At 47.0% G+C, this 72,089-nt stretch overlaps 1 protein-coding gene across 1 annotated transcript; it reads left to right on the plus strand.

Annotated features, from left to right (window-relative positions):
• Positions 1 to 24,039: 24,039 nt before the first annotated feature.
• RHOB (ras homolog family member B) lies at positions 24,040 to 26,424 on the plus strand. Its single transcript, XM_005895656.3, has one exon. The coding sequence runs from the start codon at positions 24,437 to 24,439 to the stop codon at positions 25,025 to 25,027; it is 591 nt and encodes a 196-aa protein (XP_005895718.1). The 5' UTR covers positions 24,040 to 24,436; the 3' UTR covers positions 25,028 to 26,424.
• Positions 26,425 to 72,089: the final 45,665 nt, after the last annotated feature.

Raw genomic sequence — 72,089 nt, forward strand, 5'->3', positions numbered from 1 at the left:
TATTTTATCAGCTATTGGGCATCCTATAGGCCAGGCATATTTACACATGAAATTAACCATCACAGACACGCACGATCATGCTCCCCTGCTCTCTCCTTCACTTACTCTGTTTCTAAAAGATTTTCTTGCTGAGTGTGAGTCACCTGCTCAGTGCTCTTTTTGGTTCTGTCTCACCCTGTCGAGTATTTTTGAATGAGCCTCTTCACTTCTGTGTGCCTCCATCTCCTCGTCGGTACGACAGGGAGGCTGAGCCCTGCTTCACAGGGAAGTGGTAAGGGTTCCGCTAGCTTCTGAGGACTGATCATGTGTGGTGGGGAAGTTGTTAAGATTTCATGTTCACCCTCTGCTGGTGCCACTGACATCTGGGCATGGTGTGTCACCAGAGGAGTGGGAGAGCCTGGCTGGGCCAGGACACTGAACAGCATGAAGGACCCCTACAGCAGGCCCTGGCTGCAGCCACCAGCACCTCCTGCCATTGGGCCAGTAGAACCCGCGGTGGTGGAGGTATCAGTGGTAGGAAAAGATGCTGCGTTGAGTTTGTGGCCAGACCCAGGGGGAGAATCACAGTGCAGATCCTTGTGGTTCTGGAGGAAGACCATGCCCTCTGGGGCAGAGAACTAAATGCTTTTGACAAACAACTTCTGGTATGTCCTGGGCCCTGGAACAGACAGAACTTCTGAGCAAAGGACATCAAGTGACCTCTCAGCTGACACTGAGAATCATGAAACCACCAGATCACAAGGTTGAGCAGGCCAGCAGCAATCCACAGTGAGATGGGAGAGGGCATCTCTGAGTGCGAGCAGGACCGGAGGGCACAGCAAACGGGTAGCCCAGAAACCCCCCAGCACCCACCACAGTTGCACCAGAGGCTGTAGGGAGGACCCTAAATGACCAGCTACAGGAAGAGGAAAAAGCTCTCCTTCTAGATAGATCCCCTTGGTTATGTGGGTGTAGCTGGAAAAGGATGGCAGCCACACTATTGACTCTAAACCACATAGGTTAGAGCACTCTGGGTGCTGGTTTTCGTAAATTCATTTGCTCATTTATATATTAGTTTCATCCATTCATTCTCTCTTTCATAAAGCATCTGTGGTTTGGCCCTGATCCCTCCAGCCTCCTCCTGATGCTTTTACTCAAGTCTTCTCTCTGGTACATCTCCAGCACTTACCCTTATGTGGGACCTTTCCATTGGCATTTAAAAATGCTTAAGTCTCTCTTACCTTATAAGAAAACAAAACAAGTGTTCTTGGAAAACAGGAACAAAACTTCACTCCACTTCCCTCTAGGTCTATTGCCCATCTCTCTTCTTCTCTCTAAGCTGAACTTCTTAAAAGAACAGATATCTGCTGTCTGAGTTTTTCACCTCCCTAGCACTCCTCAACGCCCTCTTCCAGGCAGGCCTCCATCTCTGCCTCTCTCTCTAAATGGCCTCTGTCCCTGGTAGGATTCCCTTCTCTCCATCCCTGCTGCCACCAGTTTCACCTTTTACACAGATCTCTGTGATAGTCTCCAAACTTACCTTCAAGTAACATTTTTTGTCCTCTCAGCTTGCAGGATCTTACTTTCCTGGCCGCGGATTGAACCCATGTCCTCTGCATTGGAAGTGTGGAGTCTTAACCACTGGACCACCAGCAAAGTCCCTGAGTAACATTTTTTATTCCTTGGATCTATCCCACACACAACAGGATGATCTTTTAAGAACAAAATTCTCAGTATTTCATATGGTTTGTTTTTTTTGTTTGTTTGTTTGCTAGGGTTACCGTAGCAAAATGCCACAACCTGGGGAACCTAAATAGTGTAAATTAATTTTTGCACAGTCCTGTAGGCTGGAAGTCCAAGATCAAGGTGTTGGCAGGCTTGGTTTCTGGTGGGAATTTTCCCTTGGACTTGAAGATGGCTGCCTTCTTTCTGTGAGTCCTCACTTGACCTTTCCTTGAACAGGCCCTCACTCTCTCCTGGTGTCTCTTCTTCCTCTTATATGAGAAAGCCAATCCTGGGACTTCCCTGGTGGTCCAGTGGTTAAGACTTCACCTTCCAATGCAGAGGGTGTAGGTTCAACCCCTGGTTGGGAGCTAAGATCATGTGTGTGTGTGTGCGTGTGTATGTGTGTGTGTGTTAGCTGCTCAGTCGTGTCCACTTCTTTGCAACCCCATGGGCTGTAACCCACCAGGCTCCTCTGTCCTTGGGATTCTCCAGGCATGAATACTAGAGTGGGCTGCTATGCCCTTCTCTAGAGGATATTCCCAACTTGGGGATTGAACCTGGGTCTCCTGCAGTGCAGGCAGATTCTTTACCATCTGAGCCACCAGGGAAGCCTAAGACCCCAAGTGCCTAGTGGCCAAAAAACAAAAACATAAAATAGAAGCAATATTGTAACAAATTCAATAAAGACTTTAAAAATGGTCCACATCAGAAAAATCTTTAAAAAAAGAACATTAGTTCTGTTGGATAAGGTCCCAACTCCCGGGACCTCATATAACCTTAATGACCTACTTAAAGGCCCTATTTCCAAATATGATCACACTGGAATTTAGAGCTCCAACATATGAATTGATGGGGAACACAATTCAGTCCAGGTCAGCCAAAATCCTTTATATGGTCTTCAAGGGCCTGCACGATTTGGCTCTTGTCTGTTCTTCTGTCTCAGGTGGTCAGCTCCTCCCCATCTTCTGTTTATTTCTCAGTTCCTCAAACATGCAGGCTTCTTCCCTTTCTAGGGCCTTAGTACATGCTGTTTCTTCTGCTTGAAATATTCCCTTTTTACCCTCTCCCCCACTCCCTTAGTTTATAGAATGCCTACTTAGCTCTCAAAAATTAGTCACATGTCTTCCTCAAGGAAGTTTCCCATGGCTTTAACACCAGGCCAGGATCCCTCACTTATATTTCTTCTTTGCATGCCTTACTTCTCCTGTGACACTTACTACCATTGTAATTAAATCTTTAACTGTATAATTAATTGTTTAATGCCGCTTTCCCTTCCTTAGGAGTAAAGTTCCAAAACAGTAAGGACTATCTCTGTTTCATCTACTGCTGTAACCCCAGCACCTAGCACACGGCACTGTACACATGAAAACCTTAAAAACAGATTATTTAAAGATGGAAGGTAGATTCTTTATTGGATTTTCAGGTGAAAAGAAATGCCAGAAATCATCAATAATTAAAAAAACTCTCTCCTTCAGTGAACCTCTTTCTAGTCAGGAAAGCCAAGGTTGTTGAGAATTATATCATCTTGACCTATTTTGGAATTTATACAGAAGACTCTAGCTAAAATCTCAATGACAGATTTCCATCTCCACCCAAACTGCTCAGTCATAGGAGACTGTTTTGAAGATAGTTGAAGCAATTTGTCCAATAGCCCATGACTTTGTTGCTCCTTCTAACAAGGAGGAATGTTAGCTAGTCTTCCCCTTAAATCTGCACTGGCCCTGTGACTTGCTGTGGCCAATAGAATTTCACAGAAGTGATGCTGAGTATAGGCCCTGCCCACTAGAGTCCTTAGAGCATTTTGGAATGCTATCGCAGGACCACCATAGAAAGAAGCTGGGTTAGCCTCCTGGATAGCGAAAGAACAAATAGAGGGGGCCAACTTTTAGACATGCAACCAAAAACCTTTTAGGTCTTCCTGCCCAGCTCATCTTCCGGATGAAATTAACCACAAGAGCAAGCCCAGAGAAGCCAACAGAGGAACCCACAGAATTGGCAGAATAACAGATCATTGCTGGGTGCTTCATTACCCAGAAATGCTGAATGGAATGTCAGTCCTCCTGATTTCTGCCTGATCATCTCATTTCCCCTTCTCTAAACACTCATGCCCTCCCTCTTGACTCTCACTGTCACACTCAGTATGAATCATCAGAACAGTCTAGAATGCTATTTCCAACTGTAAATCCAGAAAAGAAAACAGACAAGATAACTGACTCACAGTGGGGTCTATATATATGTGACTTCAGCTGAGTCTGTGGGTAGGGTGTTGTTAGGGAGCATATTCTTGGAAAGGGGGCCACATTCCCTCACCTAGGACACAGGGCTCTTGAGGTGGAAGCCAGAGGCAGGGTCACTGGCACACCTCATTTTACTTTGGCTGCAATTTCTAAACTTGAAATGCAACCCAGGATTTTTGCCATGTAGAAAACTTCTTCCTATGACACAGGAGGAGATCCTAGAAACTTCCACATGTACACACTGGCCTGTCCACTTGCAGCATTGATCACCACGGCATTGTTTGTCTCAGAAAAAACTTAGGATAACCCAAATGCCCAACAATGGATATGTACATCATGGAATACTATACAGGTAAAATGAATGAACAAGAGCTCCATGCATTAAACTTTTTGTTGTTATTTAGTTGCTAAGTCATGTCTGACTCATTTTGCAACCCCATGAACTGTAGCCCACCAAGACACATCATTGAGAGAAAACAGCAAGTCGCCGAAGTTATGTAAAGTGTGATACTATAACTGAAACAGGGTCCAGCTGCTTGCTGCTCAAAAGCCAATAAAGAGCCCAGGTTGTTGGAAAAGAAAGTTTGCTTTATTTTGGATCCCAGGGACTGGGAGGTGTGTGTGGTGTGGTGGTGGATGCTTGTTCAAAGAACAGCTTTACTTTCCCCTCACAATCAGAGGGCAAGAGCTTTTCTAGACAGAGAGGGAGGAGGTTCCATGTAGAAAGAGCAGTCAGCTCTGACAGTCATCTTGAAACTGATCATCAGCTGTCTGATCTGCATCATCTTGATGGTTTTAAATACAGTTAATCTTCAGTTTCAGGGTCTGTTTGTTCCCATTTCTCTGAGGCCAGTTCTCGGAATTGTGGCAGTTTATGTCATGGCTCCAGTCTGGGCATCATGTAGTTAACTTCTTCCACGTGGTGAGTGTTGTAGTATCTATGAGACAGTTCACAGGATATGGCTCAGAATATTATCTATAGCCCTTGAGAAGGAACTAAAGGTCCTTGAAACTGTTTAGCGACTAAACTGTTATTATTTTATCTCCTTTGACTGTTTTCCTTTGTTTTTGCATGTTCTAACTTCTCTGATTACATTTTTTAATTATTTAATTAATTTATTTATTGGCTGCGCTGGGTCTTCGTTGCTGCATGCAGTCTTTAGTTGCAACAAGCGTGGGCTACTCGCTCGTTGTGGTGTGGGCTTCTCATTGCGCTGGCTTCTCTGTGGAGTATGCGTTCCAGGGCACGCAGGCTTCAGTAGTTGCTGCACGTGGACTCAGTAGTTGTGGTTCATAGGCTCCAAGCACAGGCTCAGTAGTTGCGGCACACAAAATTAGTTGCCTCGCAGCATGTGGGATTTTCCTGGACCAGGGATCGAACCTATGTCACCTGCACTGGCAGGCAGATTCTTAACCACTGAATCACCAGGGAAGCCCCCTAAACTTATTCTTTGTCTAAGGTTTTCCACAGACCAAAAACAGACCAAGGGGATGGGGGGCAAGGATCATAGAGTCCTGCTCCATTTCGATACTATTCGTGCAAAATTTTAAAACATGTAGAACACCACCAACTATTCTTTAGGACACATTCCTGTGTGTATAGTAGATGCATAGGGTGTTAAACAGTATATCTGAGGGAGGGAGGGTGGGGAACAGGATGGGGGGATACACAGGAGTTTCACCTGAACCAAAATGATTTGAAATAAATACAGGATATTCAAAGATTGTCAAAACGGGTGGTAGATATCATTCTCTTTACTTTTGTTTTTTTAGCATTGAAATCATTACGTGACAAAAAATACAAAGCCCCCACCCTCACCCCTTCTTCTTACTGGTCAGAAGACCAGTATCTTTTCTGCAATCTAAGACTTTCAATATTACTTTGTGGTAACCCTTCTGCCACTTGGGAAAAAGGAAAAACATTAAGAGGTCAATGACCTGCTTAGTTTTATTTTATGATAATAGACCATCAAGTCATGGAGTGTCAGAGGAAAGCTCTGAGAGTCTGGAGAGTTGCCTCCAGGGAGTATGAGCCCAGGAAATGACTGCGGAGGGACTGAATGGCTGGCAGGACTTCCTGTGTGGAATGTGCTCTGCCAGGCCTGCTGGCCCCTTGTTAACCGTGGCAGCTGTTGACTTTAAAGACAGACACTGCCTGGGTAGAGAAGCTCACGCGGAGGCCTGCTTCTGGAAGGGAGCAGGTGATTCACTGAAGAAGGACTAGTGGAGGAAGGGACAATGTGGGAAGCACGCTTCACTTCAAGTGAAGAAAATGGTATTCGTAGCCCAAGAGTCCTGGAGTCACTTCTCTGTGAGCTGGGCAGTTAGGAGACCATCCACCCGGAGAAGCCTGGAAATAGCATCGTGTTTACCTGCTCCTCTGAACCCCTGGGAGGTGGCTGCTGCCCCAAGCCCAGAGTGCTCATCAGACCTTGGTTTCAACATTTACTTGCAGTGTGACTGTAGGCCAGTTAGTTAAACTATCTAATCTCTGTGTCCTTATCACTGAGTGGTGGAGCTAATAACAGTGAAAGGCAAATATAACTGGGTTGACTCAGTTCTAGCTGTTCTGGGTTGCTTTCGGAAGACATATAACTTCAGCTCAAAAAAATCTTGAAAAGAATGCAAATATGTACATACATCTCCCACAGAAGTGGTCAAAGGGAGCCATAGTGCAAAATGCACAGCAAAAATTTCTTGAACATCCTCTTAACCCAGCAAATTCCCCAGAGCTCTGTCCTTGAGGCAGCCCCTCCCCCAAATGTCTCCTCTCTCAATCTCCTCTCACCCCCACTTCTCCCTGGACCTCTCCTGTGTCCTTCTGGACAAGCTGTTTTCTTCTGGGAGAAGCTCCAGAACCTTTTAAATTGTAAATCAATGTGGCCTTTCAGCTCCTTTCCATTTTACTCCCCACTCATGATCACAGAGCAGAGTCTACAGTCCAGCAGGCAAACCCAGAATAGCTCTGGAAAGGGATGAGGGGGAAGTGGTGGCTGGAGAAGACTCTCAGTATCAGACCCTTTTTGTCATTGTCACAATCGCACCTTGCTCAAGCTTGTTGTGAGAATTAGATGAGATAATGTATGTCAACAACTTAATAGTAACTTACAGGTAAGTCCCCAAATGATTACTTATTACTCCTATTACTATAATCACCATCGTTGGTCTTATTATTTCTAAGAACTTATTTATTTTGTTTGAATTCCAAGAACTTCAGCCAAAAGTTTAAAAAATCCAATTGCGGTCAAGAGGTTGTGGAGCATTCTCCATTTGGGTTGAGCCACCATTTGCCCGCTGTATTTTGTCACCCTGCTTATTTAACTTATAAACAGAGTGAAGAAGAAGTGAAGAGAAGTCTCTCAGTCGTGTCTGACTCTTTGAGACCCCATGGACTGTAGCCCACCAGGCTCCTTGGTCCATAGGATTTTCCAGGCATGAATACTGGAGTGGGTTGCCATTTCCTTCTCCAGGGGATCTTCCCGACCCAGGGATTGAACCCGGGTCTCCCGCATTGTAGTCAGACGCTTTACTGTCCAAGCTACCAGGAAAGCTATAAAAAGAGTATATCATGTGAAATGCTGAGCTGGATAAAGCACAAGCTGGAATCAAGTTTGCGAGGAGAAATATCAATAACCTCAGATATGCAGATGACACCACCATTACAGCAGAAAGCAAAGAACTAAAGGGCCTCTTGATGAAGGTGAAAGAGGAGAGTGAAAAAGCTGGCTTAAAACTCAACATTCAAAAAACTAAGATCATGACATCCAATCCCATCACTTCATAGCTAATAGATGGGGGAAAAGTGGAAACAGTGGCAGATTTCATTTCCTTGGGCTCCAAAATCACTGTGGACGGTGACTGCAGCCACAAAATTAAAAGCTGCTTGCACCTTGGAAGAAAAACTATGACAAACCTAGACAGTGTATTAAAAAGCAGAGACATCACTTTGCTGAAAAGGTCTGTATAGTCAAAAATATGTTTTTTTCCAGTAGTCATGTACGGTTATGAGAGCTGGATCATAAAGAAGGCTAAGCGCCAAAGAATTGATGCTTTTGAATTGTGGTGTTGGAGGAAGATTCTTGAGAGTCCCTTGGACTGCAAGGAGATCAAACCAACCAATCCCAAAGGAAATCAGTCCTGATTATTTATCGCAAGGACTGATGCTGATGCTGAAGCTGAAGCTCCAAAACTTTGGCTACCTGATGCAAAGAGCCAACTCATTGGAAAAGACCCTGATGCTAGGAAAGACTGAGGGCAGGAGAAGCAAGTGACAGAAGATGAGATGGTTGGATGGCATCACCGACTCAATGGACATGAGTTTGAGCAAGCTCCAGGAGATAGTGAAGGACAAGGGAGCCTGGTGTGCTGCAGTCCATGGGGTCTCAAAGGGTATGACACAACTGAGTGACTGAACAACAAAGACCAACTGTCTGCCCTCTCCTACCTGTGACCAGGGACATTGACTGTAGTTGGTTTGAGAAGCTGTGAAAGGCCTGTTGGGCCACCTCCTCCAGGTTCTGGGGAGCCCACCGAAGGGCATTTCCTTCCCCAGGTCTCCCCCTTGCCTGCTGGCCAGGGTGCCAGGTGCCTCATACTCTCTGTGCCGTATGGAGCATCTTATGCAGTTTAGCATCTACTGGACCTGGGATATCTTAGTGGCGGCAGCTCTCTAGAGGGGCCTTACCCTGCAGCCATCTGACTGGCCCATCCACAGAACTAACAGGTCTGAAGACCACCCCTGAGGCAGCCTTCTGGCTTTGGGCAGGTCCCTTATGCAGGGCGTAGGCTAAGCACAGAGTGCTGAGAGGCTGGCTTCTGGGAAGGCAGCCAGGGCCTACAGAGGTTATGGGGTTCTGGGAACCAGAATAGCCAAATACAGGAAAACTTGGACAGAGAGTACTTTCCAAGAACTGAAGGGCTGTTCTGGGACAAGGAAGAGACTCCCGAGTCACGTCAGACCCACAGGAGCCACAGGAGGGCGCTCTCCCTCAGGGCAGTCTAAATGGGGTATATTGTGCCCATCTTAGGTGCAGAGTGTCGTGGGGGGTCGCATGGGGTGGGGTGGGGGTGGGACAAGCAGAGGGCGGACGACCCTTCTCTTAGGAATGACAGATAAGAGTTTCCAGATGCTTACTGTGGGCCAGGCCCGGCTGTAAACACTTTACGCGAGACATATCATTTAACTCGCGCTCGCCCAGTGAGGGAGGCAGTGCTAATGCCCTGATGCATGGATGAGAAACTGAGACAGAGGGAGGCATTATCCAGGACCACACAGCTGGTCAGCAGAGGCCAGGGAAGCGGTAGCCTGGCTGCGGCACATGCTAAATCAACCCCCACACCATCCTTCCTCCAGCTCAAGGCAAGGGCAAGCCCGGGCAGTGCTTCTCACACTTTGTGTTCAAATGAATCACCTGGAGATCTTGTTGAATTCTGGATTCTGAATCTGTAGGGGCCTGGGCTGGGCTGCGGCCTGAGATTCTCTGTTTCCAAGAAATGCTAATGAAACCCTCCGGCCATATTTTGATTAGCAAAAGCCTTGAAGCCCATGGAATCTCTCAAGGCAATAAGATTCACGTGTGCCCTTGGGCCCTGCAGGCACCAGGGGACCTGGAGCCCTGTCCGGATGGTGGTTTGAGGGAACAGAGCAGGGCACTGGGGGCACTGGATCTCCAGAGAGTGGACTCTCCCTTCTAGACAGACATAGAGCCGGCCCTCTCTTCCCCTCCCCGCCACCCCTTCCCTCCCTTCTCCTCCTCTGGGAGCCATAGCAGGCACCTTGCTCAGGACACAGCTCTCCCAGGAGGATGGGCGTGGGAGGTGAGCTGGCCCCAACGCAGACACTGATACATGGACACACAGACTCAACGATACACAGGTACAGACAGGTATACAGACAGACACACACACAGATACAGACCACAGACACGCACACAGATGTACATGTAGATGTACACAGATACACACAGACACAGAGAGACACACACATAGACACAGACACACACCCAACTCCTGCTGGGCCTGGCAGGGAAGATCTCTTCAGGGACTAGACAGAGAGCAAATAGCAACCTCACCTGCAGAAGGCCTTTCTCCAAGGCTCCCACTGACCAGGAGAGGAGATGAGGGCCTGGGAAGTGGAAGCGCACCTCCCACAGGTCCAGCTATTTTCTCAAACGTCCTCCCTCCTCTCTGTCCTTACTCTGCCTGGATTACAACAGGGGCCTCCTAATCTGAAGCCAGGCTCTCTACTTCCCCCACTTGGCTGGCCCCTACATGCAGGCAGCATGGCCTCATGACACATACCTAACATGTCACCCCAGAGTTTGAAAATTCTGATGGGATCACATATATATTAAAAAAAAATGCAAAGACTTTCTATTGCCCACAACATAAACTACTTACTTTCTGCACAGAAACGGATTAACAGAGCAAATGGGACTGCTTGTTCTTAGAAAGGCCTGCTCACCAGGCTGGCCCCTGTCTGGCATTTGGGAATGGATATTTTGAGTGGGGGCGGGGGCGGTTCCCACCATTAGCTGGGAAGAGTGGTTGTCTATGCCTAAACCGTCTGTACAGTCAGTGTGGTTCATGCTGAAGCCCTGCTTTCCTTCTAGGATCCTGGAATTTGGGTACGTGCCAGGCAGAGGCTGCCTCTGGGGTCAGCCCCTGTATTAGTCAGGGTTCTCCAGAGAAACAGAATAGGAGACATATATGGAGAGGGAGCCAGTGACTCATTTTAAGGAATTGGCTCAGGCAAGTGTGGGAGTTGGCAAACTTGAAATCTGTAGGGCAGACTGGCAGGCTGGAAATTCAGAGTTGATAATTGTGGCCTTGAGCACAGATTCTCAGCGCAACAGGGAGGTGTTCTCACTTCTTAGGAGGATTCTCCCTTCTTAGGTAAACCTCGGTCTTTGTTCTTAAGGTCTTCAACTGATTAGGTAAAGCCCACTTATATGATGGAGAGTGATCACTTCACTCAAAGTCCACTGATTTATAGGTTAATCTCCTCTAAAAAAATACCTTCACTGACAACATATAGACTTGTGTTTGATCAAATGAGGCACTATCGCCTGGCCAAATTGATGTAAACAGTTAAATATAACAACTTTCAATAAAATCCTGGGCGCTGAGTCTCTAACAAGCTTCTTGGTTGGCAGTGTTTTACATATATTATGGCAACTCATTGCTGAAGGGAGTGGGTGTGTCCCCTGTGGCTCCCTGGAAGAGGACTCTGATCACGTACTCTCCAGAACAATTTCCCTTGCACCTGGTGTCCCCTAGACTTCATCTCTTCCTTTGCTGAACATGCTCTGCATCCTGTTGTTCTAATAAATCACAGCTGTGAGTACAACTGTCCACTGAGTCCTGTGAGTCCTCTTAATGAGTCGTCATCCTGGGGATTCCCAACCCATCCTCAGATGCTCTGATCTGAGCCTGGCCAGCCTCCTCAGTTCCAGCCTCTGTTTCTCTTCACCATATACCTCCCATTCCCACCATACTGAAATACTTGGTGTCTGAATATGCTATGCTATCTCATGCCTCCATAGTCTAGAATGCCCTTCTTTTCCTCTCTTGGCCTGGCTAACTTTTCTGGGGGGAGGGATACACCACAGAGCTTGCGGAATCCTAGTTTCTCGACCAGGGATTCATCCTGGGACTTGAACAGTGGAGGCACAGAGTCCTAACCACTGGACCACCAGGAATTCCCACTACCTGGCTGACTTCTATGCAACCATCAAGACATCTTGTTTGTATGACAGTCTCTAGGTCCATCCACATCTTTGCAAATGACACAATTTTGTTCCTTTTTCCAAGAGGAAAAGGAACTGAGTAATGTAGCTGAGTAATATTCCATTGTATATATGTTTCACGGGAGAAGGCAATGGCACCCCATTCCAATACTCTTGCCTGGAAAATCCCATGGACGGAGGAGCCTGGTAGGCTGCAGTCCATGGGGTCACTAAGAGTCGGACACGACTGAAGCGACTTAGCAGCAGCAGCATATATGTTTCACGTCTTCTTTATCCATTTTTCTGTCAATGGATATTTAGGTTGCTTCCATGTCCCGGCTACTGTAAATAGTGCTGTAATAAGCACTGGGGTATATGTTAGGAAAATGGTACAGATGAACCTATTCACAAAGCAGAAATAGAGACACAGATGTAGAGAACAAATGTATGGACACTAGGGTGGAAAAGGGGATTGAGATGGATCGGGAGATTGGAATTGACATATATACATTACTAAGTATAAAATAGATAGCTAATGAGAAACTGTATAGCACAGGGAACTCTATTTAATGCTCTATGGTGACCTAAATGGGAAGGAAATCCCCAAAAGAGGGGATATGTATATGTATATATGTGTGTACTGTAGCTGATTCACATTGCTGTACAACAGAAAATAAAACAACATTGGAAACCAACTATACTCCAGCTAAAATAAAAAAAGAAATAGACAGCCTATTTGGTTATCCATTCCTGTGGAACAAACCATCCCCAAACATAATGGCTTAAGACAGGAACACTGCATTATTTCTTATGATTGTGTGGGTTGCCTCAGGTAGTTCTTCTCTTTCCCACGGTGTTGGCTGGAAGGTTAGGAAGGAAAGTTCAGTTGATCCCACCCACATAGCTGGTAGTTGATGCTGGCTACTGCCTGGTAGTTTAGCAGTGGCCACTGGCCAGGGACCCAGCTATTTTCATTTGGGCTTCTCCATGAGTGTCCAAAAAGCATGGCAGCCCAATTCCAGAAAGAAGCATTCCCAAAAGGCAAGCCTCAATATGCAAGTATTTATAAAGCTGTAGTTTGCATCATTCTTGCTGATGTCCCACTGGCTTAAGCTAGTCACCTAGCCAAGGTCAGACTCCCCATGGGAGGGAACCACACAAGGAGATGAATACCGGGGGTGTAGTTCATTGAGGGCCAGGTAGCACAACACACCTTTTAGTTCAAGTCTATTCTGGCCCCTCCCTATGCCTATTTATAGTGCTTACCACACTGGATTGAACTAGTTTAATTGTTATGACTACTGTACTGTATTGTCACTTATGTTTACGGACTGGAGCTCTTCTGAGGGCTGGGCCTCTGGTTCCTCCCTGAAAAGAGTGTGTCTGCAGAGTAAGTGATTGAATGAGAGCAGCAGCTGTCATTACCTTCTCCATATCTGCCGGGCTCAAGCTTGGCCCCTACCTCGTTTAGACACAGGAAGTTCAACAGCTGTGAGATGCCAACTATGTCAGGTCCTTGCGTGCCTTAAAGCATGGCAGCTAGCCCTATAGCGAGGTCCTGATGTATAGGAGGCCCCTAGGACATGAGTGTGGGATGAATGGGTGAATGAATGAGCAGGTGGGCTTCCTAGGCATATCACTGTGATTTCCAAGCTACAAATGCATCCGTTTTTTTCTTAAACATACATCGTAACCAAGCTGAGCAGAAATCACACAACTCCACCTCTCACAGATGAAACAGTTTCATCAGAGAATTGTCGAAAAGAGAGATTTTTCAGTGCTCTCCTTTTTTGAGGACCCTCATGAAGAACAGTCTCTTTCACTGAGCTGTGTTCCACTAGCCTGTGAGCCTGAAGCAGAAGCCGAGGTCCTGGAATGGTGGAGTGAACTGTATCTTTCATAGTCTCCCCACGACAATGACATCGGCTCCCCAGATCACTTGGTTCTGAGCAGCGGCTCTTCATATAGGCTCTGTCTCATGCTATAAATAGCCACAGCCACATCTTCAGTGACAGCACACTGGAGTGTGGAAACTCATTGTGTATGCAACTCCTCCCTATTGCAAAATTCTGACATCATCAGAGAACACAGAAGTGAATCAACCCTGTATAAATACTTTGATTAGATCATTTGCTTTCAAGCCTAAAAATGGGGGGGAAGGGGAAGAGAAAAAGTTTGGTGTCATTGCCTTCTGGACTGACATGAGGGTGTAACGTCTCCCACCCAGCTGAATGCTAACCCTGATGGAGTTGTGGGGATAACTTTTTCTTACTTAAGACTATGTTTCTCTACTTCCCATCCTTTGAAATATTTCATCTTTTGAACCTCAGTCTAAATAACTCAAATAGAAGGTCTTGAATAATAAAATTCAAAAAAAAGGATTTTTTGTTTTATGAAATTACTTTTTCAGTTTATGAAATAATTAACAGTATTATTTTCTTCCCAAGCAAGTAAAGAACCTGCTTGCAATATGGGAGGCCCAGGTTCAGTTCCTGGGTTGGGAGGATCCCCTGGAGAATGGAATGACAACCCACTCCAGTATTCTTGCCTGGGAAATCCCAAGGACAGAGAAGCCTGGTGGTCTACAGTCCATGCGGTCGCAAAGAGTTGGACACGACTGAGTAACTAACACCTTGACTTTTTCGACAGGTGATCCCCTTTGATTTGTAAAAAAATGAAATTCATCTAGTCAGGGGACACACACTGGTTCTGCCTGGCCAAGCCCAGCCTGCTCTGTCTGTGCCTTTCTTGGCCAGCACAGCAGTTCATTGTTTTTTAAAATTTGGCTGCAGCATGTGAACTCTAGTTCTCTAACCAGGATTGAACCCAGACCCTCTGCATCGGGATTGCAGAATCTTAACCACTGGACCATGAGGGAAGTCCCAGAAGTTGATTTTTAAGTTCTGAGCTTCTTCTAGCTCAGATGGGGCATGTTCTCCAGTTTCCACTGCTGCCGTTGCCTTCCACACACAGTTCACTGCAGGACCCTGTAGGCAACTGAGTTTCCAGCCTCTGAGTCCTAGCTCTTATTTTACAAATGGGGAAACAGACTCAGAGAGGTTGGTTTTCCCAAGACTGTACAGCTAAGAACTAGAAGACCTGAAAAGTGGTTCTCCAGGCTCCAGGTACACAAGGCTGTCTCTCTTCTGCTTACTGTTACCTCCACATCACTTCCCGAAGCTTTGGCGAAATGAATAAATTGATGTGAAATTTCAATAACTGTCATAGAAACAGCAAGCTTTCCTCAGGTGGATTTTGTAATAACAACACATCTAAGGGTGAGTTGGTGACCTTCCTCTTTCTGTTTTGCCCGTCCACTCCCCAGGGCAAGACAAACTTCACCCCAGTGTCACTGGGCAACCCTCAGGCGTAGAGAGAGGAGCGTTTCCTACTTCTCCCTTCTCAGCAAATGGCTCTGATGGGAACCTTTCTGCACATGATATCCACACTGGAAATGATTCAGATGGTGCAGATGGGCACGTCTTCCGGAAAAATCCTACTGGTTACTCAAAGCCCTGCTCAACCTTGAACTCCTGTGTGAAGCTGGCTCCACCCTTCAATTACATATAAGTGAGGACTTATCCCACAGCAGGGGTGGGGTGTGTTTCTAGCTGTTAGTCCTAAGGCTTACTTACTTAACCTTTTGGGTCTTCACTTCCCCATCTCCATTCTCTCCTCTCAGTCCATATTTTCTGAATTGAATCGAGATAACTGAGGTTGATATGAGAGTTCCAGAAAACAAACTATATCTCTCAATTTTCTACCCAAATTGGACAAGGACTAGATTTTGATTCTCTTCTCTGGAAAGTAAGTGTTAGTTACTCAGTCGTTTCAGACTCTTTGTGACCCTATGGACTATAGCCCTCTAGGCTCCTCTCTCTATGGAATTCTCCAGGCAAGAATACCAGCTGCTGCCAAGTCCCTTCAGTCGAGTCTGACTCGGTGCGACCCCATAGACGGCAGCCCATTGGCTCCACCGTCCCTGGGATTTTCCAGGCAAGAACACTGGAGTGGGTTGCCATTTCCTTCTCCAATGCATGAAAGTGAAAAGTGAAAGTGAAGTCGCTCAGTTGTGTCCGACTCTTCGAGACCCCATGGACTGCAGCCTACCAGGTTCCTCCGTCCATGGGATTTTCCAGGCAAGAGTATTGGAGTGGGGTGCCATTGCCTTCTCCAAGAGGGTAGCCATTCCCTTCTCCATGTGATCTTCCTGACCCAAGGACTGAACCCAGAGTCTCCTGCATTGCAAGCAAATTCTTCACCATCTGAGCCACCAGAAAAGCCTAAGTCATACAAAAAGGTCCAAATAGCCTCTACTCTTCAAGAAAACATTGCCTAGTGCTGGGAAAAGAGTCGGACAGGCAAGGGAGGGGGCTGCTGCATTGAAAAGTCCTAGAGGGGCCTGGCTTGGAAAGTGGTGATGGAATGGGACAGGGAGACCCTAGATAGCCCCCTAACCACAGTGTTTATCTGAGGGTCTGAGCCTGTCTGAAATTCAGCAGTGAGTTTAGGAAATAAAAGGAAATCGTACCTCTAACCCACAAGAGAAGATTAAGGAGCTCCAGGGGCCTCATACCAAGGTGACTCCCTGAAAGGGTGGGTGGTGAATGAGAGACTACAAAGGAAGTCACATGAACTTGTAGATCTTTTAGAGCAGTACTGTCCAAGAGAAATAATGTAAATTGCAGGTGTAATTTAAAATATTCTAATTGTCACAGTTAAAAAAAAAAAAAGGTAAAATTTATTTGAATTGCATATCCAAATATATCTAACATTAAATCTCATACTTAAAAAATGCACTATATCTAAAATATATCATATCAACATACAATTAATATAAAAACTACTCATGAACTATTTTACATGTTTTTCAATCTAAGTCTTTAAATTCTAGCGTTTATTGTATAATTGCAGCACATCTCAATTTGGGTGCTAAATTTTCATCAAAAATATTCAATCTGTATGTACATTTCAAAAAATTTCTAGTAAGAAAAAGTAGTTTCACATACTCAATTTGTTTCAAACATAAATAAACATTTCCCAACAACTAACTGAATTGAATATCAGTTTTTACTAGTCTTTTATTAAAAATTTTTTGGGTGGTCCATATCAGTGTTGGGCTTCCCTGGTGGCCCAGATGTAAAGAATCAGCCTGCAGTGTAGGAGAAATGGGTTCAATCCCTGGGTTGAGAAAATCCCTGGAGAAGGGAATGGCAACCCACTCCAGTATTCTTGCTGGAGAATTCCATGGACAGAGGAGACTGGCAGGCTACAGTCCATGGAGATCACAGTCAGACACGGCTGAGCAACTCACACACACACACACACACACACACACACACTCACATCAGTGTTAATTTGATTCTTCAGCTTTATTGAGATATAATTGACATCTAACACTATGTAAGTTTAAGGTGCACAATGACAGTGTTGATTTTTTTTTAAATTTAATCTTCACTGGCTCTTAGCTACAGTGTACAGGATCTAGTTCCCTGATTAGGGATTGAACTCAGGCCCCCTGCATTGGTAACATGGAGTTTTAGCCACTGGGCCACAGGGAAGTCCCAGTGGTGTTGATTTGATATATTTACATATTGCAAAATGATTATCACCATAGCAATAACTAACACCTCCATCACATCACATCATTACCATTTTTTTTAACCATTTCTTTTAGTGGTGAAAACATTTAGGAAGTACTCTCTTGGCAATTGTCAAGTATATAATACAGTATTTATAACTAAAATCATCATGCTATATATTAGATTACTAGAACTTATTCATCTTCTGCGTGCATGCTAAGTCACTTCAGTCGTGTCTGACTCTTTGTGACCCTATGGACTATAGCCCACCAGGCTCCTCTGTCCATGGGATTCTCTAGGCAAGAATACTGGAGTGGGTTGCCATTCCCACCTCCAGGGAATTGTCCAGGGATTCATCTTCAAACTGGAAATTTATACTCTTTGATTAACATTTCCCCTTTTCCCCTACTCTGAATATCAGCTTGTAAATTTAAATTATTAAAATCAGATAATATTAAAAACAGTACCTCAGTGGTACCAGCAGCATTTTACATGAGGCTATCAGCTATTAGGTTGGACAATGCACTTTTAGACTGATCAGGAGCTGCCCCATTGCGCACTGCCTGCTCCCCTTGGTGTGACCTTGGGCTGGACACACAGGGAGTCTGATCAGAGGTCAATGTCCGCATTTTGAAGTTTAACCTTCTAGCTATGGTTGTTCTCCTGTGAGCGCAGCCTCTCTGTCTTAGGCCTGGGTCTAACTGGGTCACAATCTTAGGATAGGAGAGGGTTGTTTGAATTGCTGTTGCTTATTATTTAACTTATATGCAGAGTACATCATGAGAAATGGTGGGCTGGAGGAAGCATAAGCTGGAATCAAGATTGCCGGGAGAAATATCAATAACCTCAGATATGCAGATGACACTACCCTTATGGCAAAAAGTGAAGAAGAACTAAAGAGCCTCTTGATGAAAGTGAAAGAGGAGAGTGAAAAAGTTGGCTTAAAACTCAACATTCAGAAAACTAAGATCATGGCATCTGGTCCCATCACTTCATGGCAAATAGATGGGGAAACAGTGGAAACAGTGTCAGACTTTATTTTTCTGGGCTCCACAATCACTGCAGATGGCGATTGCAGCCATGAAATTAAAAGACGCTTACTCCTTGGAAGGAAAGTTATGACCAACCTAGATAACATATTAAAAAGCAGAGATATTACTTTGCCAACAAAGGACCATCTAGTCAAGGCTATGGTTTTTCCAGTAGTCATGTATGGATGTGAGAGTTGGACTATAAAGAAAGCTGAGCGCCGAAGAACTGATACTTTTGAACTGTGGTGTTGGAGAAGACTCTGAGAGTCCCTTGAACTGCAAGGAGATCCAACCAGTCCATCTTAAAGGAGATCAGTCCTGGGAGTTCATTGGAAGGACTGATGTTGAAGCTGAAACTCCAATACTTTGGCCACCTGATACGGAAAGCTGACTCATTTGAAAACACCCTGATGCTGGGAAAGATTGAGGGCAGGAGTCTCCTCAGGACGAGATGGCTGGATGGCATCACCGACACAATGGACATGGGTTTGGGTGGACTCTGGGAGTTGGTGATGGACAGGGAAGCCTGGCATGCTGCTGTTCATGGGGTCGCAAAGAGTTGGACATGACTGAGCGACTGAACTGAACCGAACTGATAGCTGGAGAACCCAGAAAGCAGTTTGATGCCTCAGCTATGTAATGCGTGGCTGAATGGGTCCCAAACAGACCATATGGGACCACTTCGATTTTTCCATATAAAAAAGCACAGTTAGGTCTACAACAGCCTTTCCCTTTAGAAACTCACTGCATTGAGAAGAAAGGTTGACAATTTTCCTAGACACTCTAAGCTACTATTTGAATTAGAAATAGTTTAAAAATCAAAAGAATGCTAGGAATGTCTATGGTATTGCTGGCTTCCAGTAAATGCTTATCCGTAAATGAATTATTATTACTTCTAATTATATCAGATTTTCCAATGATGGTTTTTTTAGCTGGAGGAGAAAGCAGATGATTTTTGCAGTTCAAACTGCTTTACAACTTTCTGTACATCATGATTAGTTTAAAAGAAATTCCATTGGTATATAAATTAGTAAGTTTCCACAGCTGTTATCTCCTCTAATCTCTTTTAGTCATTACTATTTAACTAGGAAGGAATTAATTTTTTAAGTGTATGTGAAAAAAGTTCTCTGTGTGTATAAATATATATGTGAAGAATTTCTAAAGAAGCTGCTTGTGAAACAAGTAGAGGTTTTACATCCCATGAAATATCTTAAAAATAGTCATAAAATGCCTCCCTTCTGGCTAAAGTTTTATATAATCACATATATAATATACATAGAAAATATTTGTAAGATATTTGTATATAGTTTATGTATGTATATGTAAATACATGTAATATATATATAAATTGCCAAAATTCATTGGATCATGGAGAAAGCAAGGGAATTCCAGAAAAACATCTACTTCTGCTTCATTAACTAGACTAAAGCCTTGACTGTGTGGATCACAGCAAACTCTGAAAAATTCTTAGAGACAGGAGTACCAGACCACCTTACCTGTTTCCTGAAAAACTTATATGCAGGTAAAGAAGCAAATGGCAAGCCACTCCAGTACTCTTGCCTGGAAAATCCCACGGACAGAGGAGCCTGGTGGGCTGCAGTCCATTGGGTCACTAAGAGTTGGACACAACTGAGCGACTTCAGTTTCACTTTTCACTTTCATGCACTGGAGAAGGCAATGGCAACCCACTCCGGTGTTCTTGCCTGGAGAATCCCAGGGACGGAGGAGCCTGGTGGGCTGCCGTCTATGGGATCGCACAGAGTCGGACACAACTGATGTGACTTAGCAGCAAAGAAGCAAAAGTTAGAACTGGACATGGACAAACATACTGGCCCCAAATTGGGAAAGGAGTACAAGGCTGGATATTGTCACCCTGCTTTTATATGCAGAGTACATCATGAGAAATGTCTGGCTGGATGAATCACCAAGCTGGAATTAAGATTGCCGGGAGAAATATCAACAACCTCAGATATACACATGATACCACTCTAATGGCAGAAAGTGAAGAGGAACTAAAAAGCCTCTTGATGAGGAGAGGAGAGTGGGAAAGCTGGTTTGAAACTCTACACTCAAAAAACTAAGATCATGGCATCTGGTCCCTTCATTTCATGGCAAATAGAAGGGGAAAAAGTGGAAGCAGTAACAGATTTTATTTTGGGGGGCTCCAAAATCACTGTGAACAGTGACTGCAGCCAGGAAATTAAAAGACACTTGCTCCTTGGAAGGAAAGCTATGACAAACCTAGACAAGGTGTTAAAAAGCAGAGACATCACTTTGCCAAAAAAGATCCCTATAGTCAAAACTATGGTTTTTCCAGTAGTCATATACTGTTGTGAGAGTTGGACCATAATGAAGGTTCAACTTCAAATAATTGATGCTTTCCAACTGTGGTGCTGGAGAAGACTCTTGAGAGTTCCTTGGACACCAGGGAGATCAAACCAGTCAATCCTAAGGAAAATCAGTCCTGAATATTCACTGAAAGGCATGTTGCTTAAGCTGAAGCTCCAATACTTTGGCTACTTGATTCGAAGAGCCCACTCACTGGGAAAGATTGCAGGCAGGAGGAGAAGGGGGCGGCAGAGGATGAGATGGTTGGATAGTGTCACTGACTCAGTGTATATGAATTTGAGCAAAGTCTAGGAGGTAGTGGAGAACAGAGGAGTTGAAGGTGGCAAAAAGTCAGACATGATTTAGCGACTAAACCACCACAGTTATATATATATATATTTTGCGTTAGAAAAAAAAAAAAAAAGAGCCCTGTAAAAATTGCCACAAGGTGGCACTAAAATCCAATGAACATTCCAGTCTCTTAGTCTGTTCTTGTCTGTATGGAGTGAGGGCGGCGGGAGAGGGGGGCTGATTTACAGGCAAAGTGTAAGAGACAGTGGACCAAAAAAAGACGAAATAAATTAAGCTGAAGACAGGAGGTAGATTAACATCTCCCTTTTGTCTGAAGGATAATTTCCCTCTCTCACTAGTGTGGATATCTATCATACGATGAATGTATAGGTTAATAAAGTTAACTATCAAAATGATTTGTTCTTGATGATTCAGTTTTATCCTTGCCTTTTGCCAGTGTATTGTGAAGGGAGGGGAGAGGCAAGTAGGAGACCCTTTGGGACATCATCTAGTTTGGGAAAGTTTATCCTGTGACTGGTACGATCTTTGAAGTAGCCACAAAGCTTGTCAAAGTACCCTGGATATACAAATGAATACCATGAAAAGAAGTTGCTACAGAACATAGATTTTTTTCTACTTGTTTATTTTGGCATAATTTACCAACTGAATATTTTTAGAAATTATTTCGATATTGAGATTCAAGCCTGGAACACCTCATATAATATGTCTGAGACTTAGGAAATGAGTGAATTGAATCCTTCTTCCTGATTCTTTGTTTTCCTGTTGTTTTCTTTAAATACATGGTACAAAGCTTTAATTGTTTGATGTTTTCTTAATATTTGAAGCTTAACGATATAGCCAAGATTCCCAAGCTATATTAAGATGAAGGAAAGTAGTATTAACAATACAGCTATAAAAAGTTTTGACTATAGGAGGAAAAATTTAGGTAAGATTTTTTTAATAGGCTAACTAAAATTTAAAAGAAAGGAAAAAGTTTCAAGAATGGAGCCCTAAACAAATGATCCAAAAGAAAAAAAAATAAAACCTTACTTTCTCTTGTGAGATTCCACTGTGGAAAAATTGTTTACTTATTGACAGTTAAGTTTCTTAGATCTGAAAAATAAACAAACAAAAAACACTAGGCATTGTAGTGGAGGTAATCCAATGTGAGGGAAGCAGATTTGGTCATTTGAACGAGGATAGCTCTTAAAGGATACTAGAACTAATGTCTTATTTGACCTGATGATATCTGTATCCATCTGAGATCTACATCTTGACACATGGATCACATTTTTCGCATATATGAGTAAATGGCTCAGTCACAGCTGGTGCCCAGGTTTGACTGGACGGTTAGCACAGACTGGAGTTTGAGATAAGAGACTTCCAGAAAGTTCCAACTAAGTTCCTAAGCATTTAAGTGAATTCTCCACAGTCATTTACTGATTCTTACATAGATTCTGGCATTGTGCCAGGGCTTCAAGATGCTGAGATAATAAAGAATCCGAGCCTTCCAATGGCTTCCAGTCAGAGGGGGAGTCAGAAGTAGGAGGCAATAACCTCATCATGATCAAACACTGAGGGCAGGAGGAGAAGGGGATAACAGATGAGATGGTTGGATGGCATCACCAATTAGATGGACATGAATTTGAGCGAGCTCTAGGAGTTGGTGACACACAGGGAAGCCTGGCCTGCTGCAGCCCATGGTGTCGTAAAGAGTTGGACACGACTGAGCGACTGAATTGACCTGAACCTCATCTTGATATAGTGAGTCTCTCCTTTCTGAAACACCAAGAAGCATCCCACTCCCTCCAGAATGGAAATGGCCCAACCTGTGTAGTTGTTTCCTCCACAACTGTTCTCCATCCTGAGTTTCAACTCTCTCTCTCTCAACCAAGGGCAGCCACACTAAGCTATTCTCTTTTGCTAGAATTCGTCCTACTTTTCCCCCACATCTCTGTTTTTGCTCAAGCTGTTCCTCCTTCCTGGGAGGTCCTCCCTCCCTCCCTCCTTCCATCCCCCTCCCCACCTTTTCTGTCCTTTAAGATGCTTTGACTTAGGCCCCTCTAGATCAGACACAAGTGTCATCTCCTGCCAAATACAAGGAGTAGATGAAATAAGTCCTGGTGGGTCGCCGGAGACTAGGGTTCTAGCACACTCCCCACCCTCAAACACACACTAATTTGTCCTGTTCTAGCCTGCAAGTTTCTCCGCCCACCCATCCGGACTTCAGCCTCTTCTTGCCTAATGGGGTGTGGGGTGGTTGGTTTTTATTGCACTACTTACTTCAGATAAACCAGGATCCAAATTAATCCTGCAAACCAGGACTGAGGCTGCCCTTTTCTGTCTGGTTACTTCCTGAGTGTACCTGAAGTTCTGCATTAGCCTCGATCTTCCTTTTTCACTGACCCTCTTTCCCTGAACCTTCACCTGGAGACCTAGGCTGGGTGCCCGAGAAAGGGGTAAAGTGACAAGCTTGTTAAAGCCGGAAACCGGAACCAGGCCCACCCACGAGGCACCCTGTAGCAGATCCAAACACGGCCCAGGGAGAGAACCCTCGTGGAAGGATGGGGGTGGCAGGCTGGACAAGGGGAGGGGCTGCTTCTAAAAGAAAAAAAAAAAACCAACAAACCACAACCTTGCTTGGAAATAAGCCTGTGTGCGTGTGTGTCTGCGTGTATGTGTATTTAAAAACAAAACCACGTTAAAGGAGTCGCTCCCTACCCCACAGGTCCGACCACCCGCTGGGAGTTTGCGAAGCAAGCAGGGCAATAGGAGTGGGAGAGAGTCATCCACGCGCCCACAAAGTGCCTCCTGTCTCGGAACCGCTTGCCCAGGCCCCGCGGGCTGCTCCGGGCAGCCGGCTCCAGCCCTTCAGTCCCGCGCGCACAAACTGCGGCGAAAGAGCGAACCTTGACGCAGCTAGAGACCCACAGCTCCCGCCGCGGCCGCAGACTCCCCAGTCGCCGCCTCTCCCAGCCCCGCGGCCAGGGCAGTCAATCAAGCCCGCCCGGCCCCGCCCGTGGGCTGCAGCGAACGGCCAATCAGAGCCAAGCTCCGCAGCGATGAGCTCAGTCGGCTTGCTTCCCATTGGACGGCTATATTAAGAAAGTCGCCGAACTCTTTAAATAGCGGGCGCTAGGGCCGCAGCCTGTATCTGCCGCCGCAGTCGGGCTGAGTTCGTGTTCTCTCTTGTGTCTTCGCCTAGGCCTAGGAAGACCCAGAAGGGAGCTAGGCCGCGTCCGCTTGCTCTGGCCACCTTTTGCTCACAAAGGCGCCGACCCGGGACCCGGGGCGAGGAGAGCGGCCGCCGCTCGGGAGCAGCGCGGAGACGCACCGTGCGCCCTATGCCCCCGAGTCCCCCACCGCCCCCGCCGCGGCAGCCCGAGCACAACGAGAGAACGCGCGCCATCCCGGGACCTGGGTGCAGCTAGCGACCCTTGTCCCCAGCGCTCAGCCCGAGGTGAGCAGTGAGCGGCGAGCGGGACGGCAGCGAGGCGTTCGCGGGGCCCCTCCTGCTGCCCGGGCCCGGCCCGCTCATGGCGGCCATCCGCAAGAAGCTGGTGGTGGTGGGCGACGGCGCGTGCGGCAAGACGTGCCTGCTGATCGTGTTCAGTAAGGACGAGTTCCCCGAGGTGTACGTGCCCACCGTCTTCGAGAACTATGTGGCCGACATCGAGGTGGACGGCAAGCAGGTGGAGCTGGCGCTGTGGGACACGGCGGGCCAGGAGGACTACGACCGCCTGCGGCCGCTCTCCTACCCGGACACCGACGTGATCCTCATGTGCTTTTCGGTGGACAGCCCGGATTCGCTGGAGAACATCCCCGAGAAGTGGGTGCCCGAGGTGAAGCACTTCTGCCCCAACGTGCCCATCATCCTTGTGGCCAACAAGAAAGACCTGCGCAGCGATGAGCACGTCCGCACAGAGCTGGCCCGTATGAAGCAGGAACCGGTGCGCACGGATGACGGCCGCGCTATGGCCGTGCGCATCCAAGCCTACGACTACCTCGAGTGCTCGGCCAAGACCAAGGAGGGCGTCCGAGAGGTCTTCGAGACGGCCACGCGCGCCGCGCTGCAGAAGCGCTACGGCTCCCAGAACGGCTGCATCAACTGCTGCAAGGTGCTATGAGGGCCGCGCCCGACCCGCCTGCCCCTGCCACTGCGGCTCCCCATCCCGGGCCCGTCCCCCACGAGCCCTGAGACGGGGAGACCCTTGCCCCCCCAAGGACCCCCACCGGACTGCCTGGCGTCTGCTTTCAGCCCCGGCAGCCGTGGCCTGGAGACTCGGGCTTTGGCGCCCAAGAATCGGCCGCGTGGTAGGCACCCGGCGCCCCCTTTCCAAGTGTCTGTGCGTCCACCTGTGTGGCACAGGCTTGGCCACCCCGCTGAGTGCCAAGGGTCCCCTGAACACCATTTTCTGAAGAGCCAAGCCTCTTCAGGGTGTGTGGCTGTGTGTATGTTCGACTCCCCGCTGCCGAGTTTTCACCCCACGCCAGCCCCTGCTCCCCGGACATGAGCTTGGCGCCGGGGTGCGGCCGCGCCCCATCGGATGTGCGTCTGTAACCAGTGAGCGCCTGCTATCCCCTGTCTGTAACATAGACCTCGGGACCTTCGGGAGGGGAGGGCTGGGGAGGATGGGGTGTTATATAAATATAGATATAATTTTATTTTCGGAGGTAGGATGGTGTTATTTAATGGTGGTGGTGGGTGGAGTGACAGGGCGCTAGAACAGCTCCAGCCGGGTCAGAGTGAGGCGTCAACCCAGCAAGAACAAGACTTGGCCATGTTTCCTACCCCTGGGGAAGACATTTGCAGCTGACTAGGGGCCTGAGAGGACACAGCTTCCAGACTCCTGTCTCCTGCCAGCCAGCCCCCGCCCCGCCACGGCGAACCCCTCACTGGCCATTGAGAAAGAGGGGTGAAGTGTGCTGCAGGTTGTTTTTGCCATAAGCGAACTTTGTGCCTGTCCTGCAAGTGAAAATTGTTCAGTCCAAGAAACTGATGTTATTTGATTTATTTAAAGGCTAAAACTTGTTTTTTTTCTTCTTTTTGGAACGAATTCTTTGCACAATTGTTTCATTGTTTGACATTTAATGCACTTGTCATTTGCATAAGACGGTAGCATTCTGACCACACTTGTACGCTGTAACCTCATCTACTTCTGATGTTTTTTTTAAAAAATGATGATGACTTTTAAAAAACAAGGAGAAGAAAAAGAAACCACTAATTTTTTTCTTTTGAAAAAAGTGGCAACACTGTTCTATTTTGCGATTTTATTTGTGCACGTATGCGCACTCTTTTGATAAAGGGCAGTAACCAGTATTAGGGCCTATCTAAAACCTTTTGTTGTTGTTTTTTTTTTTTCCCTCAAGGCAGTCTCTAAAGCTGTGTGAAATTTTCTCTGCATCTCTGTACAGAGAATAAACCTCCCCCTTGTGTCTCTTCTCCCCCTCCCTTCCCCATCCGGTGGTACTTCTACTAAATTGTCTTGTTTTTTTTATTTTTTAAATAAACTGACAAATGACAGTGGTGAGCTTATGATGTTTACATAAAAGTTCTATAAGCTGTGTATACAGTTTTTTATGTAAAATATTAAAAGACTATGATGATGACATTTATAAAATGGCTCCTGTGGTTTAATGATGTGTAAAAATCTTGTGAATTTGAGGGCAAGGGGAGAACTCTGCTAGGTGAGGCCCCACTAACTCTATTTCCTTCCAAGTGTTTGTAGGAAATGGGGATGAAATCTCTTTGAGGATGTGAGGGGGTTGGGTGGCCATGGATGACCAGGTTGCTCCTGCCCCAGGGCCAGAGGTTACCCAGGCTCCCAGTGCCACAACCTTTGACCTAATGTGAACTGTCTGAATGGCTTATACACTTGTGTCTAAGTCTATTATGGAGCCTGTGTATCCTACTCTTTGAAACTCGAAAAGTTGTCATTTGTGCATTCAAATAACTTTTTAAATACCTTTTTTTTGGTTTGTTTTTGTTAATCACTGTCTCAAAGACTGATTCCTGGGTTCCCTTCAGATCTTCAGGGGTTACAAAATGCCCCCCTGAGATTGTAGGATGTTATCTCTGACCTGAACTGGGTAGAAGTAGGGGAGAGCCCAAATCAGAAGCCAGTCCTTCTGCTGTGGAACTTTCATTTGCGTGTCTGTATGGAACCCAGAATGCTTTGTTCTAAGTACCAAGAGTAGCCGCCTTACCAACAGAACACTGGTGGTCTTGAGTGGCTGCTATTTAAAGTTGGAGCAGCCAGGTTCTGAGGTGGAAATATGATGAGTTCTAATTTCAGACACTCAGCCTGCTGCAGTGGGTCTCAGAACCAGACAGGCAGATTAACCTTCAGAGACCACATCAAAATCCCTCTACAGGTATGATGGCTCAAAACTGCCAGCCTCAGCAGCTTGTAGGAAAGGTAGCAGGTACTGCCAACCTCCCCCTACTACCTAAGACATGTGGTTTTTGTTTTTGGAATCAACACTTTATGGGTTTCTAGGCCTTAGTTGCCTGCCACTCATCCCATCCCTCTGCCTCCCTTCCCCCCAGGCAGAGCAGAGAAAGGCCCCTTTTAAAGCCCTTTGCTTTAAAACTTGAGGCTTCTGTCTCCCAGTCTTTCCCCAGACTCCCAAGAGCTTTTGCTGAGTAAGGCAAGCCTGGTTACTGGTGACTTTTCACCCACTTAAAAACAAACAAAACACATCAATAACAGGGCCTCCTGCACAGCCAGGCTCATTGGTTAACAGAGGATAATTGTCTGGGCTGCTGGAGGCAACAGAGCAAGGAGAGGGTCCACTTAAGCTGAGGGAAGGATCCGCAACCTCATCCTTTCCCCAGGTCCTGACCCCACACACCTCCATCCCTCAGCCATCTTTGTCTTCTTCATTTTCAAGACAGAAATTTCCACTGAAAAACAAAATGTTGACTTGCAAGTTTTACAGCTTGCAGATCCTTTGGTACCAGGGAGTGCCCGACTCTGGAGAAGAGCTCAAGCTTGGGCTCAGCGCCCAGGATTCAGCTTTGCAACTGGCCAAGAGCCTGGAGACCTTTTGAAAGGGCCTTTTCTGGGTTTCCTGCCTGCTCTAATCTGCCTGGTACCTATTGCTGTCTGTTTTTTTTTTTTTTTTTTTTAATTTTAGGAAGACAGCCACCCAGATGACGCATGGCAGCCTGGGTTATGCTTGTTTTTAAATGCATGGCATTTAATAATGCTGCCGGAACACACTCTTCTTGCTGCATTAGATCCAACTGGAAAATATATAGATGAATTGCTGTAGGCTGGAAAATCAATTAGGAAAAAAAGAGGCAAAACATCTGGTGTTACTCCTAGGATATGAACATTCATTTTGCACATTTGAAATAAATGTGCTGAGTTCATTTAATTGCCTGTTGAATAGTTTCATGGATAATAGTAGGGTGTTTCAGTGATCCTGGGCACTTCATAGCAAAGGGCATTGGCTTGGGTTCTTGTTTAATCTTAATTTGAAGTCAGTCTGGCTTGTGTTTCTAGGGTCTTTTTTCACATGTGTTTCTGTATACTTAAGGCTTTTCAAACTCAAGCCTGAGTTAGAATCACGTGGAGGGCTGGTTAAAACACAGATGGCTTGGCCTACCTTCCAGAGTCTCTGATCAGCACAACTGAGGTAGAGAACACGTGATGCTGATACTGCTGGTCCAGGGACCACACTTTGAGAACCCCTGGCTTGGAATAGGGAGAGTTCTGGTCATTATACCAGGGAGGGAGGTCGTTTCAGCAGTAAAGGGAGTCACATTCCTGAGGCTGATAGTGCAGTGGCCTGTAGCCCTGACTGCCCTACCTTAGGGAGCACAGCACTAGCTTTCAGAGAAGTTCCCAGAGAAGTTCAGGGAAGTTTTCAGAGAACTTCCCTCTTACGAGGACCCACACATAACCCCAGCCTTCTCTTCTTCACACTCTGGAACAACAGGGGGTTTAATGCCCTTCAAAAGATTTCTTTCTGCCATTCCTGGGTTCAGAATGCAGCAGCACTCTACTCTGCTAAGACAGAGTTGCAAAAGCAAATAAGACACAGTCCTTGCCCTGGTGGGTGAGGCAGTTCCAGGAAGGCATCCACTGAGCATGCTCAGATGGAGACAGCAGGCCCAAGGCACACTAGGAGCCAAGGGGAAGGTGGGAAGGGCTTCACGGAGAAGGAGATGTTTGAACTGAATCTTAAAGCAGGAGTGGGTGATGTGCAGATAGAAGATACAGCTTCTTTATATTACTGTGAGCCTGGCCTCTGGAGAATACAGCTCTCTTGGGTGAGAACTACCTTCTACTTTTAGCCCCTCTGGCATGCATTTCTTCAGTAAAGAAAAATGATGTTCCCCAGCCAAATCAAACACAGCCTCTCCCCAGCCCTCCCTGTCCACACACAGACTAGGAATGGAAGTTGGTGATGATGGTTTCATTGTTTTCTCTGTGCCTCCCAGGGATGCAGGGCAAACACAAGGGCTAGCTTTGTGAGAACTGTACTCCTGGAAACACGTAGCCTGGGCTCAAGGACATGGCAACACCCCAAAGGGACCTGGTACTCCAGCCTGTTGTGGGACAGACTCTTAACCACTTTACTTGGTACATCTTCTGGCTGGAGAGAGAAAGTGGGTACTCAGGCTGCTCTTTCATTCAATTCTTGCAGCCCCTTTCCTGACCTGAGAGGTGTAAGAGTCTGGAGGACCCTGGTTCATTGCTTCTGAATATTTATTGTTGACTAAAGGACACTGTGCCTGGTACTGGGCTAGGAGCTTGGAACTCAGTAGACAAATAGGCAGGCACGGTCCCTCCCCACATAGAGATTTCAATCTCTATGTCTGTACAAGTAATAATAACAATGATGATGACAATAGCTACTATTTATTGACTAGGCATCAGGCCCTGTTCTAAGCTCTTTATTTGTTCTATTTTATGTCTGTATTGGGCTTCCCAGGTGGTACTAATGATAGAGAACCCGTCTGCCAATGCAGGAGACATAAGAGATGCAGATTTGATCCCTGGGTTGGGAAGATCCCTTGGAGGAGGGGATAGGAACTGTGGTCTTAGAAATTAGACCTTAGGCAACAAGGAAAGGGAATTCCTTCGTCTTTCTGAGGCCCTACTCTAGGTGAATTTAAGGTATTGCTGGGTGATAGTGGAGAAGGCAATGGCACCCCACTCCAGTACTCTTGCCTGGAAAATCCCATGGATGGAGGAGCCTGGTAGGCTGCAGTCCATGGGGTCACTAGGAGTCGGACACGACTGAGCAACTTCACTTTGACTTTTCACTTTCATGCTTTGGAGAAGGAAATGGCAACCCACTCCAGTGTTCTTGCCTGGAGAATCCCAGGGACGGGGGAGCCTGGTGGGCTGCCATCTATGGGGTCACACAGAGTCGGACATGACTGAAGTGACTTAGCAGCAGCAACAGCAGCAGCAATGGGATGTGGGGAGGGAGGGAAATTTCTGCTCCAACTGGGAAGAATATTATCCACGTCTGAGCAGGTGGGAAAAAGAAGCAGCACTTCTGAGGTTTTCCGCCACGGTGCTTTGAGCTGGGATTAGAGAAAGTATCACCAAGTAAAGGCATTGTGGGATAAGAGTTGTGGTTGTGATGCTCAGCCATCCTGCTTTACATGAAGATTGGTTTCCTCATTGCCAACCACAAGTCAGGATGCCTACAGGCATTATCTGGCACAGAACTGGGTGAGCTGACAAGTGGGTCAGCTGAACCAAGAGGGAGTCATTAGGGCACAAGTGGCAATGGAAATCCTTGGAGAAGAAATGAGATGATCCAGGAAGAGTTTGTGGAGTGAGAGGGGATTGCAGGTCAGGTCCTAACCTCCACAGTGAAAAAGTTGGCTTAAAACTCAACATTCAGAAAACTAAGATCATGGCATCTGGTCCCATCACTTCACGGCAAATAGATGGGGAAACAGTGGAAACAGTGACAGACTTTATTTTGGTGGGCTCCAAAATCACTGCAGATGGTGAGAGCAGCCATGAAATTAAAAGATGCTTGCTCCTTGGAAGAAAAGTTATGACCAACCTAGACAGCATATTAAAAAGCAGAGACATTACTTTCCCAACGAAGATCCATCTATTCAAAGCTGATTTTTCCAATAATCATGTATGGATGTGAGAATTGGACTATAAAGAAAGCTGAGCACCGAAGAATTGATGCTTTTGAACTGTGGTGTTGGAGAAGACTCTTGAGAGTCCTTTGGACTGCAAGGAGATCCAACCAGTCCATCCTAAAGAAAATCAGTCCTGAATATTCATTGGAAGGACTGATGCTGAAGCTGAAACTCCAATACTTTGGCCACCTTATGCGAAGAACTGACTCATTTATAAAGACCCTGATGTTGGGCAAGATTGAAGGAGGGAGGAGAAGGGAATGACAGAGATGGTTGGATGGCATGACCGACTCAATGGACATAAGTTTAAGTAAACTCCGGAAGCTGGTGATGGACAGGGAGGCCTGGCGTGCTGCAGTCCATGGGGTCACAAAGTGTTGGACATGACTGAGCGACTGAACTGAAATGAACCCCCACAGTGAGCACAAAGGCCGTGTCTGCTCCATCAGTGCTGTGTCTCTACTGGCCAGTAGGTGTTGACCCATACGAGGACCTCAATAAGTAGCAAGAGAGTGAATGCATTGATTAAGCAAAGGACAAAAATTTAGGGAGCACCCACTTCTAAGAGACCCAAGGAAGTGACAAAGGCTGAGAACACCTGCTCCGGGGCATGAGAGAAAGGTCAGTTAAAAAATGACAGGACTGTACGAAGGGTCACACAATCCACAGATACTGGATACTCAGAATTAAGCAGATAAATCACTCTGTTCTGACAGGAGTTATGTATGACATAGCAGTGACAAGTAACCAACTGTTTTTGCTGCAGAGGCTGAGTCTAGGGAAGTTAAGAAAGTGCTCCTGTGAGGCCAGGCCTTGGGTGCCAACAGCAACTAGGGAAGGCCTTCTCTGTACCCCACCTCGCAGGAATCACGACGTGCTCTTGGCCCGGTGAGATTTCTGGGGAGGTCCTCCTAGAGACCCCAAGATGAGCAGGTGGTGGAAGCACATTTCTTGGGCCGCGGGCCACCCTCCACAGGACCACCTGGGGGTCTGGGAGTCCTCAGTGGTTGGTCTCTGCTGTGGGCTGAGCTTCAAGCATCAGAGGGAGGTGGGCAGTTTTGGTTTCCGGGTTGGGAGCTTGGCATGACTGGCCATGCTTTTCATTTTAGAAACCATGATCTGAAAGCACAATTCTAAGGGGGTATGCAACCAGGCCTTGCGCTTTAATGACTGTGTGTGACCTCTGTCCTCTGGCTGTCATTTGGAGCTATTTTTCTTCTCCCTTCAATCTTGAAAAGGGAAGAAACAAATCTTCCCAGAAGCAAGTTTCTCATCCCTTTGTTAATGATTGATTTCATTTGATTCCAGGACTTGTTTAACCTTTGGGTAAGCAATTGAAACCTTCTGGAGGCACCTAAAAGGAATGCAGGAATGTGTGTGCTATTTAATGATAGAGAGATTATAAATGGGACTCTGACAGAATAAAAAGTATTATTTATATGAGTGCTAAAAACAGTCACTTGTAAAATACACACTCGTCCGTAACAGCCAAATATGGCAAAGCATGATATCTGGTCGCATAACCAGGCTGACTCTGTAAATAGGGAGATCAGTCCATCTACTCCCTTCCTCTCAGCTGAGCAATTCTGTGGCTCCAGATTTCCTCCCAGAAAGTCTAGAATTGTAGACCAAATGGAGATCCAAGCTACATGTACAAGATAACACCAGCATAAACGAGCCAGTCTGGGATCTCTGAAGGTGTGTGTAGCTGTGCCAACAGAGAATTGTTCAAAGTTTTTACTTCATGGGTAATGGCAGAAATTACAGACTGTATCATTGGTTGCCTGCCAAATCTAAACGCATGAAGATGAAATGCCATGAAGGCAAAACAATTCAAAAAGGAAAAAGACTACTAATCAGGCATAAAATGCCATGAGTTCTCCAGTAGACTGATATGATCCAACCTCCATCCATGACCTAGTGACCAACTAGTAAGAAGGCTCACCAGTTAGCCAAGGGAATTCAGAAGGCCCAGCATCATCATGGGGTATGATATGGGCCGAGGGGGGGGGGTGGGGTGCAGAGCAGGGCCCAGAAACAGCGGGGACCATGGACCAATTCTGGGCACCTGTAACCCTCTTATCCTTAGCTGGAGTGGGAAGAGATGGTAGCTCAGGGAGTTTGCCAGGAACCTCAAGAAAGGGGCAGGAGGAATGCAGTGCAGGTGTGGGCCCCCGCTCTGTCACGTCACTTCTCCTTCTGTATTGCCCATCTTTTTCACCTGCAGGGAAGTCAGGCTGCTTGGTGGGAAAGTTGCGGCTTATAGGCAAAAGCCCCCGCTCTGTCCTTCACGATCTGAGCATTATTGGACCAATTACTTTACCTTCTTCTGCCTCAGGTTCTTTCTTTGTAGAATGGAAATAATTTTGGAGATTAAACAAGATCAAACCAAGTACTCAGCACAGAGCCCAGCGCATTCTAAGTCCCAGTAAATCTTGATTAACCCTCCCTCTCGTGGATACATCTTAGCACCTTAAGCACAAGTAGGAGTGGGATAAATCTTGCTGGATAAATGAGTGTGTAATAATAACCACTCATTTGTTTGTCAAGGACGTTTTCAACGATAAGCTCCTCAGGATATCACATCATCCTCATTTTTGCAACCTCAGCATCCAGCTAGAGGTTGGGCATGTAGTAGTTGCTTAGTAACTGCTAAGTTACTGAATAATATCTCAGTTCAGAGGGTCCTTGATAATCTGGAGATTTCTCAGGGTTCAGTTCAGTTCAGTTGCTCAGTCATGTCCAACTCTTTGCGAGCCCATGGACTGCAGCACGCCAGGCCTCCCTGTCCATCATCCAACTCCTGGAGTTTACTCAAACTCATGTCCATTGAATCCGTGATGCCATCGAACCACCTCATCCTCTGTTGTCCCCTTCTCCTCCTGCCTTCAATCTTTCCCAGCATCAAGGTCTTTTCAAATGAGTTGCTTCTTCACGTCAGGTGGCCAAAGTATTGGAGTTTCAGCTTCAGCATCAGTCCTTCCAATGAACACTCAGGACTGATCTCCTTTAGGATGGACTGGTTGGACCTCCTTGCAGTCCAAGGGACTCTCAAGAGTCTTCTGCAACACCACAGTGCAAAAGCATCAATTCTTCGGCGCTCAGCTTTCTTTGTAGTCCAGTTCTCACATCCATACATGACTTCTGGAAAAACCATAACCTTGACTAGACTGGCCTTTGTTGGCAAAGTAATCTCTCTACTTTTTAATATGTTGTCTAGGTTGGTCATAACTTTCCTTCTAAAGAGTAAGTGTCTTTTAATTTCATGGCTGCAGTCACCATCTGCAGTGATCTGGTTACACAGGATGAATTTGGCACTCGGGAAGGAGTACCCACTGCTTGGGTCCCACAGGATGTGGTGGCAGAAGCTGAGCCATTTGAATGCCAAGAGGAAACTATGGGGGACCAGACGGCTTTCTTCCTAGGAGCATGGTGCTCATGAATCCTCAGCAGAGGCTGGGCAGACCCCATATCCGTCTGTTGATGAATAACACATAACGAAGAGCAGGTGGGCAGCACACAGAGCCAGGGAGACCTTGCCTGCCCTCCTCTCTGACATGGCCACAGAGTGAAGAAAAATCGGTAACTTCTCCAGATGACAGGAATACCAGGAAAAATGCTGACAACTCATAGGTGATAGGGAAATATATGCTAGAAAGCTCTAGCCATTAGTCCTGGGTGTGCAAGACCCAGGGCTCAGCTGCTATGTTTGTAACCTGAGCAAGTTAAGTCCCTGCCTATTATGCTGCTTAGCAAAACAAGCAGACTGCACACCCACCATGAAAGGGAAAACAAAGAAATGAGGAGACTTGATCACCTGACCACAGCACCTCTGAGAGCAAGAGCCCAGAGCTTTATTTCTGCAGAAGTTTACCAAACTTCCCGCAAGTGAGCTGGGCCGACTGGTTCTCCTGGCACAGAGGTAGGAGCTGAGCTTAATTAAACTGCAGGATTAGACCGGAGCAGAGGTCTTTGTTCAGAGTTGGCTCCAATTTTGTTTGTCATTTTTTACATTCTCGTTGAATAAGAGCAGAAAAATGGAATCATCAGGGACAGAGCACAGGGAGAGGGGTGTGGTATGGAAGCTCCCATTCAAAGGTGAACCTCTCCCTGTGCACCTTCTCCATATTTTGGCTTTTTCAGATAGCTGACCTTGAACTTGAGTTCCTGGTAATGCCGGACCTTGACTGGATCTGGGTCAGTGTCCTGGGGAGGGCCAGCTACCGATCAGAGACTTGGCTGTTCCCATCTCACTTTGGCAGGTTTTCTCCAAGTGACTGGGAAACAGATACTTAAGTCAACTGTGCCAAGTTCCAAGATCTGAGGACTCTAAGCCAAATCTGGGGGTTGGTGGCCTGGTGACCTCCAGGCCTGGGGAGGTTGTACTCTGGCAGTCAGTGGTGGAAGGCGAGGTCAGGGATGGCCACTTGCCTTATCATTTTTGGAAGCAAGGGCTAGTTTCAGAGATTGGGCTGGAAATGGACACTGGGATGAGCTGACTTTTGGTTCATCCTCTTCAAACCACACTAAGATTTCTGAGCCTCCGCTTCTTAACCTTGGTCAATAGGGCAAGGGCTAACATGCCATTTGAGCTCAAGGAGGTAGGACTTGCATTAGATCTGAATTTGCTTTCTGGAGGCCAGTAGAATAGGCCATCGGATGGGATTAGCCCATCAGATCCTGGTAGTTCAGGAACCAGAGAGAGAGAAACTCAATGGATTAGGGCTACCAGGTATGGATTTAGGCCCTGGTGAAAAAATCTGGGGGCTCCATCTCAAGGACAGACAGGCTAAAAATCTCCATGTGGGATTTGATGCAGCTCATGTCTGGACACCTGATCCTTGCTAATTAGTATGGTCTGCCATCATACAGGCTACTACAGCGGTCAGAACATGAGTTGAGGGTCATGAGTCCTGCGTCCATGAACATGTCTGTGCTGCTGCTGGTTGACCCCAGTTCAAAATGTAGTGGAAGGAATTCAAGCATCAGGTGGTGGAGCTCTCAGAAGGCGAGAACCGCTGATGGTGCTCCCAGGTGCTGGAGAAGAACAGGAGGAGGGGAAGACAGAGGGAGCTAGCTAAGGGTGCTCCTTGGACAGGTCCCCTGAAGACACAAGCCTGAGTTTTGTTCCCACTAAATCTTCAAAGCAAGGCTCAGACTTCATCTGCCTTTCCTGACTTCCTCTATTTTCCTCTTGTATTGAAAACACATTCTTTTGTTTAAAAAAAAAGAAAAGAAAAATAATTGAATGAAAAACAGAGTAGTTTTAGTTTAAAAAAATAAAAAATTAATGAAAGAAAAGGAAGAGTAGTTTTAATTAAAAAAGGAAAAATTACAATGAAAAAGTAGTCTCAATTAAGAGAAATTAATGAAAACAAAGAATAGTTTTAATTTTAAAAGGAAAAAAATTAATGAAAAAAAATCCCACATTGTTCCTTCCTTATCACTCTCAACCCTCTTCAATGTAGTCATTCATCTGTTATCTGACTCCATCTAAAATGAAGTCTACTGGAGCATAGGGACCATGTCTTATAATGACTTGTATCCCTGGCATCTAGACTTGGGCCTGGTCCAGGTGTTGAGTAAACATTTGTTGAATGACAGACTAAATGAGGACCTTTCATGAGACAAAGAGCTTGTGGCCCTGCTGGGGAGGCAAAAATAACACATGTGCAGAGAATACAAGGCACAATTAGTGTTGAACTATATGGCTTTTCACCAAGAAGCTAGCTTGGGGTCTGCTGGCCTACTGGCCTTGTCTGAAAGTTTGGGGAAGGAGGGATGCTTCTGTTAGAATGTGAGGACCATGAGAGCATGGCCTTTGTTCATCGCTGCATGCCTGGCATGAGGTAGGTGCTCAATAAATATTCCTGGAATGGAGGCACTTCAGTTGTTCTAGTTTGTTTCCTTAAAGTAGAGAGAAATGCTGTTGTTGATTAACTTGTCCTCAAACTATGAAGGCAAACTCCAAAAGGAAATACACAGAATCGGAAAATCCCTACTGATGGGGCAGGCTTCAAGGCAGATGACCTGGGTAGTCACACAGAACCTGGTGCTCAGAAGCACCCTGACCTAAGTTTAACGTAATGCACTTGCCATTTTGAAATTCTCAATTTTTGAACGGGGAGCCCGCATTTTCATTTTGTCCTGGATTCACAAGCTATGTAGTTTGCCCACAGAAGGAGACACTGTCAATCCACCGTGTGGGCCAGCAGAAGCAAGGAAGCATCTCTGGTTCTGGGCACCTACCTGGCAAACCTACTTGCCCTGTGGACTCCTGGGCAGCTTGTGGGGGCAGCCATCCAGGTGCTGTCTCCTCTTTCTCCCTTGGTCCATGTCTGTCGCAGCTTCTTTGCTTGGTTCCATCTGCCCTGAAGTGACCTCAAGAGTGGCAAAGCCACCACAGCCAGTGACCTCACACCTCTTGTCACTGCAGTGTATTGTCACTGCCATGGGGAGGACTTTTCCCTACCCGTCTGACACTTTATGGCACACTTCATAAACAGTGGCCTCACCAGTATGGTTCTAATAGGATCTCCCCACCCTCCCTTTTCAAGGAATTTGGGGCATCTTTCCTCCTGGGTTGAAGGACACTGAGGGTACCCTCAGAGTGCCTTTTGCTGATGTCAACCATTTTCCTGTTCTTTAGAGATGAATCCAAGGAATCCTCTAGGTAAGGATGAGTTTACAGACAACTGGAGCACCATCTTAGGGTGGGGGTGATTTTTCTCTCCCTCTGGTTCAAGGTCTTTGATCTTGGTGGGCTGGAGCCCTCCTGCAGTGCCCAGTGCCCTGCTCATTCCCCTTAGGGAGCCCAGCAGAATGTCATGCTTGTAGGGCATGTGGTAGCAGAGGCACCTAGAGAAAATACCTTATCCCGGGGACCCATGCTTGCTGGTCTGGCGGGGTGGGCTGGCCACTGGTAGAGTCATAGTTCATCCTGAGAAACACCTCCTCCCTCTACTTCTGGAACACAAGATAGGTGGGGTGGCCAGGCTTTGGAAAGGGGACTCTGAAAGTCATACCCATGTTGCCCAGCTCCTGTCTCCCACTATTTCCTGCTGCTCTGGAGCAGAGCTGGGATGGAACCAGTGGGCTCAATATCTCCTTGAAAGGCTGCTTTCAATATATCTCTAGTTTCCAGATATATTCTGGGTGTCCTGTGAGCAGTCACGGGTGTGCGTCCCTGGCATTGCTTTATCAAGAGCTCTTCTGGCTGAAGTCAGGGCTCAGTAGCAGGACAGGTGCATGCCAGACTTTTTAAGTTGGCCCTGAGTAAGTGTGAATATTTCCTACTGCTGCTTAGACAATAACAACAACAAAAAAAAGGGAATTCGGGTTCATAAATTGAAAACAAAGATCATGCAGGCAGATTTTCACAATTTAAAAAGTCAATGCCATTATTAGAATTAAGTTTTTTTTTCCTGTAAAATACTATTGTGTTTCCCAGGTGGCTCAGTGGTAGAGAATCTGCCTGCTAATGCAGGAGACAATGGAGACTCTGGGGTTCTCGGTTCGATCTCTGGATTGGGAAGATCCCCTGGAGAAGGAAATGGCAACCCACTCCAGTACTCTTGCCTGGAAAATCCCATGGACAGAGGAGCCTGGTGGGCTATGGTCCATGGAATCGCAAAGAGTCAGACAACTGAACGACTGAGCATGCACACACTCACTGTTGTTTAAAATTTCTATATACTGTCACAAGTGGGATGGAGACCACATGTCATTCAGTTCAAGCTCCTTGTTTTAAAGATGGAAAACTAAAACTAACAAAAAGACAAAGATGGAAAACTGAGGTCCCTGGAGTCTGGGGGTGCTTCCCAAGGTCACTCAGATCACTAGTAGCAAAATAAGAACTCAGCTCCCCTCCAAGCCTCAGGCCCCTTCTCTCTCTCCAATATAAAGTTCTTAAGATATTTTAGTTATTAACTAAACAGTCACAGTTAAAGAGCTCAGCAGTAGCTGGAGCAGGGTATGCTGTGTTTTCAGTACACTGGCAGTAAAACCTCAGTGGGTTTTATGAGTACAGATGGTCCCAGACTTAGCACGTTTCAATTTTTGCTTTTTCAACTTCTACAATTCAGTAGAAACCATACTTTGAATTTTGATCTTTTTCAGGGCTAGTGATATGCAGTGACACACTCTTATGTTACTGTGGAGTGGCCGCCGCAGCTCCTAGTCAACCATACAATCATGAGGGTAAACAACTAACACAGTTACAACCACTCTACCCAGACCCATTCTGTCTTTCAGTTCAGTGTTCAATCACATGAGATGGACAACACTTTGTTATAAAACAGTTTTTGCTTTAGATGATCTTGCCCAACTATAGGTTAATGTAAATGGTATGAGGGTGTTTAAGTTAGGCTAGGCTAAGCTATGATATTTGGTAGGTTAGTTTACTAAACGTATTTTCTTCTTACAGCATTTTCAACTTACGGGTTTACTGGGACATAAACATATGGTAAGTAGAGGAGGATCAGTATTATTTTTTTATTTCATCATTCATCACCAATTGTTTATTGATCAAATGCTTTGTGCCAGGTCTTATGGTCAGTACTATTAATCAAATATCAAGTAGAATCAGATATGGTTTGTGCCCTCAAAAACAACTTGTAACTAGAAATGTCTCTATGTGTGCGTGTTCATGAACATAGGGACATGTACCCCAAGCTAGAAGCCCCCTCCATAGTATCTTTTATAAGAGATCACTTTGCCTTCCACACAACCAGTTAAGAAACTAGGCTTGATAGCTTTAGCCCAGTGACTCGGAAGTTGGAGGAGTTAACATTCTCAGTGTCCCAACAGGTAGAGGTGTCTTTCTCTGTTTTATTTCCAGCCCAGAGCCAAAGGTGGATTCACTGGCCCTGAGTGTGCTGTTTCATTGGCTAATGGAGGCACTTATGCCAATGATTATCTGTGCCTGTGCTCAGTCACTCAGCTGTAGCAGACTCTTTGCAACCCCATGGACTGTAGCTCACCAGGCTCAGTTCTGTGCATGGGACTTTCCCAGCAAGAATACTGGATCAAGTTGCCATTTCCTCCTCTAGGGGATCCCTGACCCAGGGATCAAACCACATCTCTTAAGTCTCCTGAATTGGCAGGCAGATTCTTTGCCACTGAGCCACCTGGGAAGCCCATGCCAATGATTAAACATGAGCATACATGAAATCACAGACACACACACACACTCACTCACTCTCACACACACACACACACACACATTATGTAGAACCAGCTCTAGGATCACAGACTGTCAGTTCTGAATTATATGATCTTTATCAGATGAGAAAATTGAGACCCCAACCACTTGCTTAGTTGTTAATTAGTTAATTCAGATAGCCAGTGAATTCCTTAAACCATTTAAACTTTTTGTTTATTCAGGAACTAAAAAAATGGGAAGTGGTTTCTCTTAGAAGTGACTTCATCTGAAACATCATCACTCCTAAGATTAACATCTTGGAGAGGCATCAAGGTGGCTATGGTCTCTTGCGGTTCCTTCATAGAACCCCCGGAAGTCATGGCTATTGGGGAGGATTCCAAGCAACTGGAAGTCACATTAGACAGTCCCAGATACCAGCTGCCCCCTCTAACAGAGGCCTGAAACACCCCAGCTGGGGCTGGGGCAGGTGCTGGGCAAGCCTCCACCCCACCTCCCGCCAGCCCAGTGAGTCCTTACGGGGAGCTGGAAGGGTGGCGGGGAGGGATGAAGGGTGTATTCACAGCACAGGCCCCACCACAGGATGTTTTGGTCTGAGCATGGGATTATTGTTCTCCCATCAAAGTCCAGCGATGAAAGCCATTCAGGAATGCCCTGCGGAGGCAGGAGGTTTGCTGCCAGACCCTACCTCAGTAATCAACTCATCCCATCCACAGACTCAGGACCCAGGGCTCCTTGAGTGGGAGAGATGTCCAAGTCAACTGAGTCCAAGTTCCCACTGATGGGTTCCTTCCAGAGAATTCTGCTCCTGCCTAGACTCCTCCAAAGACAGGGCGTTGCTCATTTATAAGAGCACCGTTTCCAGCTTTCCTAGGGAAAGGCCACTTTCCTGGAATGTTGACCTAGGGGTCTCAGCCCTGCAGCCTGGGGCTCACCCTGCTCTCTGCTCTCTGCTGCTCTGGGGAGGTTTGAGTTCAGTGTGTAAGACGCTCTGGGCCAGTCATCCGCAGGTCAGTGCTTGACTCTCCCTCCCAGATGTGGTTGTGAGACCCTAGCCTCTTCTGAACAGGGGGATCCTGAAAGCATGAGCTCCAGATCTCCTGGAAAATCAAAAGCCAAATAGTCCAGTCGCAGACTGACCAAAGCAGAGACAAACAGGGCTGTGGTCTTCTTGGCCCCAGGCTTCTCAGTGACATGGAACATGGAAGCCATAGAGCCACTGGGGTTTTCTACCTCTTGCCCTACAAACTCTGCCAGAAGTGCATCTTCTTACCCCAGGGCTGACCTCTATTCCTCTCCGACCTCCCATCTCAACATAAATTCTAGCTGGAGGTAGAGAGTTTTCTAGGTGTTTTTGAAATAGCCAGAGGAAAGACCACCATGCTGCCTGCTGGTCATGGTTTTATGGGCTCCAGCTTGGGGAGTCAGGGCCCCGGGGCCGGGCTCACTAGGCATTGTGTTCTGGGCTGCTTGTCACAGGGGCATATGGTCGGATGAGCAGTGGGAGTGAGTGGAGATCTGGGTGCTGGGACAGGGACCCCAGCTTCACTGTCACGTAAGACTTGACCTCCAGCCATTTGGCTGGTATTGGATAAGAGGTGGAGGTCAACACTGGGCCAGGTTGCAGTGCCACTGGGGGAGTTCTCAGAACAGAGTGTGACCTGACGCCCCAGAGGTGACCCTAGAGGACTGGGCAGTGTTTTCCTGGACTGTTCCTTAGTGAACTCACCCAGGCACATGGCCCTTCCCTTTCATCCACTCAGCAACATTTATATTCAGCAGAGTAGTTCTGGCAAAAGCAATTCTTTGATTGCCTGCCTAGTAGGATGAGCAACCCCCCTAGGGGTTATTTGGACAAGAGTATAAACGCTCTCAAGAATGTGACCTGACCTAGCAAGTACAGGGGGAAATCAGAAGAGCTTCTTTAAGGTCTTGAGGGATGAAGTGGTCAGTTTGAGGGGCAGGTGGATGACTCTGTCTTGGCTCCTATTTCTTATGCACACACTTGTTGTTTAGTCACTCAGTCGTGTCCAACTCTTTGCGACCCCATGGACTGTAGCCCACCAGGCTCCTCTGTTCATGGATTCTCCAGGCAAGAATACTGGAGTGGGTTGCCATTTCCTCCTCCAGAGGATCTTCCTGACCCAGGGATCGAACCCGTGTCTCTGTTGTCTTCTGTATTGGTAGGCGTGTTCTTTAACATTAGTGCCACCTAGGAAGCCATATATAGGATCCTAAAGCCCAAAGGGGTTTCCCGGGTGGTTCAGATGGTAAAGAATCTGCCTGCAATGCAGGAGACCTGGATTTGATCCTTGGGTTGGGAAGATCCCCTGGAGAAGGAAATGGCAACCTACCCCAGTATTCTTGCCTGGAGAATCCCTTGGACAGAGCAACCTGGTGGGCTACAGTCCGTGGGATCACAAAGAGTCTGACATGACTGAGTGACTAATTAACACTTTCACACTTTCACAAGCCCAAAGACCAACATGAATTATTCTGCTGATCAGCAACTAGACTTGAATTATCCTGCCAGGCCAACAATGGCATTGGGCTAGAGTTACACTAAATAATTCAGCCTGAGAAGTAGACTGCCAAGGATTTTGGTGACTCCCAGACTACTTAACTGGGCAGATGGAAAGAAAATGGAAGGGCAGATGAGCCTGGGGTCAGAACACTCTATGTCCCCTCAGGGAAATGGCTGGGGCTTCCCTCAAGTAGGGAAGGAGATTCACTCTGTAGGGGGTGGGGCTATATGGAATTGCTCTTGGAAAGAATCATAGATCTAAGCATGAGCTCTGTTCAGCCCCAGGTCTGTGTGAAGAGGAAAAGCTCACTGAACTTGGACTCTGCCTCATTCAGGATGAAGACCCTGCCATGATTAGGGGACCCTTTTACTAGCAACTGCCTTGTCTTGATTCCAGCCACTCTTGGCCCTAGGCTGCAGTCACCGGGCCTCTTTCTTGAGGAGCAGAGATATTGGCCACTGTGAGGATGGGCCCTGCTAGAGATCTGGGGCAGCTGCTGGCCTGCCAGGCGCTGTGGGTGGTCAGGACCAGAGCAGAGCAAATTTGGTCACAGTGCAGCCTGGGGAGTTGGTTTCTAGGACCCTTGGTGGCTTTCTTACCCAACTTTCATCTGCAGCTCCTACAACTGAGGCTACAACAACAAAGCAGACCCTCCATACATCTTTCATGAATGGATCTGTCAAATAATACACAATGAGTCAACTTCTCTGGGGCTCAGTTGGTAAAGAATCTGAGTGCAATGTAGAAGATGCAGGTTCAATCCCTGGGTCAGGAAGATACCCTAGATAAGGAAATGGCAACCCATTCCAGCATTCTTGTCTAGGAAATCCCATGGACAGAGGAGTCTGGCAGGCTACAGTCCGTAGGGTCACAAAGAGTCAGACACAACTTAGCAACTAAACCACCACCACCACAACTTCTCTACCTCAGGAAGCAGAGCTCACTTACTCTGACATCAAAGATTTTCTTTGGTGACTTGTAAAATTGCAGAGTCTTATTCCTGAGATAACCATCATTAGCAAACACCGTGAAAGAGCATTAAGGATAACGCCATAGAACACTCTCGTTAAAATGTGACCTTTTCATTTTTGCTTCAAATCTGTTTTATTTGCTCAATAACAACAAAATAATTATGTAAAAAACATTTTAATTTTCAAAATTTTATAATTCTTTATTTATTTATTTATTTTTAATTGAAATATAATTGATTCACAGTGTTCTTTAGTTTCAGGTATACACCAAAATGATTCAGTTACACATATTATTTTCAGATTCTTTCCCTTATAGGTTATTACAGAATACTGAGTAGAGTTCCCTGTGCTATACAGTAGGACTTTGTTGCTTTTCTGATTTATATATAGGAGTGTATCTATTAATCTAATATCCCTAATTTATCCCTCTCCCTCTTTCCTCTTTGGGAACCATAAGTTTGTTTTCTATGTCTTTGGGTCTGTCCGTTTTGTAAATAAGTTCATTTATATCATTTTTTAAGATCTCACATATGTGATATCATACGTATTTGTCTTTCTCTGACTTTGTTCACTTAGTATGATCATCTTTAGGTCTATCCATGTCGCTGCAAATGGCATTATTTCACTCCTTTTAATGTTGAGTAATATTTCATTGTATACATGTACCACATCTTCTTTATTCATGATTTCATTTCTTGGCTATTGTAAATAGTATTGCAATGAATATTGGTTTCTTTTTTTTTTTTTTAAGAATAAATTCTTAATATCATCAAATATCCAGTGATGTTTAAATTTCCAGTTGCCTTACACACTTTTTTTTTTTTTTTTCCTTGTTAATTTTCTGTTTAGTTGATCTATCCATAGGTGTGAGTGGGGTATTAAAGTCTCCCACTATTATTGTGTTATTGTTAATTTCTCCTTTCATACTTGTTAGCATTTGTCTTACATACTGCGGTGCTCCCATGTTGGGTGCATATATATTTATAATTGTTATATCTTCTTCTTGGATTGATCCTTTGATCATTATATAGTGACCTTCTTTGTCTCTTTTCACAGCCTTTGTTTTAAAGTCTAATTTATCTGATACGAGTATTGTGACTCCTGCTTTCTTTTAGTCCCTATTTGCATGGAAAATCTTTTTCCAGCCCTTCACTTTCAGTCTGTATGTGTCCCCTGTTTTGAGGTGGGTCTCTTGTAGACAACATATGTAGGGGTCTTGTTTTTGTATCCATTCAGCCAGTCTTTGTCTTTTGGTTGGGGCATTCAACCCATTTACGTTTAAGGTAATTACTGATAAGTATGATCCCATTGCCATTTACTTTATTGTTTTGGGTTCGAGTTTATACACCATTTTTGTGTTTCCTGTCTAGAGAATATCTTTTAGTATTTGTTGGAGAGCTGGTTTGGTGGTGCAAAATTCTCTCAGCTTTTGCTTGTCTGAAAAGCTTTTGATTTCTCCTTCATACTTGAATGAGATCCTTGCTGGGTACAATAATCTGGGCTGTAGGTTATTTTCTTTCATCATTTTAAGTATGTCTTGCCATTCCCTCCTGGCTTGAAGAGTTTCTATTGAAAGATCAGCTGTTATCCTTATGGGAATTCGCTTGTGTGTTATTTGTTGTTTTTCCCTTGCTGCTTTTAATATTTGTTCTTTGTGTTTGATCTTTGTTAATTTGATTAATATGTGTCTTGGGGTGTTTCTCCTTGGGTTTATCCTGTTTGGGACTCTCTGGGTTTCTTGGACTTGGGTGATTATTTCCTTCCCCATTTTAGGAAGTTTTCAACTATTATCTCCTCAAGTATTTTCTCATGGTCTTTCTTTTTGTCTTCTTCTGGAACCCCTATGATTCAATGTTGTAGCGTTTAATATTGTCCTGGAGGTCTCTGAGATTGTCCTCATTTCTTTTAATTCGTTTTCTTTTATCCTCTCTGATTCATTTATTTCTACCATTCTATCTTCTAATTCACTAATCCTATCTTCTGCCTCTGTTATTCTACTATTTGTTGCCTCCAGAGTGTTTTTAATTTCATTTATTGCATTATTCATTATATATTGACTCTTTTTTATTTCTTCTAGGTCCTTGTTAAACCTTTCTTGCATCTTCTCAGTCCTTGTCTCCAGGCTATTTATCTGTGATTCCATTTTAATTTCAAGATTTTGGATCAATTTCACTATCATTATTTGAAATTCTTTATCAGGTAGATTCCCTATCTCTTCCTCTTTTGTTTGGTTTGGTGGGCATTTATCCTGTTCCTTTATCTGCTGGGCATTCCTCTGTCTCTTCATCTTGTTTAAATTGCTGAGTTTGGGAGTCCTTTCTGTATTCTGGCAGTTTGTGGAGTTCTCTTTATTGTATGCGTTTCCTCGCTGTGTGGGTATGTAGAGGTGGCTTGTCAAGGTTTCCTGGTTAGGGAAGCTTGTGTCGGTGTTCTGGTGGGTGGAGCTGTATTTCTTCTCTTTGTTCAGTCGCACTGTGGGGAGGGAGGGAGGGATGCTACAAACAAATGACACTGGCATGCGCTCGCAGTGCCTCAGCCACACTGGGTCTGCCCCCGCTCACGGCGCGTGTAGCCTCCCTGCCCACACTGCTCAGGCTCTAGGTTGTTCCGCCGGGAACAATCCGAGGCTGGCCCTGGGTTGCATGGACCTCCCAGGTCCAAGCCGCTCAGGTTCAGGCACTCAGGTAGTCCTCAGAGGCGCAGACTCAGTTGGGCCTGCGTTTTGTGCTCTTCCCAGGTCCGAGCAGCTCAGGTGATGAGGTGTTTGGCGAGCGCCAATGCTGCAACTTATCGCCTCCCCGCCACTCGGTTATCTGGGTGTAAAACCGGCGCACCTTCTCAGGCAGATGTTGACCGTCCAGACCCCCAATAAGTTTTAGTTAGCAAAGAAACCAGTTTTATAGATAATGTCTCTCTGGGGCTGCGATTGCCCCCTTCCGGCTCTGGCTGCCTGTCACCGGAGGGGGAAGGTCTGCAGCCGGCTATCTCTGTTTAGTCCTTTGTTCCGTGCGCGGGCTGGCGGTGTCTTAGGTTAGGGGCTGGCTTTTCTCATGGTAGATATCCCACAGTCTGGTTTGCTAGCCCAAATTAGGGTATTCAGGCCAGATTCTTACTCTCAGCGATGCAGCCCGCGCCGCGCCTCCCTGCCCAGCCCCCGCTTGCTAATGGCGGATGCAGGCGTCTGCGCTGCTTCTCCGCTGGGGGAGTTACCGTAGGGCTCGCAATCTGTGAGTTTTAATTGTTTATTTATTTTTTCTCCCTGTTATGTTGCCCTCTGTGCTTCCAAAGCTCCGCACGGATTCGGCAGTGAGAAGGTTTCCTGGTGTTTGGAAACTTCTCTCTTTTTAAGACTCCCTTCCCGGGACGGAACTCCGTCCCTCCCTCTTTTGTCTCTTTTATTGTCTTTAATATTTTTTCCTACCTCCTTTCGAAGAGTTGGGTTGCTTTTCTGGGTGCCTGATGTCCTCTGCCGGCATTCAGAAGTTGTTTTGTGGAATTTACTCGACGTTTAAATGCTCTTTTGATGAATTTGTGGGGGAGAAAGTGTTTTCCCCGTCCTACTCCTCCGCCATCTTGGCACCTCCCCTATAATTCTTTTTAGAGGTCTTTATCTACTCACCTGTGAATATGGCATTTGATCTTGGCAGCAGTCTGGGGCAATAGGTAACTTTGTTATTCCCATTTTGCAGCTGAGCATATGAGAGCTGAATACCTTCTCAAATCCACACAGCTGAGACGGCACTGACCTGTGACTCTGCCTGATGCCTTTCCATTGCCTCCAGCTGGGGAAGCCGGGCCATCAGGGTGTATACTTTTCCTTTTGTTCCATCAAATGAGAGGTGGCAGTTTATCTGGTCCTCATAGAATTGCCGCTATAAGCCAGATGTAGGTCCCGAACAGCTCTGCAATTACCATGGAGAGGGTATAATTTGGGGAACTCCGTCTGGGTGGGCTTTATTCTGGAAATCTCACTTATGATTAACTCTATTATCAGACAAGATTATGTGTGGGAACCAGAAGCAGTTGGTTCTGATTCTGTCCCTGGCTCAGAGTCAGGCTGTCCTCATCTTCTTGGGCTACTCCCTGGATTCCACGTCTGAGGCTGCTCACTCTCCCTAAGCTCAGTGTGAAAGCCACCAAGAAAAACCCAGGCATCAAGTCCCCATGGTGACCACCGCTGCCCAGGTCCCATGGTGGCCACGCCCCTCCTCCCCTGGGCAGTGCTCTGGCCCCACTGTGGACTGAACCTGACCCTCTGCATCCATCGATCACCCTGCAGTTACCTGCCACTGGAGGATACTCACCGCAGGTGCCAGCCCTGATGGCCTGGGCCGTGACTCCAAATGGGAATCTCGGTTGCAGCCTTGGTGGATGGCTGTTTCACTTCTGATTTTCACCTTTTCTGTTTCAGTTTCTTAATCTATATAAAATGGGTGTTTGAGCAGCTGCCATATGCTATTCTAGTGGGGTAGCACAGAGACCCACACAGTGGGCTCCTGCTCTGAGCTCCATATTATCTTATTTGTTCTTCAAAATCACCCTCTGGGCAGATATTCTTATCCCCATATTGCAGATGGAGAAACTCTGACATAGAGAGATTTAGTAACCTGGAGAGAAACGAAACCAGAGCAGCCCCTGATATTTGGATGCTGGCCTCCCGTTCACAGTCTGCGGTGTTCCAAGCTTACAGGATACCAGCCCCTCACAGGGCACCCTGAGGCCAGGCTAAGACAGACCCATAAAGACCACTTGGCAGTTTTGGCTAAGCATGCACAAAAACACTGCTGGGCCACCCACAAAATATCACTGCCTTCCAGCTCCGCCTCCCCCGACGATGAGTGACTTCTTCACCAGCTACAGTTAGATCCATGTCATAGCCCAGGGGAAGCTCAGAATCAGGACTGGGGATCAGAGCTCCAGAATCTGTTCCTGGTGGCCATGACTGTGGTCATACACTCTGATCTTCCCATGTGCTCAGAAATCGTCCCAGCTTGGTGGTTTTCTGCTTGCTGACTGTTTGAAAGAGGAAATGGTGAATGCAAACACTCCTAATCTGTCACGTGGTCACCCCGCCTTGGACCAGCCAGCAGCACAGGCGGTGCCCACAGGCTGCAGGGTGACTACCCCACCTGCCCCCATGGCCCACGCACGTCTTGGTAACTGGCACATGGAGGCTGCCATGTGCTCTGCTGGCAAAGCGAGTCAAAACCCCTTCCCCAGTATGGTCCTTTGTTCCTGCTGATGTCTCTGCAGCAGTGTCTTTGATCCCAGCAGGACACTGGACTGAGATGTAAGGAGATGACTAGTCACCCTCACAGACCTCCCAGAGCCCAGTGGTCCATATGCTTGAAGGCTCTAGACCTGGACTTTGGCAGCACTCCCACCTGAGGGCATCTGATACCAATACCAGGGAATCCTCCTTGCTGCCACAGCTGCTAAAATAACAATAGTTACTGTGGTCACCGGTTACCAGCACCATTTGTCATACTGTGCCAGAACATTTCTTATACTTCTGTGATCCTCATAGAAAACCCTAGTAGGTAGGTATTATTACTCCCATTTTATGGATGAAGAAACTGAGACTCAGCAAGTTCGATAGTAAGCTGATAGATTGTAAATGGCAGAGTCAAGATGAGGTCAGATCCCCCAGGCACTCTGCGGCTTCCCTCTCTGGTCTCTGAGCATCTGGCTGTCCTAGTTCACCTGGGTACCTGCACAGACCGTTCAAGAAGATAATGTACTCCACCAAACCTCCCACCCCAGGACAGGGGGACTTAACCCCCAGTTGCCCTGAGTGCAGCTGGTGGACAGCCTCTCTGGGAATCGCGCTCTGCTGGAGGCAGCTGCCTTGCTCATGGTTGTGCCCCTTCTAGGGTGCAGCCCATATCCAGCGTCTGATCAGTGGGGAAAGGTAGACAGGCCAGGCCCTTGCCTCAGCTGGGAACAGCTCTGAGGCCACCCCAACTTCAGTGTTCCCCATGGGGTCACCTGATGTCTTACTGGGATTGCTGTCAGCCCAGCTTCTCCCGCCATCCAATCCTGTTTCTTTCCTTCTCCATAGGTGGGCATCTTGAAGGTGCTCCCTAAGAAACCCCACATGCTGTTTCCATCCCAGGGTATACATTCCAGGGAACACCCTCACCCCCGACCCCTCTCCACTCCTGTGACAAGGATGTCTTATAAGACTAGCTGGGGGTTTGCAGGTTTACCCACTGGTTTCTATAAGCACTTTCAATGTCTGCAGGGGGTGGTGTTCCCAGAAGGAATGACAGGCATTCTTGTGTCCTTGGCGTCAGTCACATGGCCTGAAGGCAGTCCATTTGATGGACTCTAGGCATTTACCCGTTTCAAAGACGTTCTCGGCCACAAAGATTTGCTAAACGTATTTTTAGTAGCAAAGTCCAGAGTTAGCCTTTTCTTTAAAAAAATAATTTGCAGATTAGAGGGAGTGACAGTGAAGTTTATTGATTTATTTTTAAACTTTTAAATTTTATATCGGCGTACAGGTGATACAGCGAAGGGACTCAGCCATACATGTATGGCTGTATATGTATGGCTCCTTCAAACTCCCCTCCCATCCAGGCTGCCACATAACACTGAGCAGAGTTCCCTGTGCTATATAATAGGTCCTTGTTGGTTATCCATTTTAAATACAGCAGTGTCCATCCCAAACTCCTAACCATCCCTTCCCTCCAACCACCCTTCCCCTTTGGTAACTGTAAGTTCGTTCTCTAAGTTTGTGAATCTGTTTTGTAAATAAGTTCGTTTGTATCATTTCTTTTTAGATTCCACATATTCAAGTTTCTTTTTAAGGTAAATGAAGGCTATCCTTTTTTATAGTTTAAAAGCCCAAAGCACACTCAGTCATTTACGATGCCTTGACCAGAGCCAACTGTGTGTTAATGAAGATAATATTATCTGATTCCACAAATTGGGCAGCTATTTAGTTCTCTCTGCCAGCCTCTCTAGGGGATGGTCTGGGAGACAGAGGTGAGAGTTTCTGCATTTGGAGGAGCTCACCATCTAGTAGGAGGGTTGACATTGAACTTGTCATACTAAAAAATACAGTGATGATAGTTTTGAGGATCTAGAATCTCATTTAAAATGTTAAATGAAAAAAAAAGTGGATGCTGTATTTCCATACTAAGTCAATAGAAATTTTGAATAGACAGATAAGAAATTGTCATCTAGCGCTATTACAAAGCGGAGAAGGCAATGGCACCCCACTCCAGTACTCTTGCCTGGAAAATCCCATGGATGGAGGAGCCTGGTGGGCTTCAGCCCATGGGGTCACTAAGAGTCGGACTCGACTGAGTGACTTCACTTTCACTTTTTCACTTTCATGCATTGGAGAAGGAAATGGCAACCCACTCTAGTGTTCTTGCCTGGAGAATCCCAGGGACGGGGGAGCCTTGTGGGCTGCCGTCTATGGGGTCACACAGAGTCGGACACGACTGAAGGGACTTAGCAGCAGCAGCAGCTTTTACAAAGAAGAGCATGATTTAGGAATATGCTCATCTTTCTCCCTAGCTAGGCAGGCCTCAGCTGTAAGCTGGTGTTGGGGCTGCTCAGAACCTTAATGGAAAAGCTTCTTTAGCTTGATTTGTATGTGAAAGTGCTTTATGAGTTTGTCCCCTTTGGGTCACCTGCTGATGTCTTAACAGTTATTGTCCTAGAATATTAGTCAATTGTATCTCTTTTGTCCCTTTCCACCCCCATTGCCTAGTGGATATAAAGTTCAACACCTCTTCTACCATTGAAAGTGAAAGTGAAAGAGTTAGTGTCTCAGCTGTGTCTGACTCATTGCAACCCCATGGACTGTAGCCCACCAGGCTTCTCAGTCCTTGGAATTCTCCAGGCAAGAATACTAGAGTGGGTTGCCATTCCTTTCTCCAGGGGATCTTCCTGTCATTTCCTCCCAAATGTTTCTCTTTGGTCCAACTGGTCCATTCATTGAACTTCAAACTCCGGGGATCCTTCAAAGAGTCCTGGTCTCCTTGCCTTTGCTCATGGCCGCCCCCTCTCCTGGAATGCTTTCCTCACTTCTTTTGATTTGTCCAAATAGTGCACATCTTTCAGGCCAGCCAGAATTTTATCTCCTCTATAAAGTCTTACCTGGACATCCCAACCTGAAATGACCTCTCACCTCTGAGATGTCTTGCATTATCCTTTCATGGTACAGTGAAACCCCATTATCCTGTGATGACCTTCATTCTGCCCTTGGCCTTTCATTGTGATGTGCTCCATCAGTCTTTCAGGAGTTTTCACGTCTCTCCAGAACTAACCTGGAAAGGTCAGTCTTGGACATTCCCAGAAATGTCCCTTCGGGCAGCAGCGCTTCATGTCTTCCACGCTGTAATTTATTGGGCCAGGCTAGAAACGAGAAGCATCTCCTTTCCTGTTTTCATGAAGATTTGGCCCATTTGGCTTCCCCAAATATTAAATAGAATGGAGCCAGCCACTTTGGAGGAAAGAGAGAGCATTCTTCATTGTTGAGAGTACGTTAATCTAATTTCCTTTCTTTTTAAGGGAAGTAATACATCAAAAGGGAAAAAAGAGCCTTATGTGACCCTAACTTGGTTCTCCGGGAATGGCGTAACCTGGCCTCGATCCCAAAAAGGTGAAAGAAAATGTTTTTCAAATTGCTAGTGGCTGTTCGCATTTGAGGTCCATTTAGTTCAGTTTTTTTTTTTTTTTTTTTAAGAAAAATGAATTGTGATCCGTGTGTGTAAAGGGTGCCTGTCTCTGTGTGGTTTGTGTCCTGGTGTATGTCCAGCTATCTTGTCACACTGCCCTTGAGCTTTTCTTCAGTTGAGAACAGATCTGGAATGGTGCCCCTACAACGCCGAAGGATATGAGGACTGCCCTTCACGGGACAGGGCGGGACTTCTAAGGGACACGGGTCAGAAGCGGTCGCAGTTGTTATTTTTAAAAGGCAGACACAGAAGCCCACAGGACTACACCCTGCTCTTTCTGGCTCCCAAGGTCATGGGTGTGTCCTGGTAAACGGGAGGCCCTGACACTCTGCCAGGCTCACCACGGGAAGGGCGCTGAACTAAACTTCTTCTTGGCCCTTGCTGCCTCGGCAAAAGCAGAAACCACAACGCTCCCCACCATCCCTCCCCCCAACTCCCAGCAGGGCCCAGGGACTGGACTCCTGACACTCCTGAAAGGCCTCCTGCCTTCCTGGGTACCAAGCCCAGACCCGGACCTCATTCATAATTCTCTGGGGCTGTTGTGGCCTCTCTGTTAAGTCCCTCACCTTCCCAAGACAGCCAGGGAGAAACCAAAGTGCACATCAGTTTGAGGCATATCTGTTGGCACTTTGTCTGGAGAACCCCAAGCCCAGGGGTGGGAGGAATATTTCACTCATGAGGGGTCAGAGGCTCCAAGCACCCCAGCCCCGGCCAGCCGTGGAAACTTGGCCTTCATGCAGAAGAGAAACTAGACGGGGTTCCCAAGGGATCAGGCCGAGGAACCCACTAGTTCTGCTTCTGTCCCTGCCTCTCCCAGGACCTGGGAAGATGGGCACGTGGCAGCAGCAGTCAGAGAGGACATGAATGGTCATTCTGAGCAAAACCTCCAGGGGCCAAGCGTGGTGTGAGGTACACACACACACACACACACACACACACACACACACGATCTTAGCCAATCGCTTTTATAGCCAAGTAAGAAGCAGAGGGAGTCAAACTCTGTGAGATCTATTCCCAAGGGAGGCCAGGGATGCTCCTCCTCCCTCGTGACCAGGTCCGAGTGCCATCTATGAGGACCATGCTACCCACCATGAGAGCAAAAAATGAAGCTGTACGTGTAACATACAAGGACAGGCTGTGAGGACATGGTTAGAGGGTGGGACTGGCAGGAAGTACAGCAGGGGATCATCAACTTGGCCAGTGCCAGGAGAGGTGTTGCTCTGAGGCAGGCCCTGTATCTGGGCTTGCTCTGTCCCTGCCCTTTTCTGTACCCCTGGTGTTACTTCGGATTCCCTGCTTCCATCAGGCAGAACAAGCAGAGGGCCTGGCACTTAGGAGAAGGGTCCAGAATAAAGATGTGTGTTTGGGAAGAAAGAGCCACAGGCTGATGTAGACTGACTGCAGGTGTCCCCCAGAGTTATATGCTGAAGCTCTACCTCCTGGGGTGATGGTATTTGGAAGTGGGGCCTTTGGGAGATCATTAGGTTTAGATGAGGTCATGAAGTCAGGACCCCTATGATAGGATCAGTGTTGGCAGATTTTATTTTCTTGAGCTCCAAAATCACTGCAGACCATGACTGCATCCACAAAATTAAAAGATACTTGCTGCTTGGAAGTCAAGCTATGACAAACCTAGACAGTGTATTAAAAAGCAGAGACATCACTTTGCTGACAAACGTCCGTATAGTCAAAGCTGTGGTTTTCCAGTAGTCATGTATGGATGTGAGAGTTGGACCATGGGGTCCAGCAGAGTGCCAAAGGATTGATACTTTTGATTTGTGGTGCTAGAGAAGACTCTTGAGAGTCCCTTGGACAGCAAGGAGATCAAACCAGTCAATCGGAAAGGAAATCAACCCTGAATATTGGAAGAACTGATGCTGTAGCTAAAGCTCCGATACTTTGGCTACCTGATGCGAAGAGCTAACTCACCGGAAAAGTCCCTGATGTTGGGAAAGACTGAGGGCAGGAAGAGAAGGTAGTGGCAAAGAATGAGATGGTTGGATGGCATCACCAACTCAATGGACATGAGTCTGAGCAAACTCCAGGAGACAGTGAAGGATAGGGAAGCCTGGTGTACTGCAGTCTGTGGGGTCGCAAAGAGTTGGATATGACTGAGCTACTGAAAAACAACAAGGCAAGGTAGAGACTGGAGCTGCCTCTCTCTCTACCATGTGAGGACACAGTGGAAGGTCGTCTGCCATCGAGGAAGAGGCTTCTTACCAGAATCCCACCGTGCTGACACCCAGCCTCTGAAACTGGGAGGAATAAAATGTCTGTTGTCTTAGCTATCCAGTCTATGGTTATTTTGTTCTGGCAGGCAGATTGAAGGCCTGGCCTTACAATCTGAGTTTTGAGGGAAACTGAGACTGCTGTGGGCACAAGCTCCCTGCAGTGGGGAGACGGGGGCATGTGGGTGAGGGGCGCTGTGAGCAGACGGGCTGGTGGTGGGACTGGGAACGCACCCAGACTCTTGTCTGGCCGTGTCAGCTTGCCGCCCTCATTCTGCCCCGGGCTGCCTGAGACAGGTAACTTCCTCAGACAACCTGCTTTGGATGAAGCCGTGATTCCTGGGCCAGACGTGCACTTTAGCTCTCACTGTGTAATTAGAGGAGGAACGGCAATGGGTCGCTCGCCCTGGCACGCAGCTCTCTGTCTGTGGAAAGGCCTGGCCGCGTCGGGCCACGTAGCGTCTCAGCTGACCTCGGGTTCCTCCCCTCCCCTCCACAGGGAATTCTCCCTCTCAGAGCTTTACTCCTAGGGGGGCTGAGTTGTTGAGGAGGAATAATGGGGTCTCCTGGGTGGATAGAGCCTTCAGACCTGCCCGCAGGGCCTTCCTCTGACAGTCTCCTGATCAGCCCAGCCTGCATTTCTGACACAGCTGAATTTCTGGCTGATGAGACCTTCTAAGTGAAGGGCCTGGGGCCAGGGCCTCCTGTGGATTTTGGCTTTATACAGTATTGGACAGAGTACTGACTTGGTGCCCAGTGTGGGGTCATGGAAGGACGCTTTTCCGGACAGGGCCATCCGTAAGGAGCCTGGTGGGTGGTGGGCCTGGGGGTGTCTCGCATTGGTCAGGAGACCACCCCACCATATGTCTGACCTAAGTCAGCAAGCAGCTTTCTTCCAGCTGGAAAGCTCTGTGTCCTGTGAGCTTCCTCTTTTAAATAGAACTCAGTGAAACTGATTTCCAACTCCTCTTATATCTGCATGCTAAAGGCAGTTCCTGGGGCCCTAGAGATCTGAGCAGCCTGTTTAAAGCTGCCTTGGATAGCTGACCAGGTTGGGGGAAGCGGCTGGGGGTGGGAGTTGAGGAGAAGGACAGGGACGGAGGAGAGGAGGTGAGTAAAGGGGAGACTATTTGAGACATTTGAGAAGGCGCTGCCCAAGCCTGGAGCTGGGGACACCTGGGAACCCTCAGTTCTGTGCTTTGGAGGTGGTGGTTTGGATGGCCCATTTTCTTGCACATTTTGGGAAATGAAAGACACTTAAGAATTTAGGCATAGGGCCTGGGGCTGCAGCCACAGAAGGCAGTCTCGCTCTGTCCCTCTGCTCCACCCTGCAGCTGGCCAGCCTTCCCTACAAACACACACTTCCCCTCCTCTGCTTGGCTCCTGCTGGAGCACAGCCAAAGGGAGGTGTCCGCCTCTGGTAAGGGAGGATGAGCTTAATCAGATCTGAGTGCCTGTTCCTCTGAGATGCCCAGGAAGTGATGACAGATTTGGCTGCGTTGTAAAATGCTCGATGCAGCTTTTTACCAGCCAGGTGAGGAGTCCCAGCAGGTCTAGCCACACTAATCCTCACTCTGTCTCTTGTGCAGCTTAGCAGGACTGAGGCCAGGGGAGGCCAGGGCTTCTGCCTGGGTCCTGAGCTTCCTGGGCGGGAGGCAGGGCTTGTTGTTGCTGAGGCCAGGTTGTTGTGCCCTGATGGACCCTCCTCCATGCCCATGGGTCCTCCTGGGTGTCTGACTGGTCCTGGCTCCAGGACTGCAGGATGGGGACCTGGGGACTGCTGGCTCAGCATTCACAGCAGCCTCTCAGAGCCTCAGCCTGATGCCTGGGTCCAAGCATGCAGATGCTGCTCCCCATGTCCCTCCTCTCAAGTGTGGGTTGTGGCTCTCCTATGACGTGGAGGCTCAGGCAGCCTGCAAAACACTGAAACGTGAAAGGGTCAGCAGGGTTGGGGGATGGAGGCCTGGGCAACCTTAGAAAATAGGCTCATCCCCTGCTCTGTCACAGACAACCATCTTGCACCCAAAGGGGCATCTTCCCTACCATTGTACCCATTTGCTGGGTGAAGGGCCTGAGTGGATGCCTGAAGACCTGATGCAGGGCTGCAGGCTACTGCTCGCTCTATCACTTTCTCTCCTTCTCTTTCCCTCTCTCTCCCCAACCCCTTCTATTTTCTCTCTCCACCCTGCTCCCTAGGATGCCCCTAAGCCGCAGCCTGAACAAACCAAGGAGGGCCCTAGCCCCTGACGTTGGGAAAGACTGAGGGGCAGGAGGAGAAGGTGGTGACAGAGAATGAGATCATTGGATGGCACCACCAACTCAATGGACATGAATTTGAGCAAACTCCAGGAGACAGTGAAGGACAGGAAAGCCTGGTGTACTGTTGTCCATGGGGTTGCAAAGAGTTGAACATGACTAAGTTCAATTGAGGATGAAACTTCTAAGCCAAGTGAAAGCTGCTCGGTCATGTCTGACTCTGCGACTCCACGGACTGCAGCCCACCAGGCTCCTCTGTCCATGGAATTCTTCAGGCAAGAATGCTGGACTGGGTTGCCATTCAAGGGGAAACCCAATTACTATGCCCTTTTGTCTTTTTTAAAAAAATTATTCTCTAATCTATCTATTAAAAAACAACCTCGAGGAAGATCCTAAATAAATGAGCTTTAAGCAAGGGAATTACTGACATGATTCATTCTCCCTTGGGGCAGATATGCAATTTATCTTTCAGCAAAGTGCCCAATGACTTAACCTGAGAACAATGGCCATCAATCCCATCTGTCCCCACAAGAAAGAAGCAGCATTCCATGCCAGCACTCTGACCCCATTAGGGACTTCTCTGAGGTGCTCCCCTAATGGTGATATCTCAGCTAAAATGGGCTCAGAGAGCGGAGAGCTGCAGGCCAGGGAAGGAGGTATACCTGGGAGCCTCCAGGGTTGAGAGCTGGGCAGGGGGTGACCCCCCTTTTCACAAGGAGAGGGCTGTGGGGGCTGCTCACCTCAGGAGTCTGTGCTGATTGGCTCAACCTCTCTCTCTCTTGCTCTCTGGAATCTCCTTCTAGGTTGTTGCTGCAAGGAGGAGGGTGCCCCCTGGCAAGGGCTGTTCACTCCTCTGGTGTCCTGTACCCTCACTGCAGTTATGAGGGTGCCCTGAAGATGTAGGGAGGTCCGGTGGGGGTGGGGGGGAATATGCCTTGGTTGGCATCAGATTGGCATCTAGACATTTGGCGCCGTAGCAGCTGCTACTCTGCTTCACAATCACTGAATCATGGGCTGGAATGGGTCTGGGGTATGGAATTGAATCCGTTCTTCTTTTTCTGTCTGAAGGAGGTAACTGTCCTTGCTCTGCCTTGCTCTGACCTGAGAAGAAGGCTGTTTCTTGCCCTAAATGCTCGCAGCCCCAGCCCCTCCCCTGGTTTGAGCTCAGGCTCTTCCTACCAGCATCACCCAAGGCACCTGCTTTATCTGGAAGTCCAGCATCCAGAGACTTGTGGGGGGCTGCCATGGTGGCATTACAGCCTAAATTATGAGTATACCTGCCAGGAGCTATGGAACCTCATGGAAACAGAAGCACTTAGCAATTGAAAGCATTCTCAGAACACTTAAAGCATCATAGAAAAATAGAACTTCACACGTGGAAAAGATTTTTCAAGTGATCTATCTTCTTCTAGCACAGCAGCCTCCTCCGCCTTCTTCCTTTCTTCCACATCTACTGTCTCCCTGGAAGGACACTTGTCCTCAATGTACACATTCCAGAGCCCCTCCTTTCCTCTGGGATCCATAGGATCCCACACTCTGCGTCACCCTTGCAGTTAGGAAGGGCCAAGTGGCCTTTCTGCCTGCGAAATATTACTACGAGCACAAGGAATGTGTGTCCCACTTCTGAGGCCCCGAAAAGTCATCTTCTCTCGTGCTCCTCTTCCCTCTCAAGCACTGGTGCAGCCAAGTGTGTGTTGATACGGCAAGGCCAAAGTTTACCTGGGTCAGCAAGACATTGCATGGAGGACAGGGCCCCGGGAATAGGCCAGAGCTCCAGCAGCTTTTTGTGTGAGGGAGAGATACACTTGTTGAGACTCAGGAGCCACTGGTAGCCTGTCTTGACTGTGATATTGTGATTTATTAATATAATAAGAAATAGATATGTATTTAGTTTTCCTCACCATGCCTGACACCTAAGTCCCATGGAATTTCATCAGTGCAGAAAGCTGAAAAAAAAAGAAAAAAGATATCTTTTGTTATGTTAATGAGGCAATTTTGGGATCTCCATCTAAGGATGGGGGCTGGTTGCCTGGAGTACCAATCAGGTGATTAGAAGTTTGGAACTTTCTGTCCCATCCCCCAACCTTGGAGGAAGGGTAAGGGGCTTGAGATTGAGTTTAATAATCCATCTGGCCAATGATTTAATCAAGGTGAATGGATACATAAACTGTGGTCCATCCAGACAAAGGACTGTTATTCAACACTTAGAAAGAAGTAAACTATCAAACCGTGAAGGGACCTGGAGAAAAAGCATATTACCAAGTGAAAGAGGACAACCTGAAAAGGCTACATACTGTACGACTCCAATTCTATGACATTGTGGAGAAGGCAAAGCTGTAGAGATAGTAAAAGGATCTCAGGATTTGGGGGGTGATGAAAAGTGGAGCACAGAGGATGTTTAGGGCAGTGAGTGTTTGATACTATAAGGTGGATGTCATTTTACATCTGTCAAAACCTGAAGAATATGTAAGGGTGAACTCTGATGTCAACTATGGACCATGGGCTCTGATGACATGTCAGCGATTGTAAGAAATGTTCCCCTCCAGTGGGGGACAGTGATGGTCAGGGAGACTAAGCCTCTATGAGGCAAGAATACAGGAGAACTCTGTACCTTCCTCTCAATTTTCCTGTGAATCTAAAGCTTCTCTAAAAAAGTCTATCAGAAATCCCCTGCCAAGGCCCCCCAAACAGAACTGCACCTCATCCTGCCTCCAGGAGGACTGGCTGGTGGCCTGATAAGGGATGCCCTATTCCTGTGAAGACCCAGCTTGGTAAGCCCACACCTGCTGTCGGATCTGCAGATGACTTCCCCTGCACTCATACGGGTCAGTTCTGACTTCGGGGAAGGACCATGTTGTCTTGATATTTGCAAACACAGACGGGCTAGCTCCTGCTTGGCTGCACTGCTGTGTGGGCTCCAGCTCCTGCAGGGCCTGCTGAGCCAGGCCCTCAGCTTTTCTGCCCAGAATCAAGGCATTTACTTCTTAAAGCACAGTCTCAGATCAGGTGCCTGGCTGGGGCTTCTGGAAAACGAAGCCCACAAAGTCATAGACTGATTCCATTCCCGCTGCGCACCAGCTCTGAGAGCCCAGGCGGGCCATCACCAGGCAGGGCTGCATTGGGAACAGCCTGTCAATATGAGGACCTCTGATCCTTACAGTGGGAAGCTTCAAGGCTTTGAAACTTTGGGGAGTCCTTCCTTGTTCCCAGGAGGAGGCTAACCCTACTAGAAATACATGAGGCCTTAACCCAGCTCTGTAGCTCTGGAAACAGGCCTATTGTGGAGGGCCCCCCACTTCCAAATTCAAAGTGCTGGGGCTTCCCTGGTGGCTCAGCAGTAAACAATCCTCCTGCCAAAGAAGAAGGTTCAGGTTCCATCCCTGATCTGAGAAGATCTCACGTGCTTTTGAGCAACTAAGCCCATGCACCACAATTAAGCCTGTGCTGTAGAGACTGGGAACTGCAGCTCCTGAAGCCCATGTGCCCTAGGGCCTGTGCTCTGCAACGAGAGATGCCACTGCAATGAGAAGACCGAGCACCTCAGCTAGAGAGTAGCCCCCACTTGTGCAACTAGAGAAAAGCCCAAACAGCAATGAAGACCCAGCACAGCCAAAAGTGAATAAATAAATAAATAAAATTATTTAAAAAATAAAATTATATTAAAAAAATTTCAAGTGCTTATTCATGACTCATAGAGAAACAGGCAGGCTCATCCCAAGGCTTTTCTTGTGTCAGAACCACTGTCTAAGGCTCTCTGGCTGGGTCTTCTGTGTGGTCAGTGACCAATGTTGACCCAGGCTCTATGTGCTAAGCTCCACACACTCTCCCCCTTTTCCTTCCCCTACCCATCCTCCTTGTTCCCCCCTTCTTTTTCTATTTAAAAATTTTATTATGAAAATGGTTAACCACACAGAAAAATTGAGAGGATGGATTATACCCATCACCTACATATAATAATTAACATTTTGCTATAGTTGCTTCACATACACTTTTGCTTAAGTATTTTAAAGCAAACTACTGACATACATTTTACCCCTAAATATTTTAGTCTGCATCTCTAAAAAAAAAAGAATTATTACTTAGTAATATCCTTGTCACATCCATCAAAATTAACAATAATTCCTTACTACCGTCTAACACCCTGTCCTATTCAAAATTTCTGCAGTGGTCACAGAACTACCTTTTGTGAGTTGTTTAAATCAGAATTCAGGCCAGATCCATGCCTTGCATTAAATTAAATCTCTCAAGTCTCTTTCAACCTAAGTCTATACCACCCTTCCCAGGGTATAGACAGGTTGAAGAAACCAGGTCAGTTGTACAGGTGACACTCAGCCTGCTGACCTGTGGGTTCCGAGGTGGAGGTGCAGCTCCTTCCTTCCTGGGCCTGGGGAGTCCCCCGAGGGCAGCACACTGAAGGGGTGCAGGGTCCCTTGTGGTCCCTGAGCTGTTTCTGCTCTGAGGGACAGAACTACAGAGAAGCTGGGGAGCCACTGGGACCTGCAGAAGGGACCAGAGAAGATGGTGCAGACCAACAATGAAACTTTTAGACACTCGCTGTCATACCAGATCCCTCTGGGAGGGAAGAATCACTTTGAATCTCTGGGAAAGACCTTTGAAGATGAAGGTCAATGACTCAGAGTTTGGCAGGATCGGCCACTCGGGGACCTCCCATCCCTCTGGGAGGAGTGGCCTGGCAGCCTCCCCTCCCAAGCACACACAGTCCCCTTTGATGGATGCTCAGCCCCGCCTTTTGGCTCCCAAAGGCCTCCCCCTCAGACAGCTTCTCTTCTGCCTCCAGTTGTGTAGCAGCTGTCGCTATCCACCCACAGCTGCCCCTGTAGCAGCTGTGACAGCGTCCAGACCCCTTCCTGCCGGCGCTTTGGACTGCAGCCCCACCTCCACCCGGCTCTCCCTGGCGGCTGCCAGGCCTGTAGCTCTGCGCATGCTCACTGCGAACAAACAGAACTTCTCAAAACAGTCTACCAGCTGCCACCTTCTCATGGTGAGAGGCTGGGCAGGGCCCGGGAAGAACTTGTACAGCAACAGTATAAAGGAGGAGGCAACGCTTTTCCCCTACTCGATGAGAAAAATCAGTATAAAGGTTGATCATCTCCAGTGTGGTCGAGGGATGAGGAAGCAGTCTCCCTATCTCTTAGTGGAGTATAAACTGGCCAGCCTTTTAGAAAATAAATTGGCAACACTTATCAACATTAAATGGGCTTCCCAGTGGTAAAGTGGTAAAGAATCTGCCTGCCAATGCAGGAGATGCAAGAGACCCGGGTTTCATCCCTGGGTCGGGGAGGTCCCCTTGGAAGAGGAAATCGCAGCCCACTCCAGTATTCTTGCCCGGGAAATCCAATGGACAGAGGAGCCTGAAGGCTGCTTTGTGACAGTCCATAGGGGCGCAAAGAGTCAGGCACTACTTAGCAATAAAAACAACAACAATCAACGTTGAAAATGTACAAGTCTTTTCATCCATTCTTTCATTCAACAATATTTACTGAGTCCCACAGCGTGCCAGATACTAATGTAGTTGAGAGTTGGGGGCACAGCAGTGAATCAGACAGCTCAGAAACCCGTTTCCATGAAGCTTATATTTTAATGGGAAAATGACAATAAACAAGTCTTCATTGTAATTTATGGTAAATTTTATCAGTACAAATAGAATCAGGTAAAGAGATCGGTAGAGGGTGAGTTGTGGCTCTTTCAACCCTTTGGCATAGGAATTCCTCTTCTATGGCATGCTCAGAAATACCTGTACACGAAGACACACACAAATGTTCATAAGAGCAAAAAATGTAGGTGCTTAAAAACAGAGGGGATGATGGACGAATTGTCCATCCACACAAATAGATAATCTGTAGCCTCGTGGATGAGGACATATTATTAAGCAAAAGTTGAATATCTTAAAATAATATATATAGTAGGACCTATATTAGTAAAATGATGCTTAGATATACCTGCAAATGTAGAGAAAAGGGACCAGAAATAATTAATGGTAGTTTCTGATATAAGGAAGGGGGAGGGAGTCATTGTAAAACAAAACTTCCACTTTTTACTCAAAATACTGTTATACTGTTTGAATCTGGCCGGGGGCGTGGTGTCGGGGGAGGTCCTGGCAGTGGGCAGGTTCCTCTTCTGCTCCGAAGGCAAATGAGGACCCTTCAGCCAAGCTGGGTGTTGGCCTGTCCCTAAGCCCAGGACCAAAGGAGACACCACCTTCTGGGCCCTAAAGTCCTGGGAAATCTGTCCTTCAATCTGCAACAATGACCATAACCCTAGTTGAGAAACGATAGTGATCATAATAGTCAACGCAGAGCAATAATAGTAGTGACGACAGTGCTGGGCATTGTTCTAAGCATTTTGCAGATATTGATTCATCTAATCTTTTACTAGTAATCTTTTATCTAGTATCACCCCCCTTTAACAGATGAAAAACCTGAAGTGCAAAGCATTTAATAACTGGCGCAAAGTCACACAACTAGAAAAGGACAACCAGGGTCCAAATTCCCATGATCTTCAGAACCCCCGCTCTTGACTTCTGTTATGCTGACTTCCTCAAAGCTAGTCAACATGTGCAATCCTTACGGTGTGCTGAGTATTGTTGTAGGTACTTCAAGTATATTACGGTGTGAATTGTTCTGAAGCAATTGTAAGAGGTATATACTATTAATAGCTTCATTTTACAGATGAGGAAAACTAAGCACAGAGAAGTCAAGTGACTTATCCAGGGTCACACAGCATGTAAAAAGTGGAATCTGAGCCCACTCCTTCTGACTCCAGAGTTTGTGCTCTTTAACTTTGCACTGTATTAAGAGACAGGCCCTGAGACTCAAATGCCCTCAGCATACACTTTCTATTTCTAGAGAGGAGTTCTGAGAGCCCCCTAGGGGCATTTTGGTATTCACTGGAGCAAGAACAACTGGTAATTCCTGATCTCTAGTGTTCTGTGGTTGAGGAGCTAGTTGTTTGTTGCCTGGTAACTCACTGCCCTGGGACGGACATGCTAATCCCTTTACTGTCCAGCTGATACCCCTGGTGACCCGCGCTGCAGGCAGAGGGCAAGGCGAGGCTCTGGGATGAGTGAGCCCCTTCTGGAATGGAGCAGGGTTGGGGGAGGGGGTGTTCAGGGCGACAGACTGCCCTGAGCCTTCTCTCTCCCTCACTTCCTAGCCTCATTCAACTTCATGAAGATGAAGCGGCTGCCTAGCTGCACTCAGGTCGTAGCCAAAAGAGCAGACCAAGCTTGCTGCCTTTCTGTGCTCCCACTGGGAGACAGGGCCTCAAGCACTGCTCTGGGGTCTCCTGGAAGCTCAAGGATGTCTCAGGCGGTGCCTGGCTCAGAAGCAGGTTGCTGCCAGGCAGCTTTGTGCCCTTGGTGTCTTCCTTGGGAACTCATCAAATGCCTGGCACAGACACTTCCCTTCTCTGGTGACGGGAGCTTACACTTCAGGAAGTATTGAATTGCTCTGAAATGTGATCACGGCATCTGTCAATTTCTGCATTCGGAATGCTGTTTTCTACAGCGGGACTATTTGTCTTGGCCTTCTGGAACTGTATGGGCTTCTAGATCCCCCACTTGCTGGAGCAGGTTTTGGGTGGTAGAGATGGTTCAAGAGGGCAGCTCGAGGTGGTGGGGAGAGGTGGCTGAGAACTCATAGGAATCGCTGCCTCTCTGTGTGCCATTTGCTGGGTGGCATGAGGAAGGAGGGTTCTGGGGACATTCCTTGGCCAGGCAACCGGCACAGTTGTGGATGACAGCAGCTGCAGAGCCCAGAATGGGTCTGATTGTGGCCTCTCCCTCCTTCAGCCTGGCAGACCACCTCCTACTCCTGCTCCCCGGCCACACTGCTGTCTCTGGCTGGCGGCACAGGGTATTCAGCCTTCCCCCTGCCCGAGGTGTGAGCAGGTGCAGTGGGGGAGGGTGTCTTAGGAGGTGAAGGACAATAGGAGCAGAAGTGCAGAGGTGGCATTGTGCCTGGTGTTCACGGGACTGAAAGGAGGACACGTTCCTTGTTTGGATGGATTTGTCATTTAAAGCATAAATCTTTTCTTCAAGAAGGTGCTGTTGTAATAGGGTGAGCGCTGAGCAAACATTGCAAGGTTTTGAGCAGGGTAAGAACAAGATCGGGAGGCACGTCTGCCTGCGGGTGGAAGGACGGGGGATGGAATATACACACTGGAGGCTGTCCAGTGGTCCAGGTGGCGGCCATCATGGACTGGACAAAGAAGCGGGTGGTGACTATGGAGAGAGGGGAGCACTGGAAGATGAGACTCAGGGCTTGGGCAGAGGATGTAGGATTTGGGGGGGAGGATGGTGCTGTTCTCCTCTGTCTTTAGTCCTGGACCCACAATTTGTTTAAGACTCTCCCTTCCCCTTCTAGGAGCTCACCTGACTCCCCAAAGTCCTGAAGAACCTGACAAGGGTTATCTGACAAGAAGTCTAGTGGAAATGTTTTCTGGGAAAAGTGAGGAATCTTCCTGCTGGTATCATGAAGATTAGAGATGATGGAGCATCTATCTAAGTGACTCTATTCCTGGGTCATGATGGAGGTCCCTGCACTCAACCATGGCTCCTGGTGTCTCAAGACTCCCACACCAGCCATGGCAGCTCGGGGAGTTAAGCCTGTCGAGTGCACTTTGATCCACTGTGGTTATTTTCCCAACTATGTTCAAATTGTCCCCTTCTTACCTGGTGGGAGCTGATTCAAGATCCTTCTGACATGATCTCAGGAGTTTGGGGTTTTGATATGGCCAAGAAGCTTTAGGCTTTCATACATTTTTCTCCTTGGACCTGGAGTCAGCCATTTCTCCAAGTGGCCAGGTGTCTCCTGGTGTCCAACCAGAGCTGTTCTGAAGTCAAGATTGGGAGGATTCGGTCCAGAGAGTGGACGTCCCCCTGTCCGGAAGAGCCAGTCCCTGCAGCCTTGGCTGCTCACTGCAATGTCTGGCAGCCCCACCACCCACAACATGGAGCTGGCTGGGGTCAGGCTGCTCTCAGTCCAGCTAGAAGCCAGGCTCCCTGCTCTGCTTCTCTGGACAGCTCAGGGCAAGCTGTTTTTAAAATCAATTTATTTTTAATTCTCAGACTGGTCACTTAGTCCAGGATTTCAAGGGAGTGACCATTTTCTTTTTTCCCTCTCAGTTTCCCAATTTCCTTTCATGCTACAGTAGTCCCTGCTTTTATCAAACTCTATGTATACTATAAGTATACTATATGTATACTATAAGTATACTATATGTATACTTTATGTATACTATAGGGTATATTCCCTACCCAGGTGGCTCAGTGGTAAAGAACCCGCCTGTCAATGCAGGAGCCACAGGTTTAATCCCTGGGTCGGAAGATCCCCTGGAGGAGGAAAATTCCAAAAATAAACAAATCATAAGTTGTAAATTGTGTGCCATTCTGAGTGAATAATCTGCCTGCAATGCAGGAGGTGCACAAGAGATGTGGGTTCAATCCCTGGTTTGGAAAGATCCCCTGGAGAAGGAAATGGCAACCCACTCCAGGATTCTTGCCTGGAGAATCCCATGGACGGGGGAGCCTGGTGGGCTACAGTCCACGGGATCACACAGTTGGATACAACTGAGCGTGCACTCACACCTGCATATTTCCTACACACTTATACTGATGATAAAGTTTAATTTATAAATTATACACAGTAAGAGGTTGACAGCAATAGTAATAAAATAGAATACTTACAACAATAATAGTAAGAGTGATGTGAATGTGGACTTTCTCTCAAAATGTCTTACTGTACAAATTTAATGCCTTTTCCGTCCTTACTAAGCACTTATCACACACTGAGGGTGTAACTTTTCCATCCTTACTAAGCACTTATCACACACTGAGGCTGTAACTTTTCCATCCTTACTAAGCACTTATCACACACTGTGGCTGTAACTTTTCCATCCTTACTAAGCACGTATCACACACTGAGGCTGTAACTTTTGCAGTTTGAGGTGTGACAGCAAAACTAGCACGAATTTCTCTTTCTTCACAATTTCACAGATAGAAGATTCGTTCTTCCCATCGATCTTAGCAACCTCAGCATACGATTTTTTTTCTTTTTTTGTTGAGAACGTCCCCGTTTCTCTTAAAGGAAGTACTTATGACTTCTGTTTGGCATATGTGAATTGCCAGCATCACTACTCTCGTGCTTTGGGGCCATTGTTAAGTGAAGTAAGAGTTACGGAAACAGCAGCACTGAGATACCCTGACAGCTGATCTGATAACCCCACCGTGCCTCTAGTGATTAAGAGGCAGGATAAGCTAGACAAAGGGATGATTCACCTCCTGGGCCAGACAGGCTGGGACTGAAGAGATTTCATCACTCCACTCTGTTTGTGTGCGCTCAGTTGCTCAGTCGTGTCTGACTCTTTGCAACCCCATGGACTGTAGGTCATCAGGCTTCTCTGTCCATGGAATTCTCCAGGCAAGAATACTGGAGTGGGTTGCCATTTCCTTCTCCAGGGATCTTTCCAAACCAGGGATTGAACCTGCTTCTCCTGGGCATCTTCTGGATTGCAGGCAGATTCTTTACTCAGAATGGCACACAATTGACAACTTATGAATTGTTTATTTTTGGAATTTTCCATTTAATATTTTTGGACCATGGTTGACTGCAGGTAACTGAGATTGTGGAAAGTGAAACTGTGAATAAGGGGGATGAGAGCTACTGTATTTATGAAAGAAATCATACAATTTTAAATTGTCAGAAGTTTTAAAATAATCTTTTAAACTGTTTTCAATTCAATAAAATAACAGCAGTTACCATTCATATGCTTGTTTGTGGGCTAGGTCCTATGCTAAAAACTTTGTATTTATTACCTAAGTTCTTTCAACCACTTTGGAAGTGGGTAGATTATTTTCTCTTTTCAAATGGGTTAACAGGTTCAGTGAAGAAGGAAATAGCAACCCACCCCAGTATTCTTGCCTGGAAAATCCCACGGACAGAGGAGCCTGGTAGGCTACAGTCCATGGGGTCACATGAGTCGGACACGACTGAACGAGTAAACAACAACAAAACAGGTTCAGAGAGGTTAAGTAACTTGCCTGAGGTAAGTAAGCAGCAGAATAGCAGCTAGTAAGCGGCAGAATCAAGAAATGAATCCAGCTATACCAACTTCCAAAGCCTCCACTACATGCTGCCTCCCACAGAGCAGGGTAAATGCCAGGGTCACTGCTGTTAGCTTATTGCTGGAACAAGCAACCCCACATATCAGTGGTAAACACGCTATTCCAATGATCAGAACTTAGTTACATGGACTGCACCTAACTGCAAAGGAGGGTAGATAATGTAGTCCTACTGTGTGCTCAGGACACAGGAACTGCTCAACACTTAACAGTGCAGTCCAATTCACCTCCAGGGATATTTTTCTTTTCACCTGAACTCAAGCCCAGTCAGTTTCAGGATGGTCTGTTAGGGCGCAAATCAGCCAGTCTTTGCACAATGCCACAAACAAATAAGCCACTTCTTGTTCCTGCTAGAGCCAGTGCGAGGCACCATGTTCCCTGCAGACATTTAGAGAACAGATTTCCAGTCCTCTTTGTCTTGCAGCCTTTCTTGTCCTAAGGCAGAGAAGCTTTGCTAGTCAGGCTGGGATGGAGGGCTGGATGGGGGAGAATGAGGCCCTGATGCTATCTGGGTTCAGGCAGGCTGAACAGAAGCCACGCCCATGCCCCTCTGCCCACCCTATCTGCCTCTGAATTCCTTACTCATCTTGGCCCAGCAACATGTGTGAGTAGCTTGGATCAGCTGGGTATTGGCACCAACCGCACTTTGGGCCCATCCTGCCATCCAAGAACACATACAAGTGTTGACATGACCTGAGCGCCAGACTTCAGCAGCCGAGGCAGAGGGTACACGTGTTCTTTGCTTCTGCCTCCCCTGTCTTGGCCTTTTGGACCTGCCAAGAGAGCCTATTTTATAGACAACTCAACTCTCAGAGACAGCAGGAATTTGCACTAATTCAATTGAGCAATTAGCCCATCAAGCGGAAGGAGATGCCTTGACTATATACCCTCCGTTGAAGGGAGAAGGATTGTGGCAGAGTGTCTGTTGAAAGGCAGTTAGGAGCTCACTCACAGTCATGCCAGTCTCCCCGCAAGGTTGCACACCAGAAACAATGACCTGTCTGAAGACCATCTGGTTCATATATTTTACTGGGTGTGCTACGGGCCAAGTTGGGAGCCAGGAAACCGAGCTCGAGGGCTGGTCTCAAGCCATGGATTTTTTTGTGACTCTGGACAAATCCCTTGTGAGCTCTGGGCCTCAGTTTCCTCACCTGTAAAACAGGAATAAGTAATATCTGGTCTTCTTACCTTGCAAGATGGGGTCATGAGGTGGGGAGGGGAAGGGATGGTGGTGGGAGGGTAATTCTAAAAGGCAGCCCAGCGTAGACAGATAGAAGGGTTGAGGTCATGATTGTCCTCATGGCAGACTGTTGAGTGGATGACCCAACTGTCCTCGTCCTTGTTCCCCTTGCTGTATTCAGCTGTCACAGCTAAGAAGGGAGCTTAGCCTCTGGTTGGAGCACCTGAGTGCCACATGGGGCAGTTCTGGCCAGTGAACATAAGGGGAGTGTGTTAGAAGCTCCTGGGCGGATTTCAGCTCTCCTGGTTAAACACAAACAAACGAACAAACATCCAACAGATGGGGCTAACCTGACTCTTCTTCCTTCCTACTTCTTTCTGCCTTGAGATGCCAGGAGACCATGAAGAGGTGCCAGGAGCCCATGCAGGGGCTTAGGGCCTATCCTAACCAAGTATAGCCCCACTTTAATTACACCTGCAAAGATGCTATTCTAAACAAAGTCCCATTCTGAGGTTCCTGGTAGACATGAGTTTTGGGAAGATGCTATTTAACCCACTACAATCCCTCATTTCCCAAATCGAGTCCATCAGCAAGTTCTCTTCACCTTAGCTCTTAAATGTGTTCTGGACCTGGCCACTTCTCACTAGAGTGACTCAATCACCCTACTCCCGAGTCCCTTCATTCTTTACTTGCCTTGAGACCAGGCTGCTCCTGGGGACCGCTGCCCACAGTGACTCTGTTAGGCTGGGAAGGTAGCTGGGGGACCTCAGCCCTGACTCTTCTTTACCGCTTATGGTTCTAGAGGCTGTGATACTCTCTGCCTCCCACCCACCCCCAGGACATATGACTACCGTGGTCCTAGCACTGGGAGCGTGGCAGCCGGAATCTCACTGGGCTGGACCCCCCAGCACAGCTCTGTCTGAAAGGAAGGCAAGGGCTGGGCAGGTGTTCTATATATGTGAGAATGGACTTGGATCTGGGTTGGGAGGGAGAGGTAGTGTGGGAAGGTATCCCCAGGTTTCCTCTGCCTGGAGCTCCAACAAGAGAGCTGAAAACATGCCCTCCAGCCAGGCCCCCAGGTGGAGGACCCTTTCTTTGCAACCCTGCAGGCTGGTCGGTGCAAGGGGTGACTGAGGTCAGCACTTGGTGATCAAGTGCCTGCTGTCTGCCTGGCACGGTGGGTTTGCAGGTTGGTGGAGGCGGGGCAGAGAAAAGGCAGTGTGTCCCTGCAGAGGAATGAGGAGGCATGGATGGTGAAGTGGGAGGACCCGAACCTGAGGCAGGGTCTCAGACAGCAAGAGTGCATCTGTTCTCACCCCATAACCTGCCGCTGCAGCCCCCAGATCATGGGCACCTAACTGACATATTGGAAACAGACATATTGGATAGGGAATGGACCCTTTTGCTCCATTGCTAAGGATGATCTTGCCTGGAGGCAGAGGACTGTCAGAAATGACTGTGGGGGTCCTTCTAACCTGGGGAGTTTGTGATTCTAAAAGGAGACAAATAACGTCAAGCTTTCTGGGTCTCTGCTTTCTCAAACCTCCCCCTATCTTCCTCAACTAAGGGGCTCATACAAGGATCTGGGGCTCATTCTTAGAAAGCTGAAAATAATATCAAGCAGTTTCTATTTTAGATGGAAACACTTTCATAAGGGATCTTTCAAAAAGTTCAATTTAATGCCTATTTAAGGATCAAACAGCCCCCACAAACACAGCTTGGAGCCAGAGGCCACTCTCCACCCCCTCCACCCCCACCCCAGCTGGTTGGAATGTTCTGTGCAGCTGTACTGGCTTCTCAGAGAAACATTCTGGTGGGATCTAATGCCCAGGCCGACATCCTCACCATGCCATCCTACCCTTCTGTTCACAGCCTGTGCTCAGTCTGGGTCAGAAGCAGCAGGAAGGATTGGGCACACCTGCAGGGGTCTGCAGGAGGATGACAGCCTCTGGGCTGCATTGACCTGGGACCCTGATCCAGGTCTTCTGGCTTCATATCCCACTAACATGTCTTTGTACCACATTCTTCTTTAGTTCAGTCACTCAGTCATGTCCTACTCTTTGCAACCCCATAGACTGCAGCACGCCAGATTTCCTGTCCATAATCAACTCCTGGAGCTTGCTCAAATTCATGTCCATCGAGTTGGTGATGTCATCCAAACCTCTCATCCTCTGTCATCCCCTTCTCCTCCTGCCTTCAATCTTTCTCAGCATCAGGGTCTTTCTCACTGAGTCAGTTCTTCACATCAGATGGCCAAAGTATTGGAGCTTCAGCATCAGTCCTTCCAATGAATATTCAGGACTGATTTCCTTTATAATGGACTGGTTGGATCTCCTTGCTGTCCAAGGGACTCTCAAGAGTCTTCTCCAACACCACAGTTCAAAAGCATCAATTCTTCAGTGCTCATATTTCTTTATAGTCCAACTCTCACATCCATACATGACTACTGGAAAAACCATAGTCTTGACTAGACAGAACTTTGTCTGCAAAGTAATTTCTCTTCTTTCTAATATGCTGTCTAGGTTGGTCATAGCTTTTCTTCCAAAGAGCAAGAGTCTTTTAATTTCATGATTGCAGTCACCATCTGCAGTGATTTTGGAGCCCAAGAAAATAAAGTCTGTCACTGTTTTCATTGTTTTCTGCATCTACTTGCCATGAAGTGATGGAACCAGATGCCATGATCTTCATTTTTTGAATGTTGAGTTTTAAGCCAGCTTTTCCACTCTCCTCTTTCACTTTCATCAAGAGGCTCTTTAGTTCCTCTTTGCTTTCTTCCATAAGGGTGGTGTCATCTGCATATCTGAGGTTGTTGATATTTCTCCTGGCAGTCTTGATTCCAGCTTGTGCTTCATCCAGCCCAGCATTTCGCATGATGTACTCTGAATATAAGTTAAATAAACAAGG

Source organism: Bos mutus, chromosome 11, assembly GCF_027580195.1.
Source record: "Bos mutus isolate GX-2022 chromosome 11, NWIPB_WYAK_1.1, whole genome shotgun sequence".
Classification (NCBI taxonomy): Eukaryota; Metazoa; Chordata; class Mammalia; order Artiodactyla; family Bovidae; genus Bos; species Bos mutus.

Excerpts from the sequence above, each read along its gene's own strand:
- RHOB (XM_005895656.3), top strand. The coding sequence starts at position 24,437 with ATGGCGGCCATCCGCAAGAAGCTGGTGGTGGTGGGCGACGGCGCGTGC.